Source organism: Eurosta solidaginis, chromosome 2 (genome assembly GCF_040869045.1).
Source record: "Eurosta solidaginis isolate ZX-2024a chromosome 2, ASM4086904v1, whole genome shotgun sequence".
Lineage (NCBI taxonomy): Eukaryota > Metazoa > Arthropoda > Insecta > Diptera > Tephritidae > Eurosta > Eurosta solidaginis.
Window position 1 is genome coordinate 25346642 of NC_090320.1, and position 60948 is coordinate 25407589.

A 60948-nucleotide genomic window follows, 5' to 3' on the forward strand; every position below is an offset into this window, starting at 1 on the left:
GGCCGTAAACGCAAAGCTGGAGGAGATGAGCAAGAGCGTGCCAGATGTAAAAACCGAGAGCTAGCTCCAGCTATTGAATGTCCTGTGATATCTGTGTCGCAAATTGGAAGGAAATCGAGCAGTCTTACCGTCAGATGGAATGTGGATGGCAAGGAGCGTGTACTGACTGTAGATACGGGCGCATCTCATTCCTTCATTCGATCTGATTTAGTCAACAGGAGAGTAAAACCGTTACCTGGAGCAAGGTTGCGTACGGTCACAGGCGAGTATAACCAAGTCCAGGGAGAATTTATATGTGAAGTCCTAATTGGGAAGGTCATGGTTCTACACAAATTCGTTGTGGCGGAGATCATTGATGAAGTCATATTGGGAGTGGACTTCTTAGTTGACCATGACATCAGGATCGATATGCCAAGAAAGATTATGCGCTATGAGAACCAGGATGTGCCACTTAACTTCAGTTTGGAAGAAGGGTTCAGCAGTAATCGAGTGCTGGTGAAAGAGATTCGAGAAAAACCGCAAAAGTCAAAGGCAGCAGATCGGACAAGGGTTGATGGAACGAATGGGCCAAACAAATCAGAACCGAATGTAGCTGTGAGAGAAACACTGGCATTGAAAAGGCCTAACGGACTTACTAAAACGAAGCAAAGAATTTCGCAGAAATAATGCAAGGGTGCTTTCAAGCCAGGGCACACTACTGTTGTGAAGCGTCGGAACGATACTGATTATGCAAAGCAAATTCGTCCAGCGCAAGCTCTACGAAGTAGTTCATTGGCCAAACAACAGAGTGTAAAGGAACGAACCAGGGTATTGAGTAGTACGATGAAACACAGGTACGATGAGAACAATAATTCGAAAGGTTTCTTGGCGGGAGATTTGGTACTGTTATACAATCCTCACCGGCGGAAAGGTGTTCCATCCAAATTTCGGTGCAGTTAGGAAGGCCCGTACAAAGTTGTGAAGATTATCAGTGACACCATCTACCGTATACAAACCATAGGAAAACCACGAAGTAGAAGAGTGGTAACTTTGGAGATCCTGGCAGCGTTTAGATCGAGAGATTTGTCTGATCGGGACGATCAGACTTAGGTGGAGGGCAGTGTTACGAATATTAGCAACACTAAGGGGTACTGCCATCTCTAAGCCGATGCTGGGCAGTGACGTGAGTTCACATCAATAATTTAATCATTGTGTCTACACATACACGTACTCGCAGTGGAGAGGCAACGCGCAGACACATGCAGATATCTTTTCTGAGGGGTTCCTAAAGGTATGCAATTGTAATTGTGGAAGTGGCGCTCACACATACAGGCGCGTGGGGTATGAGAGGAGCTATAAAAATTATACATCTGTAGTTGTAGCTTAGAAATTTATAACTAACTAGTAAGTTCTGGAATTAGAAAAGCCTAGAAATATGCAACGAGGAAATCAGACAGTATAGACGAGTTTCAGTTTCATTTAAGCTATCAGTCAGTTTGGTTATTAAGCAAGCTAGTTGAAGTACTTTAATAAAGGCCATTTTTTCATTATTCAATATTGGAGTTATTTATTCAACAGTTTAGTGATTCGAACTTCGCAGAAGGTTGCAAATAAGGGAAATTGCAAGTAAATTCGTTACAATATATATGAGTCATTTGTTTACCAGACATGAGTCCGGTACTCGCCCGACTGCCATCCACCCAGTTTTTGCCCCTCGAACCTTCGGGTCTGTCCCTTCTGACGACCGAAATGCCTTTCCTCGGGAATATCCTGAACCCCTAAACCCGGTGGGCGTTGTCAATCGTACTAAGTGTCCTCGCCGTGCTTATCGGCACTACGTAAAGATATTTATTGATATTCAGCCCAATCACGCAATCCATCGTAGACTGTTTTTTCAGGATTCATAACATTCGAGTACGTAACATTGCTACGATAGATTGCGTGATTGGGCTGTTTGTTTTAAATATTTTTCGCGTTTCGTAAATTTTCTCCGTTTGCAAGAACTTGTCGTAGAAAATTTTAAATAAACGTCAAAAGTTTACGTTTCGAGTGAATTCAGTGATGCCACTGTACGAATTTCGAATTTACTTATTTACTTTCGGAGACGTTCCGAAACACGGTCGAATTGCATTATAGCGATTTCGTAACTTTCCCGAAAAAACAGTCTACGATGGATTGCGTGATTGGGCTGATTGAGAGGTGAAAAGCGTCATATCAGCCATTGGTTCACATGTTTTTGTTGTTGCTATAAACTGGAAAACTTTCCCAGAAAGTTGACAGGGGTGTTACGAGTATGAACAGTCCTTTGTCGGATATACAGCTCGTACGAGCTGGTTCTGGAACCTTACAGCTCCAACCTTGAAGTCCCTGGGTTTTAGTTTTCTTTTGTGACTAACAGACATGGCTTGCAGCGGTAATATTCGTAGTCACTCAACACAGATGGCAGCTCGAGTTATATGTAACTACCCTTTGCGGCACCCCAGATATCAAATAGTTCTAGCCTAGGAGAAGCCTGGAAATCCAATGGAGCATCACAGTGCCTAACAAGTGTTTAAATGAACTGAGTACGTAATTTAAAAGTCCTCCTTCAATGAACGAAAGTCAAGTTTTAGAGGTTTTACAACAGGAATTATGGTGTCGTAAGACGTAAGGAGGACCATTGAAATTTTCGACAGAAAATGTTTGTGTATTCTTATGATGGCAAGGGCGAATATCGAAAGAAGTTTCATTGTGAGCTGTATAAACTTGACGAATATATTGCAGTCAGTTGAAGCCCAAAGGCTACACTGGCTAGGTCATGTCATTCGAACGGATAAAGGCACTTGCCTTAGAAACCCGAATTCGACAGTAAATAAACGGGGAGTCCTTCATTTATCTAGGGAAAACAGGTTGAGGAAGACTAAATCTCCTTTAGTGCTCCCTTTGTTCAGCATGAATGTCCGTTATGATACCACATAAGATAACGGTGAAATTAGCTATAGCTATTAAGAAAACTTTAGAAACGACAGAGTATCGAATACGAGATCGCCCGACACTGAAAAAATCCTGCGGATATCCCAATTATTTTAGCAGATCACCAGCATAAGATAGCTTCTGTCCAGATTCTGCTTAGCTCAAACATCCATCTGTACAGGAGCAGACCATATCGGAGCCGTGCTCTTTTGTTGTTGTAGCCGTAAGTACACTGCCCTGAAATTTTGGGGAGTGTTATCGATGTTGATGTTCCTTTGTCTGATATTTTTCCGGTACGCTCAGGTAACAAACACCATTAAGATACTTCCCGACCATCTCGGGTTCGATTTAATAACATTAACAGGTGTTCCCTTAACACTCTCCATAGCGTCGCAGTTGAGCTAAGGGCTGTAATAGCCACATAATCACACACCTAACTAGCTCAGACTTTCTCCCACATTTCATTTGTATTGACAATAACTCAGCTTTGCCTTTTAAGGCCACTAATTCAATGCCGAACTAATTATTAGCTTTTATTGTGCCAGAAAGAAATGGAAATGCACTAAATCGGCGTTCAGCTATTAATTTATTTGCATTATTGCCAACGTTGCCATATATTGTGCAATGCCGTTATAATTACTATAGTCAACAATTGAAATTCGTACATGAAACAGTTACGATAATGTTAGCTGGACTAACAATAGCACAGTAGCCTAAGTAATTTGGCCAGAACATTGAAAGTCTGTGATTGCGCACGCGTCGCTTGGTTGGGCGGACGCGCTAAGCGAACATTTTTCGCAGAGGTGTATGTGGACTTTGGTGGTGGGCTATTTGGAAGAAAATAGGCAGTCTGAAATATAAATTCATCGATACGTTCTGAATAGCATTGAATGAATAAGTTTATAAATGAGTTTGTATGGGAGTGTGTACTTCTAAGTACATATGTGTGTGTTTGTGCTCACTCGCATGTGGCGTTAAAACTACACGAATCGGGTTTACCACCTTTTTCGTAATTGCACTTGCTAACCTAAATAAATGCAGCCAGTTTAGCAGTGAACCGAGAACGTATATACATACATTGTCTTCTTCATCGTCTTCCTACTGGCTCCTACATGATTGCATATATTTTTGTTATAATGGAATTTATGCAGACTATAGTGATGTGCGGTTCCGGATTTTTTGGAGAAGTGGGTTTTTTGAAGTGCGGTCCTTTTTTGGTTAGGTTTAAAGGGCTGAGGGTAGAAAATAATTTTCATCGCAACACTTAAACGGCACTCCCATATAATGTGGATCGAACCACTTTGACAACCCGATATATTTATTCAGAGTCAAATGTGTTTGTGCGAGTATACTAGCATTTAAGTCGCGTATATAGAGATAGCAGCTCAGCGCACATTTTTTCTGTTTACTATTCTTACTCACACGGAGTTCAAAGGTCATAGGAACACTTACCAAATCTTTTTCCGTAAAGTACTAAGGTACCCACATGCGGTTCGGGCTGAAGTGCAGGATCATCTAACTAATCAGGAAGGCGAAAGAAGACCTATCTTAGGCGTATTTAATCACTTAAACAATTGGCGCTCGAACACTTCGGTGTTATGAACTGGGCCTCACTCTGGTAACCATATTTCGAGCTCCATGAAACAATTATTCGGTTTTCAAAGAGTTTTATTCATAAAGGAATCGGCGCCCTACTTTCGGTTCATCGGTTCCTTACTGTATCACTAATTTACTCCATAAAATGAATGTACTTTTTCACGACGCATTAATAGTATCCACTAAACACGCTTTAAGAATTCACTGCATGGGCAATTGCAAGCTCTTAATGATTACTTTTATTTGCACAGGAAAAAATTTTAAAACAATCGACAATTTATTATGGTATTTATTCAGCGCATGTTCTTATGCTCTAACAAGTTTTTGGTGAAAGTTATTCCCAATAACTTACCTAACTTTAATGCTACTTTAGAATTGAATAAGAACGGTGGAGGAATGCCAAATTATTTTATTTGAGCCACCTCTTAAGTATTTAATAATAAAGGTAGTCCAATAAGTAATTCAAGGCACGTTTGGCTTAAATTTATGTCAACGCCTACTTATAACAGCTTCTAAGTTACCTTACTTGCCAATTACGGTTAAGAGGTCACTTCATTAAACTACTGTTGGACACCATAAGTATTATGTGACCTAAGCAGCTTTGAAATTGATTGAAGTCAATTTTCCCCTTTGAAACCTGGTAGCGTGCCTAATAGTGAGTAAAAGCATGGTTGTTGCATATCTAATACATGACTGTCACAGAAAAATTCTCTGCTACATATCTCTAATTGGTGTAAGCTATACTTAAGAGCGACTGATGTTGTTGTTGTTGTTGTAGCGATAAGGTTGCTCCCCGAAGGCTTTAGGGAGTGTTATCGGTGTGATGGTCCTTTGCCGGATATAAATCCGGTACGCTCCGGTACCATAGCACCATTAAGGGGCTAGCCCGACCATCTCGGGAACGATTTATGTGGCCACATTAAACCTTCAGGCCATTCCCTCCCTCCCTACCCCAAGTTCCATGAGGAGCTTGGGGTCGCCAGAACCTTGTCTGTTAGTGAAACAGGATTCGCCGCGGATAGGTGAGGTTGACAATTGGGTTTGGAGAAGCTATATATTGCGCTGGCAACCTGAAAGGTTGCGCTACACAGCCCCTTGAATCTGGTATTTTAGTCGCCTCTTACGACAGGCATACCTACCGCGGGTATATTCTGATCCACTAACCCGCTGGGGGAACTTAAGAGCGACTGATCGTATAAAGCAATAAAGTTGTCAATGCAGCTACATAATCGTAAATGTTTGATTAAGCACCAGCTTTTTTTCATTCTTTAAAGTGCACTTACGATTGCCCAATTCTAAGCAGTGTTCTAAACCATATATTATCTGATTGCATTCTTCGGTCTCGACACGTTTTGAAATAAGTGGTGCATCTTAGCACCAGCGCCTAAGTCTATCGTATGTTATCTACAACGTCTTGATGCCGCTATTGAGTGTGTTCGAGCCACCAGACAGTAAAGCAGTATGACCAAAGTGTTACTTAATTAATGATACTGAAACTGACTGCTGCAATAGCACAGTGGAAATTTTAATGCTGCGTTATTTTTGCTAATGATGAATAATAGATTGTCAACATTTCATTCAACAAACCCGCGACGTTGCAAAAGCTGCTCAAACATTGCCAAAGAACGTTAACTTCTTTCATAAAAAGTGACACTGCTGCGACAACTGCAACTCGTGCACACCAATTTTTTTTTTTTTTAAATAGACATCAACCATTTGGGCTTGGCAATTGGGATAATTTTGTACTGTTGTTACCGATGAAATAAGTTCATGTGCCACAGCCAACTATTTCGTTGTGGTATTGAAAATTTTCTCCTTAAATTTAAATTTAAAAAGGTCGAAACATTACTCACTACATTCGTAAGATCTAAACTCTCCAAATACGGATTAGTTGTCAGGCAAGGATTTGCCCTCTAACTGCACCGGCAACATGTTCGTCATTTATGGTGTTTTCTTTTCTACACGAAAATGTCGCCTTCACGCCAAACCTTCAAAAAGTTGTGTTCTGTTGTAAAATCAGCTTAGCCTCAATAGAGGGCATCATTATCTTTTCTCAACAACCTGCCCCTAAAAATGGCCAAAAATGCACCATTACTTGCCCTCGCTGCCATTGACGGTGCAGAAAACAGCCCTGTCAATTAGCTGATGAATCACATGAACTTAAGCGAATGCTATATGTATATGTACGTATGTGTCGCATCATGCCTCACTCAAAAGCAATTTGCGATCACAGTTGACAGCGAACAACCACACGAACTGCATTTTTTTGTAAATGGTTAAAATTTTTCAAGTCATGCAGGGTGGCACTGAACATTTTAAGTTGCTACAATTTCACAGGACGAAGTGAGAATCTTAAAAATGTTTTCCCCTGAAAGTGGCGACATTTTCGAGTAGAAAAGAACCATTATTTTCCACTTCCGATTTTAATTGAAAACCCCCCTACAAGAAAAACAGCGCCATTTACTTTATCATATATGTATGTATTTATATTTCGATATATTAAAGTATGCCATAATAAATCTACAGTGTTTAATTATTTCTTGTTCATATATACTTGATCTTCTAATTGTTTGATTATTTTCTTTATTTCTCCTTGTTTATGTTCTTAAATTATAGTTACATACAACAATTGGGTGATGCCACAGAGGGCGCAAATTGTAAGTCATGTATGTATTTTTATTGTTTACTTAAATTAAAACCAAAAGCAAATTTTTTATTTATTTTTTTTTTGTTACGTCGAAATAAATATCGAAGTAATTTACTTTTAAAATAAACACGCTTTTGTAACAAATATAAACAATTACCATATTGGTGGTTGAATATAAGATCGCCCCATCTTGAGTACATGATAGAAACACTTCTCTATAAATCGACGGCTGAGTGGAACATCATCCTATCTCAACTGCCATTTCGAAACGCCCTATCTGGGAATATTTTTCAAAAACACCCTATTTAAGAATTTGCTTCAAACCGCCATATCTCAGAATTTGGTTGATGAGCACCTTATCTCAAAATGTTTTTCATAAACGTCCCAGCTAATGTCAGAATATATTGAATTTAATCTCAATTAGGGCGTTTTTGAAACACACTAAGTTAGGGCGTTCTTCAACGGAATTCAAGGATAGGCCGTTTTTGAAACGGCAGCCGTGATAGGGTAATATTCTACTTAGCAGCCGAAATGGTTTTCGATAATAATTTGTTATTTCAGCAATCTTTCCATAAACGGCATATTTCACAATCTGCTTGAAAAATTCGCTTTCTTAAAAAAAGGTTTAAAAATGAATTTTCTTGAGATAGAACATTATTGATCCAAATAGTGAAATGTTGCGTATTTTCATCAAACTCCGAAACAAGCGTTTTTCAACAATTTATAGAGATAGTGTGTTATCGAACTGGAATGCGAAACAACAGAACATTCCTTTATTTTTCGATAGGGATCAAATTGTGCAGCAATCTTGTTTTTTCATCATTTCTTAAAATCAAATCCGTAAATTGAAACAAAACTTTTAAATAATGAAAAAATTATTTAGTACAAAGCACAACGTTTGAGCGTATACAAATTATACATACACAAACTTGTACATATATTGGTTCAGATATAGTGAAATATCTTAAAATTACAATACAAAAATCAAAGAGTTGACAGAAATAGTTGAGACTAAAATACATATTGTACATAAATGTAAAGAATGGGATAAACTATAATATTTTACATATATTGTTTATATATATATATATGTTATTAATGTGCAATTTAATCAAATCATTTATGTTATGTTATAATTAATAATGTTGCTGCTTGCGCTTTTATTTTAGTGATGTTGTAATGCAACCACAAAGACTTATTAATATGAACTACATAATTGGAAATACAATTAATGAATGAATGGTTTTACTTGGTTTTGATTTATAATACACGGCAATATCCACCTCTTTCCATTGTTCATAATCTGCTTTTTTTGTTTTTTGTTGTTCAGAATTCTCTTATTTTTTCCCCTGCAGTAAATGTTGCTGTTTGTTTAATTACGATTATCGCTAATACTAAGTATACAAGTTAAATTAACTATATTTTTTTAAATTATACATATTTTTTGTTCTTTTCATTTTAATGCTTTTTTAGTGATGTTGGTGAATCTTTTTTTTTTTTTTTTTTTTTGTTTAGTCAGTGTGTTGAGTAAATTTCAAATAAGTGGCCTAAACATTGAGTGTTTTTAATTAGCACGTAAAATTTAGCAGCGACCTATTCATGTCACTAAAAAAATTAGCTCACGCTTAAAGAGGGCGCTTGCCGCCTTCATTATAAAACATGCCATCGTCCATACTCACTCAGAATTATACAAGCCTAACAACTACATAGCAAATTTAATCGAATACACAAAATATGATTTGCTTATGACTGCTAAACGCTGCGATTTTATAAATATCTGTGTACGTTCAAGTGTAACTTCATGCCTCGCACTTACATTTAAAAGCTACTTAGCAATGCATTATTTGTATTCATTTGTGTATGTTGTTATGTATTATAGTCATCGTGTTGCGAACTAAAGTAACTCACAAGCCCACTAAATTCACTCGCTTGCCCCTCATTCCTATCAGCAGGCACAGCAGTTGAGGAAGTGCCGTGCGCTGAAGACGAGTCATCAGCAGCATCTGCCTGCATACCGCCAGGAGAGCTACGTGAACCTGACGATTCGCCAGCTATAACTAACGGTGATTTTGTTTGTGCCGTAGCATATGTTTCAAGTGTGGTGAGTTTCTTTCTTGGCGGTTGTGAAGGCTCATTTATATCAATTGGTGCTGTTATGATTGGCTTCACGACGCCACCTTTGGTGCTATTAACTATAGCAGCAGCTCGTGTACTTACGTCAGCTGGTTCTGTGACAATAACACGTGATGGCATAGATAAAGAGTTGGAGGATGATGATGTTGCTGGTGTTGAACATGCTGTTGTTTTTGGTGTTGGTGGAATTTGTGTTTGGGTTGGGGGTTTCGTACCTGAGTAAGTTGGTGTCTGTGTTATAGTAGGTGTTGGTATTGGTGATTTTTGGACAACATTGCGCGCTACGTTAGCATTTAAGCTAGCGCTAGCATTCGTTGGTGGCGCTGAAACAATCACTGAACTAGGCTTAGCCGTAATATTTGTTACTGTGGTTGTTATTGCATTCGATTTTATAGTAGCTGCTGTCGAGACAGTTGCTGGTGCTGAAGTATGGGCTGCTGCGCTGCCCGCGGGCGATGTTGGAGATGGAGTTGTCGCTGGCGCTGCTGATGATGGTCCTGAGCTGCCCCTTGATGGCCCTGCTGTAGATGAGGGCGGATGCCGAGGCATTGGCGGGCCATGTGGGTTGGTTAACGGCGGTGGTGGTGGATAATATCCATATGGTGCATAAGAGCCTGTAAAAAAATTTATCGAAATTGCATTACGTGAATAGAAAAGATGGATGCTTAAATTCCAGATTCATATACACAAAACTGATTAACTCTAATATATTTTGGAGACTTAAGTTTCCGAACTAAATCTTTTGATTTCATATTGATTTTGAAGTATAAATAAAGGATTGCGCCAAATGTCTCCATATAATTTCTACTCTACTATTTAACTGCAATTAATATACAAATTAAGGCACTTACGTGGACCTCCTGGGAACTCTGATCCACCGCTTCCTGGAACACGTAGATTCGGTATGCCTGGCCCACGTGGCACAAAGTTAGGGTTGCCGTATATAGGTGGCCTGCAATAAAAGATATTTAAAAATTAGTTTGCAAAATCAATGAACATAACAAATTTCTACAAAACCATTTCTTTACCGATATGGATTCAGGTGCGAAGTTGAATGTCGCGCTGGTGGCGGCGGTCCTCCATACATGCTAGCACCCATGCCACTGGGCATATGGTGATCTCCTGGAGCATGATAGGTCTGTCGCTCCCCTGAACCGGCATGCGGGTGCTGGGCATGATTTGGTGCACTTCCGCGCAAAGGTGGCGGCGGACCATAACTTTGGCGCATACCAGTTGAGTGTGGCATTGCAGGCATACCCTGCACATCACGATGACGTTGCATACAATGTGGTGGGCGAGGCCCGGCTACCGACGATAATGAAGTTGGTGGCGCAAAGAAACGCGCAACTGCAAATAAAACAAAAAAATTAGTATTTCTACTATAGTCCAAGCAAAGTGACAATGAACAAACTTAAACTTACCATCTGCGCCCGCGTACAAATTGCTCATAGCCCTGGCAATGCTTGCATGTGTGGCAGCAGCGCTGTGCTGCGGCATACGTGTTATTACTGATGCTTGTGATACTGGTGCTGAGCTAACGCTCGGACCACTGCTTTGTTCCTTAAAAAGTTGTGATGGTTGAGGAGGCGCTGAGGCCGTTGCAGAAACCACTGACTTTATCACTCCGCCTCCGTTTCCGCTGCCACCACCGGCGCCGGCATTGTTGGAAGTTGGGTCCTTTGATTTATCTGAATGTGCTGTGGCCGCTGTAACCGCGGCAGCAGCTTGTTGCTTTTGAAGCGTATCACGTAGTGGTGTAATTTTTTTTCGTCTACCCCGCGGCTTAGGTTCCGTTTGAAGTTTATTAGCGCCGCTAGCAGCCGCAACCGCCGTCGCCGCAGCAATAGCAGCAGCAACAGCGCCACTATTGCCGCTAGAATTACTAGAACCGCTAGCGCCACCACCGCCAAGCGCTCCGCTGCTATGAATCTGGTCACGGGCACCAGGCGCACTAGGCAAGGGCTGTGATGTCGGCGGGAGATTGTGACGCGCAGTCGCAGCGGCAGACATAATATGTTGCGCAGCTAACATTTGTTCCATTGACATGCCGGCTGGTAGACGCGGCATATGCTGTGGTGGAAAATTGCTACGATTCAATGGCTGGCCGAGCGGCGTACTCAGCGCATTCTGTAACAAATGTGTGGACGGCGGCGCTGCTGAAGGATGACGTTGCAACAAGTGGGCGAGTGGCATATTAGCGCCATGTGGAGGAAATTGATGTCGCAGCAATGGTGGATGCATCGTAGGCATTGGCAAACGTTTACGCATGGGCTCCTGCAGCCCTGACCCCATTGATGACATGTGATGAACTGCTGCAGCAGCAGCAGCAGCAGCAGCAGCAGTGGCAGCAGCCGCCGTACTTACGCCCCCAGGCATCTGCGCTAACGCTGCCAAGGAAGGATTTATATGGTGTGATGGTTTCTGTACGCTAGACGCGCTCGCAGCAGCTACGGCGGCGGAAGCATTTGCCGTTAGATTGGCGACAGCTGCGGCAGCGGCAACAGCAGCAGCAATATGTGGAGGCGCCGTTACTGTTGCTGGTGCAGGAGCTTGCGGTGTTAAAGGTGCCTCTTTAGGCTTATTCATCGTTTGCTTTAATGGTGTACGTAGCACTTCGTCTGGTGGCGGTAATTCGCGCGCTGCAGCTGCGGCACTCAGTTCTTCCTCTTCTTCAACCATACGCGCTATAGTATCCTCATCCATATCTTCAGGGAAATCATCTGGTAAATCAGCATCATCAAATTCATCCACTTCATCAACATGATCTAAGTCGCCGCCGATGTCACCTTTACGTTGCAAATAGTCGACGTCCAGCACTTTAGCCTGCCGTATCACAGATAGTGGTACCGTCGATAAGGAATCATTTTTTGCTGGAGAACGTTTATCTTTATCGCCATCTGCTTTGATTGGGGTTAGGCGTGGTGTGGCTGCCAACTTTGCGCCCTCCGCATTTTTCTCTGCTAACATACGTTTTATCTCCTCCTGTCTTTGTATGAATTTTTGGCGTTCTTCGGGCGGCGTATCAGGTCGCTGAACGCCTGGCTTTATGCCGCCATCCGAACTTTCATCGTCAAAGTCCTCCAAATAGGCATAACGTCGTCCGCGTGTGCGACGCGTACTATCTTCACTATCCGACAAACTATCGTCCTCATCTTCAGATTGTTTCTTCTTCTTTTTCTTGGAATTACTAGTTTTGCCTTTGCCCTTGCCCTTACCTTTCGTAGATTTGCTGGGTATGAGAGGTTGTGATCGTGGCTGTTTTCCAGATCCTTTACCACAATGAATGTCATCATCATCGTCATCCTCCTCTTCTTCGCTCTCGCTAATGTCGTCGTCAGAATACTCAACTTTTTTAGGCTTTTTCACAGGTTGTTTCTTCAGTTTAGGCGATTTTCGTGCCACAGCTACCGACTTATTACCTGATTTACGTTGCGACGTATTACCCTTTTTGCGCTTGGATGGATACCAGGCACCATCCGATTCGCTTGTCGTATCGTCGCACAAATCAGCGCTATCCACATCTTCGAGATTTTCTGATGCTTCCGAATCTGTGTCGGTGTCAGTATAATCCGTATCATCTTTCCGCTTTTTTTTCATTTTTGGTCGATCTTCTTCCTCATCTTCGTCGCTATCATTTACAATGAAACGACGATCTTTACGTCGTTGGCGCACTACACGTCGAGCGGCCTTACGTTTTTTCTTGTTTTTCTTGCCACGTCGTCGGAATACCTCTAAGCTTGAGTCACTTGCGGTGGAGGCCGATATGGATGTGTCTTCTTCATCTTCGAAAGAGGACGTCTTGAAATCTTCATCGGACGCATTATCTTCTTCAGAACTTATATCTAATGTTGTTAACTTTCGTGGTTTCTTCTTTTTAGCTGTCGGTTTTGGTTTGGCTTTGCGTTTTAAGATTTCATCCGAAGACTCGCCATCATCGGTTCTCGGTTTGTTTTCTTTATTATTTTTCGTCTTTTTCTGTGCCTCCGGGTTTTCAGCTTTTGCCACATTTCCATATTTGTCATTTTCCTCCTTGTCCTCATCATTTTTCTTTTCATCACTTTCCACCTTCAATTGCCTGTCTTTTTCGACCTTCGTCTCGTCATCTTTTCCTAGCCTCGTTTCATAATCTTGTTCCACTTTTAACTTTTCACTTTTCTCCGCGTTCGTCCCTACGATATCTTCCCCTTCCCCGACCTTTTTTAAATCTTGCTGCCGTGCCTTCTCTTTATCTGCCTCAATTATCGTGGAAATATCTTTGCCTCGTCCCAAATTGCCTGCACCAGCTAGAGCATCCATTTCCTTCTTCAGTGCCGAATTAATCAAATCATCATACTCATTGAGACGATAACTAACATTGATTTGCCGTCGTTTGCGCAGCTTGTAAATTGGCTCATTATCGCTGGCGCTAAGTGAAGAGGAAGATGATGAAGAGCTTGAGCCACTTCCTGAACTACTGTCACTACAGCTGCCAGAACCGTTTGCCGAGCCGCTGCCCGTACCGCTATCTGAGGTATTTCGGTGACGCCGTCGTGTTGCAATACCGCGTGCTGCGGCTCTTCGACGACTACGTCCATCACCACGCCGACGTTTATGACGCTTATGGCTGTCGCGCTGGCCTTCTGAACGAATCTTCCGATTACTTGCGCTCTTCACTCTCAGCAATGGTTTATCGTCGTCGCTATCATCGTCACTTTCCTTTGCCGGACGTGTTTTGCTTTTTTCTTCGCCCACAACGTCATCCGAAGTGACACTCGCGCCACTTTCATTATCTTTATCGCCCTCCTTACCATTTTCATCACGCTGCCGAGACTTTTTCTTTTGCTTTTTACGTTCTTTGTGTTCCTTCTGTAATTGCTTCTCATTTTCCAAACGCTCTTTTTCGATACGTTCTGCCTCTTCGGCCAAACGCTTATTCTCTTCCTCTTGCACACGTTTTTGTTCAACAAATTCATCGAAATCGTTCAGTTGCTTCTCCAAAGCGGAAATTAGTTGTTCCTGTTGACAAGGCGGGCAATACCAATCACCTTCGGGTATGTAAAATAGCACTGGTGATAGACAAGAGCAATGATAGCCCTTGTCACATTTATCACACAATAAAATCCATTCTGGGTGATCAGATTTGCCACATTTTTGACATGCGTGTTCATCGCGTTCATCATCTTCATCTGCATCTTCCTTACGTGCCGTGCGCGCACGTTTCATCGGCACCACCTGTGTGTCATCCTCCAAGTCAGATTCAGGTGAGAACTCGTGATCGGAACGGAAGAGTGGTGAACCGTGATCGCTTTGCGGTGGCTCGTCTTCCTCTTCTGGCTCCTCTTGTTCTTCCGAACCTGATGACCACCCATCTTTACCAGGATATTTTTTCTTCGCTTTCTTCTTTAGCTCCACCTCACTCTCATCTGATGACGAGGGTTCTGACGGCTCTACCACTGTAGGATCTGACTGCTTTTCAGCTTTCTTTTTTTTCTTCAACTCCTGCTTCATAGTGCGTAGCGCAATCTCTTCAAGCTTGCGCCGTTCAGCTTCTTCGCGTATTTTCTGTTGTGCAATGCGCCGTGACATTCTCACTGGCGTCTCCGAGTCAATAGTTTGAATTATATTAGTCGCGTCTACTTCGAGCTTGCTACGTACACCACGACCACGTGCAGATGATGTGGGTGTACTATCTGATGTATACTTGTCTGGCGATGTGATATTAAGAGTTGGTGTGACGGGAGTTGTTGTAGAGCCGCTTGTCTTTCCGCCTTTTTCTTTTGGCGTTGAGAATTCAGCTTCTTTGATCTCGAGTTTGGTTTTGAGCTGAAAATTATAGAGCGTGAAAGACTTCGTCACTGGATTTTCTTCGTAAATAGAAAAACTAACAAAAAGCTGGAGACATAGAGGAAGAGTGGTGAGAGAAGAGGGTAGAAAAAGTGGTGGAGGAGAGAAAGGGACGGCGGGTGAATAAGGGAGTACAAGACAGTGAAAGATTGAGAGCAGATAGGGCAGAGATGGAGGGAGTATGGAAAGGATATGTGTATGAGACAGAAAGGTTGGGCTAGGAGAGACTGATATAAAAATAATAGAATTACTCCCTTCCTAGAGGAAGATGGAGCATGCGAGAGGTAGGATATGAAAACGAAGCATTAGATAAATGGAATTTGAGAACGGTAGGAAAAAGGGAAGAAAGAGTTCGAAATAAAATTTAGATTTACCTCATCTTCTTCTTTTTTGGAGTCCTGTTGAGTCCTGGTATTAGGAGTTTGCTTACTCTTTTTAGCTTCCTTGGCGTTTTCTTTACTTACTTCCTTAGTTTTTACTGTTGTTGTTGCGACTTCCTTTTGTTTTATCACTTCTTTTAGCGATTGTGTCGAACTTAATTCTTTTGTTGAAGGCGCCACTCTCTTGTCACCCGCCTTGGCACTATCCTCGACCCTGCTCATTTCAGTTTTGACCCCACTTGCCTTCTCTTCTTTGACATTCACTTTTTTCGGTGAAGCTGCAGGGGTAGCCATAGCAGTTGTAGTAGACATTGCCTTCGCCCCTCCCCTTGTCCGTTTTGGTTGTGGCAATTCAGCATAGACCACAGATGCCGCACTACGCCTACTGGAGCGGCGCCCAGCTGCTGCTGTTTCAACAACCTGCTCTACGGGCGATGGACTCCTCTCTTTTTTAATAACAAATGTTTCGATTTTTGTTTCCATTTCCTCTAAAGTCTCATATTTCATTTCCTTGTTACCTTCCGTCTCCATTTTACTAGTTATCTTCACTTCTTCGCTACTGCGTCGCTTGCGCTGTCGCTCTGGTGTTTTGCGCTCGGGTGTCATGCGGTCGGGAAGCTTGCGTTCCGAAGTCTTGTGATCTGGAGCTCTACGTTCTGGTGTTTTACGTTCAGGCATCTTACGTGTTGGTAGCCTGCGCTCTACACTTTTACGATCAGTACTTTTTGGCTGGGCCATCTTACGTTCAGGTGTTCTTTTACGCTCTGGTGCCCCTTCTACGCGATCTTCAACAAAAAACGATTCGATTTTTTTAACAACTTCAGCTTTGATTGTTGGTGTAGCTGCAATCGTTATTGTGGGTGGCGCAGATCCGCTAGCATCGCTGATTGTACGCTTACGTGGAATTGACTCCTCATCGCTTTCTTCTTGACGTAACTGTGTTAGTAAATTCTTTTTAAGTGGTTTTGTTATGGGTGATTTTTTCGGTAGTGAAACTGCTGCAACTGTATTTGAATCATTGGTGTTACTTTGGGGCGTGTCCGTAGCAGTTGCGGTGAGTATTGTTGAGACAAGCGGTGTTTTTAATGTTTCTCCTAGCTCCGTGGCGCCTATCTTCTCACATTTTTTTTTCAATTTCTTTTCAATGATTTCGGCAAGTGTGGGTTTTTGGCGTACTGTAGGAGGACTAGGCACCACTGTAGTTGCTTTTGGTTCTGATAGCGGCACAGGCGCTGCACAAGGTTTAGATGTAGAAGCTGCCACTGGCACTGATCCTAGCGTTGAAGTTATTACAGCTGGTAGTGGCGCTGGTGGAGGAGGTGGTGGCATTTTCACTGCAGATGTTGGTGGTACCACAACAGCGGAATTCATAAATGGTGTTCTTGATGTCGCCGTACTTGTAAACGTTGCCGGGAAAGCTAACGGATTAGTTGGGCTTGTCAAATTCAAAGGTATGGCTTCCTTCTCTTCAGCTAATGCTAACACGTTCTCAGCTTCTTTCGCAGCTTGCGCAAGATTACTTTCCCTTTTAGCAGCGGCTGCTTCATGAGCTACTTTAAGATTTTTTACGCAACGTTCAATTTGTCGCCGCTGTGGTATTATTTTTCGCCTGCGTCTCGGATCTTCCTCGCCACTAGACGATGTGGTTTCCTCTAAACATCCCTTTTGCGCTTCAACTTTCTGACGCACTTCAATGTTGGTTAATTTTGGACGCATTTTTAAACGCTTGCCGGCTGGATCGAGATCATCTTCAGAGGCAGGGAATTCTTCTTGCTGTTCTGATTGCAACTCTATTTCACTTTCAGATGTGGATAGACGATGTGATGCAGGTGGTGGTGGTGGAATTTCCTCAAGGCGACGTTTGCGATTAATAATGGGTTGAGCAACGGTAGTGGGTGTGGATGAGGGCAAGTATTTTGATTGGGTTGACTGTAGGCTTGAGCATAAAGGATTTGAAGTTGATGGTTTTGTGCTCGTACTAACGCACTTTTCTTCAACAGGAGTTTTTATTAGTAGGGCCTTTGACTTATCTATACTTTGAATGTGCGGCGTATGGTCGGCAATTTTCCCCTCTTCTTTTGAAAGTTTATGATGATGCTGCTCTGGCGCCGGACTTTGGTCCTTCTGATCTCGATTTTGTTCTCGTGTTTGCTCTTTCTGGTCTTGAATTGGTTGTTGCTTTCGTTTCTTTTCCTGCCTTTGATGTGGTTTTTTCTCTATTCGTTCTTTCAACGCTTCCATGCGGTTTTCGCTTTCATCTGGTATCGACCTGTCTGAAATTTCAAGCTTGTGTAACTTATCGTTACCTATAGCATTTTCTATAGCCGTCAATTTCTCTGTCACCATGCTATCGTTTTCCTCTACAGTGTTTGTTTTCTCCCTTGCGTCATGGTTAGTTTCTTCCTCTTTTGCGCCGCCTTTGCTCGTACAACCCGTGATAGTATCAATCGAACTTATTTCTTCGTCGACTTTATCGTCAATTTCTTTTTTTGTTTCTTCTTTTTGAAGGAAGGTAAGTTTCTTATTCATATCTGAAGCGCCTTTAGTTTTTACTTCATCTTCACTTTTCATATTTTCTTTAGTTGTTTCTTCGCTCTTAATTGCCTGTCCTTCATCGGGATCTTTACTTGAGGCTGCAATTGTAACATCCTCATTAGCTTCAACATTATCCTTAGGTTTGCCATTTATATCAGCAGCCTTTTTAATACTTTGTTCTAGAGATGAATTTTCATTTTCAATGCTCTTAACCAGCTTTTCATCAGATACCTTTTCTTTAATTGTTTTTCTATTATCTTCAGCTACTTTTGCATAAGACTTTTCTAACTTTCCATCAACCACTTTTTCAATACTTTTGCCCATATATCCCTCAGCTGCATTTTCTTTACTTTTTGCCTGCTGTTCGTCGTCAAGATTTTTTTCCATTTCGTGGACTGCAATGTCACCTTTTTCTAGCTGTTCATTAGCTGCCTTTTGGGTATTATTTTTAATATTTTCACCAACCACGTTTCCTTGATATTTTTTCAGCTTTTCACCGGTTGCATTTTTCAGACCGGCGCCTTTCTCATGGCCTATATTATCCGCTGTTCCAACATATTTCTGCAGCTTTTCTCGTTGCACATTTTCACCAACTTCCTGCAGCTCTGTGTCATCCTTATTTAGCGCAATTTTCTGCAGTTTTTCATCTCTAGTATTCTCCACACCTTTCTCCAGTTTTTCGTTGTCCTCACGTGCATCTTTCATTTTAAGCCGCTCTTCAGTGGCAAGTTCATCACTTTTCTTCATTTCTACATTACATTTTCCCTTACTATTTCCCTGTTGAATGTTCTTGCAACAATCAATATCGTCTCCATTAGAGGTCTCCTTAACAGTCTCATCTTTGATTGTAGGAGCTGCCTGCTCGTCTATCGCATTATTCTTATCATCAGTTGCTTTTATGTTTTTATTGTTTTCCTTTCCACTACTTGCATTAGTTTCTTTCATAAACATATTTTTGTCTTTTATCTCTACATCAGCAGTAGCTTTAACTTTTTCGCTTGCTAGTTCATTATCTACTTTTGTGCTTTGGGCTTTATTATCAGTTGTCAGAGATTTGGCATCATCAGCGTGTATATCTTCTGCATCATTCGTTGGTGTTGTCGGTTTTATTGGACTAAGCTTATGGCAACCGGGTTCACCAAAGAAAAAAGTCCCTGACGCGTCGCCTGTTTTTGTAGGCGTTGTTGGTGTTGCTGTAGCTGCTTTAGTTGCTGTTGTCGCTACTTCAGAATCATCGTTTTTACCATTTCCAACTAAGCATTCTGCACCACTACCTGCACCATACACATAAAGTGTTTCCTCTTCAATTGCTGCACCAACAAATGCATTCTCAGTACCGCTGTAACCATCCTCAAATAGTTCGGAATCAGCAAAAAATGCCACATTAATATTTCCTCCTTCACAATCCTTTCCACTACCCTCACCGCGAATTACGCGTGTTGGTTCTTCAATAGCTTCACTAATTTCATTCCCTCCATCAATATCACTCGCTGAATCTTCTTCTATATCTTTCTCCTCATTCTCGTCTTCTTCTGCAGCTGCGCTATCAATATCCTCTTCTTCTATAGACAACTCTTCTTCGTCGTCTTCGTCTTCATCGACTTCGTCCTCCTCGCCCTCCTCATCTTCCTCTTCAGATTTTGTTTTCTCATATCTACTTGGCTTTTTGGTACGATTCACATCCAATAATGATGGGCGCGCTTTCTTTATTATATTTATTTCTTCGCTACGTGGCGAGCTTTTATCCATTTCCTCCAAATTACGTTTTGTGGCTATAGAAGCTGTTGTTTGTGTAGGTGATGATACAGTTACTTTACCATTATTTGAAGTGAACTTTAAACGTAAGTTTGGCACACGCGTTTCTTCCTCTTGTGAATCATCCTGCTCAACCGGGGGTGGCTGTTTCTCCATTTGCGTTGTGTCACTATTACTACTGCTCGTATCCTCGTCGACACCTATATCAGTGGATGGCATTACAACTTCGTTGCCACGCAAGCGTGCTATAAGATTGACAAGCTCTTCACGTGTAGTAGCAACAACTTGCCATATCTCTTCGTCTAAATGATCTTGATATATACGCAAATTAGCATCATCATCTTGTGTAAAGTAATAGCTATGTCCAAGACGATCCCGGCCAATCGGTTGTGAACGTAATGAATCTGCGTTCATGGTAAGTATTTGTGCCCGAAATTTAGCATTGCGTTGAAATTGACTTTCAAGTAACTCCTGTGGAATGAGAAAAAATAATTATAATAGCAAATTTCTTTGCGCAGTATATATTTATTTTCCTTACCCGTAGTATGCGTAGCTTCACTTTTAAGCTTGATTTTTTATAACCAAATCGTTCGATCTCCCAGGCATCCTGTGCAGAGTAGGTAAAACAGAATTTGCTCAACGACATCTCCCAGCTTTTTTCATGTACAGTTTTGCGAGTTTTTCGCAAAAGTTTAATATGCAGTAGACGCAACTGGTCCGAAACTATCGGGAATAAAATGAATTCACATTTATATACGGTGTTATTTGTTCAATGTTGCATAGTGGGCAGATTCACGCAGAGTAGATCTCTTTCTCAGAAAATAATCTATTTTATTCTCAACTGACAAGTACTCCTTACAGGGGGTTTATGCCAAGTCACTTATTTAGCTCTATCGTCCCGCCTCTCCATTGGGGGGAATTGGGGTGCCCGTGCCATCTACTTTCAAAGATTTATCTAAAGAAGCTGAAATGTATTTCGAATAGGAACCACAGACTCTATATTAAATATGGCTTGGACTCGTTTTCACGACCATTATTCTATGCAGAGGGGAAAGAAAACGTTGCGAAGTAACTTGATCCGACTGTAGAGCTTCTATTGGGAGTTTGCTCAACACTTCGGTAACCTTCCGCTCACACATATCTGCGTTTAAAGGAAAAATATTACCACCGTCAGATTAAAGTGCCATATTTCATTCTCTCTACCATAGCGCGGTTTAAAAACAAATAAGAAGTCTAAAACTGAGCCTCGCCAAAAAAAATGGCGCCGATAGCAAACACATAGGAAAGCAGCTGGTCCGGTAGAAGTATTTTTATGCCACCTACACTTGATAAATTAAAATGCTCAAAAAGTTTTTGTTACTGTTCTGTCTCCCAACAATACAAGTGGACATCTCACCATTACGGAGTCGGAATCTTTTTAACTTTTCCTAATCCATATCAAACAAATCTCCAAGTTATTTCGATTTTCAGTCAAATCAGCTCTTTATTAAAAAGTTAGTTTCCGTACATTTCCTTCGAACGATTCTCATTCCAACTCGACTGTCTGACAGACTTGACTGTGAATAAGGACTGAAACTTCAGAACCGCTACGGGCTGTGTTCTTATGTCCCCAGGACACCATCTACGCAATGAGGTGAGAATGCTCCCCAAGAGGGAAATAAATGATATGTTAAAGAAACAGTTTCTGTTGAATCCCCTGGACCTGTGCAACCCAACAGACATCTGATTGATGAGTCAACACCGCCCAGGGGATTAAGGGGTCATCTCCGTAAGCAGGTAACAGCATGTAACAGATTAAGATCTTACCTATCCAGAATCAAGCCCTACATACAAACTGTTTGTCATGCTTGCAATGTGTCCCCATATCATACCAACCATCTCTTCAATTGTAACGTGGAACCAACGCCTCTAACACCACTCTCATTATGGTCCACCCCTGCTGAAACAGCAAGTTTCCTTGGACTCCCGTTAAGAGGTTAGTTTGAACTGGCCAGTCAATAAAAACCTCACATAGACTGAATGTGTCCATAGTGTTACCAGAATTTTTTTGACGACGAAACGGTCGAACTCCAATCAGGTGCCAGGACATACGGTATAGAATAACTCAGTCCTCTTGGCAAATACTAGCAGTTTTCTAGGGCCCAGCTTAATTGCTGCCTCGAGATCTGGCAACTCTGCCGTTAGAGGACATTGATGACAATTTGTGATTGGTCGCACCCATTGGATGGGGCGAAGCACTGCTACAACAACAATAACAACTGGAACTTCAATTGCCTTTTTAATGGGTAGTCTATTGTGAACAGGCAAATACTTAGTTGTTAGTTAGAAGAACATACTAAATTCATTTACTGGTAAGGGCCCGAAAGAAATAATTGCAACTGCTGATTCTATTTCCTTTCATTTGGTGATATTTATAGCTTATGGGTTTGTGCCTACAAGGTACTCACTGGTCCTGGATGCACATAAAACCTACTTTTTAATGATTTTTTTGCATATCTAGAGTGCCGCCAATCATTCGACCACGAGTATAGGCAAAGGAAGTGCTCAACATTTGATCTCTTCTTCGTCCTTACAGCTCCTACAGAATCAACATATACCAAACCTACACGAACAAACTACATATCTCGATGATTGAATGTGCCGGCTAAAACAGCAAAAAAAAAATCTTACATTAAGTACTTACTCTCATCTGTATTGGTTAGCCATTCTTGTAATTGCTTAAAATTTGGTTTGGCTACACCCAAATCTTTGTGGAACTTCTTTAGAAATACGCAAATTATTGCAAAATCTGGATCATTGGCACAGGAGCGTGACGATGATGAGTTAAGCGCATCATGCTCTTTGTCCTCTGCCTCATTATCATGTCGACCATCTTCTTCATCAACTCCTTTCAATTCATCGGCCGTTGCAGCTGACGACGCCGATGCTGTCGCTGCAGCAGCAGCTGCGGCAGTTATCATCGACGACGCCATCTTTTGTGCCGTTTATATTTATTATTCCCACTACAAATGAACGTCTATCATTCAGCACAATTTAGACTTTAAAAAACACGTCAACTTCGTGCATTCGCTCTTAATTACGCAAATTTTTTTGGTTTATTTTTAATTACTTTTATTTTTGCCAAAAAATTTACTTCTCGCTGCCAACGACAGCGTCGCACAAACAGCAACAACAAAAAAAACGTCGCTTTGCGCAACGCCACTCAGCTCTACTTCGAATCACTCACTCACACACGCTCGTTCGTCGTTGTCTTTTTCTTTGGCTTCTTCTTCCTTTGAAAAAAATGTCTCATTGACAAAATCTTCTGGACTTCAACATCGCCCATGAAAAACTTTTAAATTTCACATTTAATTCAACATTTTTACACTATTTTCTTATTAAACACAATGCACCACATATTTATTACATGATTGACGATATTTTTAGCTGATTAATTTGTATAAATTCCATGAAATTTTATACAAAACAGCGCAGCACATAAAAAATAACAAAATTTCTACCACAAATATTAAATTCTTTTTCGCTCGCTAATGGAGAATGATTAGTGTATCCAAGCGTGTTGCCGGACTGTTGTGTTATCGGTGCATGTCTGAATCTATCGAAATTATACTTGCCGACGTGTTTGGCTGATTTATCATATGGTAGTTGAAGTATACACAAAATCAATAACGGAAGATAAAGAGTACCATATATTTTAAACATTTTCCAAAAATATTGTTTTCATCTACAGTTATTTTTAATATTGCAAATATCGATATGTCAATTTTTTTTGCCATCACTTTCATGACTACCAGCTGGCAATCTTTATTCGCAAAACTACCTCAATTCGATTGTTATCGATAACAAATATCGGAAGAAGCGTAGAAACCGGAAATGAATTAAAGGAAGTTGTAAGAAAAACGTTTTGTTAGAAATTATATGAAGTGAATTTTTCGTTGAGTCTTTGACGATTCTAATTCCATTGGGATTTACAATCACAGGCAAAAAATAAAAAATTAACTCACAAATTACATGGAATTTTATAAAATATCTAATCAAAGAAAAACATGGATTCAGTGGAGCGTACTTCGGAAAAGACGTTAATAATATCGAACTAGAAAGAACTAAAACCCGAGTTAAAGTTGACATAGTCATAACGCCATAGCCATAACCATATTTTTACTTATCCATATCAATTTGGCATCGGTTATTGGTGCCTTAACCCAAAATTCGTGAAAATTTCATAAAAATGAAGAAAACGCAAAAAATTACAAACATACATAAATGTACCACAAAAAAAACTCTTAGTCAAAATGTATCCAAACCAATAAATAAAATCTACAAAAAGTTAATAAATTCTCGAACTCAAATATTTTTATGTTATGGATATGGCGATAAACCAAAAACCAATAATTAAACTTCCTAAAAGCCAAATTAAACTTCCTTAACCCTAACGCCATAGTCGTAACCATACCCATATCCATAACCATCTCACTGTGATCGATTAATGGTGCCTTAACCTAAAAATCGTGAAAATTTCATAAAAATGATGAAAACGCAAAAAATTACAAACATATTCCACAAAAAATAAGTATCTTAGTCATAACGTATCCAAAACAATGAAGAAAATCTAAAAAAAAGTTATCAAATTCACCAACTCAAATATTTTTAGGTTAGGAATATGGCGAGAAACCAAAAGCCAATTGATTGGCTATGGCGTTAGCGTTATGGTATGGCACCATTAATCGATTACATTCCTTTCCCTAAGGTAGGTTCGATCAGCTGATTTATCTGGTTATGGCTTTATGGTTATAAGTCACCATTAATTCGCCCTTTAACGCTAACGCCATAGTCGTAACCATATCCATAACCATCTCCAATGTGATCGATTAATGGTGCCTTAACCTAAAAATCCTGAAATTTTCATAAACATGAAGAAAACGCAAAAAATTACAAACATATTCTACAAAAAATAACTCTCTTAATCAGAACGTGTCCAAAATAATGAATAAAATCTACAAATAGTTATTAAATTCACCAACTCAAATATTTTTAGGTTATGGATATGGCGAGAAACTAAAACCAATTAGTTAGCTATGGTATGGTTATGGCGTTAGAGTTATGGGATGGCACCATTAATCGGTTACATTGATTTCCATAAGGTTGGTTCTATCAGCTGTTTTATCTGCTGGTTATGGTTAAGTCACCATTAACTGACCCTTAAAACTAAAGAAAAGATTGTGGATTCCAAGCTGGGGGGTGGGGGCGGAATGGATTAGAAAGTTTAATTTGGTCATTTAAATCGTTCCCGAGATGGTCGGGCTGGTACCTTAATGGCGCTTTGTTACCGGCACGTACCGGATCTATATCCGGCAAATGACCATCAACATCGATAACACTCCGCAAAGCCTTCGGGGAGTGTTTTTTGTCGTTAATACAACAACAACAACATTGCAGTCTTCGTTGACTTAAATAAGATATGTTTTCACTGAAAAGCTTTTGATGACAGAAATGTACTGGGGGGTATTTGCCAAATCACTACCGAGGGGCGACCACGCTAAGAAAAACTAGAGAATTTATACACATATACATGTGTATAAATTCTCTGGAAAAACTTTGTTCTAATTGAAAAAAACTTGTTTCTAAATTTTTTATGTTGCTTTGCCCGGGAGTTGAACCCAAGATCTTCGGCGTAGTAAGCGGAGCACGCCACCACCACACCACGACGGCCGCATCGATCTATTCCACATCTGAATAGAATCGTGACGGCCAGCTTGGAACTAGCGTATATACTCCAAATAGGGAAAACGGACAGATTCTCAACAAGATCCTTCAGACCAATTAGTCCAATTTTATTCGCCCTAAAAGCCATGGAAAAGATAATAGAATATGGGTTTAATTCGTACACTCCCAAGAATATGCCACTGAATACCAACATCTATAGAACAGGCAGGTCAACGCCCACAATTACTGGCTAATACTCAGAGTATGATGGAATGCGAGGACACAGTGCTCTTCCTGTATATGAAGACATACGGGAAGAAAGCTCTTTAGAAAGTGACCTGATAGATCTCAAATAACCATTATTCGATAAGCCCCGGTGAACTCAATAGTTTCCGCAGACCGTTTCCTATTAATTTACGTCTAGAAGGATTTATGTACATACTTTGCAAGAGCCGCCCAATGAATTTTCCAAGCTCATGGGAGCTAAGAGATCCACTTAATAGTTGCCTAGGATACTGTTATACAGAGCGAAGGGAGTATCAAGGACATCATGTGCGGACATCAAATGCTCCAGTGAAATAGCGCTGGTGTGGAAAGCTTGAACAGGCGAAAATATAGTTCAGGTACTATTAAATAAATAGAACGGGGAATTGAAATGAAACATTTCTTGGGTTGCTTCTCGACACACATTTCCCATCTGACAGCACTTACACCACGATAACGGAGCGGGAAATACCGGGCTTGGTGACTGATATCAAGATAGAATGGGCGGCGAAGGCTTTATCTAAGTAGGTATAAATCACCCATATCGGCCCAGATGGTATATTCCCTGCCATGCTCAAAATTTCGAGTAGAGCGATCATGAACTCATGGAGAGCTACTCGTGTCGTTTTCTTATCAAAGGTAGGGCTAATAGACGTGTATAAAAAGTGCAGTTTAGTTGTAAAGCTGCTCTCCACAGTACGACATGTGTACACTAAAGGCGAGAAGGTAGACACGGCATTACAGAGGGTAGTCATAAAAATGAAGTCTTGGAATAATAGGAGTACTTAGGGGTTTCTTTAGGCATTGCCGATGATCAGGTTTGGATGTTATAAAATTATAATAATGTTATTCTTGGCATTAGAGAGAGAACTGTAGGCTTATTATGGGTACTCAGGTCAGTGGTGGCAAATATAGTAAATGCGGGTGGGAGAAGGAAACGATCGAGCACGTTTTGTCCTCGTGTCTGCCCTCGCCTACCTAAGACTACAGCTAAAAGAAGTGGCACAGATATCAGATCTATAAGCAGTAAGTAGCAAAGATTTTAGAAAGCTTCTAGTATTTGCCAAAAGGATGGAGTTTTTCATAGTAGTTTTCAGTTTGATTTCTGGACACATTAAGTACATGTATGGTCTACCAAACCGGCCAGTTTAAGGAGCCAATTAATGGTGATTTATAACCATAAAACCATAAGCAGATAAATCAGCTGATCGAACATACCTTATGGAAATCAATGTAATCGATTAATGGTGCCATACCATAACGCCCTAGCCACAACCATAGTTGGCTATGGAACTAATTGGTTTTTGGTTTCTCGCCATATCCATAACCTAAAAATATTTGAGTTGGAGAATTTAATAACTTCTTGTAGATTTTATTCATTTTTTTGGATACGTTATGACTAAGAGACTTATTTTTTGTGGAATATGTTTGTAATTTTTTGCGTTTTCTACATTTTTATTAATTTTCACGATTTTCAGGATAAGGCACCATTAATCGATCACATTGGAGATGGTTATGGATATGGTTATGGTTACGACTATGGCGTTAGGGTTAAGGAAGTTTAACTAGCCCTTAACCAACCCTATCCTGAGCTCATTTAAACGCTCGTATCGGTGCATAGCAACTTCCGTTTGGAAGACGCTACGTTGACTGGGATGCTTGAAGTTATGGCGAACATGAAGTTGCTGACAGAAAACCCCCTCATCAGACTTCCATTCTAGCTTGTACTCATCTCTGAATCAGTAACGATGAGACTAATTTTCCTTTCCTCTAGGAAAAAACTGAAGTCAAAGTTGATAAGAATGATAGCGACGGAGTCGCAGCCGCCTTTCTCGCAATAACAATAAGATGTATATTGAGCATTTAATGCCAAAGGAAGGTGTTGTTATAGCGCTTCAGGTACCCTCCTAGGCATATCAAAAATAAACTCTAGTTATTTAACCCTATCAGAAAGAAACAGCGGTACCTTCCCGATCAAGGGAGATAGCGCACACAGCCAGTCCACAAGGCATATGTATTGTGCATATTATATTGTGACGAATATTAGCATCACTAAGCTGCTACTAAATAAATGTACAACAACACTAAAGCAGCCCCTCTTATGTAGAAGGCGACGAAGAGATAGCTCACACATACAAATATGTAGTCATCAGCCGAAGTAGTTTCTCACGCATATGGCTATACTGGAGCAAGATTGCGTACAGTCACCAAGTCCAGGGAGAAGTGACGTCTTAATTGAGTCTTAATTGGGAAGGTCATGGTTCTACACAAATTCGTTGTGGCTGAGATGGTTGATGAAGTCATATTGGGAGTGGACTTCTTAGTTGACCATGGCATCAAGATCGATATGCAGAGAAGGATTATGCAATATAAGAACAAGGATGTACCACTAAACTTCAGTTTGGAGAAAGGGGTCAGCAGTAAACGAGTGCTGGTGGAGGAGACTCGACAAAGACCACGAAAGTCAAAGGCAGTAGATCAGGCAAAGATTGGTGGAGCGAATGGGCCAAACAAATCAAAACCGAAGGTACCTGCGAGAAAAACACTGGCATTGACAAACCCTAATGGACGCACTAAAACGAAGGAAAGAATTTCCCAGAAAGAATGCAAGGGTGGTTTCAAGCCAGGGGCAATACTATTGTGCAACGTCAAAACGATACTGATTATACAAAGTCAATCTGTCAAGCTCAAGCACTACGAAGTAGTCCAGTGGCCAAAGAACAGAGTGTGAAGCGACGAACTAGGATAATGAGTAGATGAAATACAGGTATGACGAAAACAAGAATTCGGAAGGTTTCTTGGAGAAAGATTTGGCACTGTTATGCAACCCTCACCGGTGGAAAGGTGTTCCATCAAAATTTCAATGTAGCTGGGAAGGCCCGTACAAAGTTGTGAAGAGGATCAGTGACGCCATATACCGCATACAAACAATTGGGAAACCACGAAATAGAAGGGCGGTTCATTTGGAGAGGCTAGCAGCGTTTAGATCGAGAGATTTGTCTGATCGGAACGATCAGACTTAGGTGGATGGCAACGTGGCGAATATTAGCATCACTAAGCCGCTACTAAATAAATGCACAACAACAATAAAGCAGCCACTCTTATGTAGAAGGCGACGAAGAGATAGCTCACACATACAAATATGTAGTCATCAGCCGAAGTAGTTTCTCACGCATATGGCTATACTGGAGCAAGATTGCGTACAGTCACCAAGTCCAGGGAGAAGTGGTATGTGAAGTCTTAATTGGGAAGGTCATGGTTCTACACAAATTCGTTGTGGCTGAGATGGTTGATGAAGTCATATTGGGAGTGGACTTCTTAGTTGACCATGGCATCAAGATCGATATGCAGAGAAGGATTATGCAATATAAGAACAAGGATGTACCACTAAACTTCAGTTTGGAGAAAGGGGTCAGCAGTAAACGAGTGCTGGTGGAGGAGACTCGACAAAGACCACGAAAGTCAAAGGCAGTAGATCAGGCAAAGATTGGTGGAGCGAATGGGCCAAACAAATCAAAACCGAAGGTACCTGCGAGAAAAACACTGGCATTGACAAACCCTAATGGACGCACTAAAACGAAGGAAAGAATTTCCAAGAAAGAATGCAAGGGTGGTTTCACGCCAGGGGCAATACTATTGTGCAACGTCAAAACGATACTGATTATACAAAGTCAATCTGTCAAGCTCAAGCACTACGAAGTAGTCCAGTGGCCAAAGAACAGAGTGTGAAGCGACGAACTAGGATAATGAGTAGATAAAATACAGGTATGACGAAAACAACAATTCGGAAGGTTTCTTGGAGAAAGATTTGGCACTGTTATGCAACCCTCACCGGTGGAAAGGTGTTCCATCAAAATTTCAATGTAGCTGGGAAGGCCCGTACAAAGTTGTGAAGAGGATCAGTGACGCCATATACCGCATACAAACAATTGGGAAACCACGAAATAGAAGGGCGGTTCATTTGGAGAGGCTAGCAGCGTTTAGATCGAGAGATTTGTCTGATCGGAACGATCAGACTTAGGTGGATGGCAACGTGGCGAATATTAGCATCACTAAGCCGCTACTAAATAAATGCACAACAACAATAAAGCAGCCACTCTTATGTAGAAGGCGAAGAAAAGATATCTCACACATACAAATATATAGTCATCAGCTGAATTAGTTTCTCATGCATATGGCTACAAATATACATGTATATAGCTGGTAACCAAGCATGAAGTTCGCGAAGTTACTAGACCTTAGGAGAAATGGGTAAACGAGGAAACTGAGAGTATAAAAGCAGCGCAAGCTGAGTAATAACAAATCAGTTTTGATTTAAACACGGTATTGGTTGTGAAGTATAATTGTGAAGTACTACTCCCAAAGTAATCTAAATAAAGACAAGCTTGCAATACTGAATATTGGAGTGATTTATTCGAACGTTAGCAGAAGGTGCATAAAAATCGGAATTCCCTAAATTTGTTACAATATAATCCTGTCAGTTGTTTAACAGATAAACCCGGAAAAATCTGGCTAAGCTCTAGGCGAAAGAAAACGCCTCCCCCCGCTACCCTACTTATTGTTAAAAGTAATAAAACTAGTTTCTTAGAAATTAGTGAACAAGTTTTAATCTTATTTTAACTCCCTCTTATAAACGCCTCATAAAGATCAAGTCCACTACTACATATTTAATTACGTACATATATACAATGCAAATATAAACATACATACATATATACATACATACCAACGAGAGAACTACCATTGGTAATACCAATGAGAGTCATACCACATAGGTGTTCGCAAATTCATGACGATCTGTTTGCTACCTAAATAAATACTTTGTGGTTTCTCTACCTGAGCGAGCGCTGATCAAATGAATCGACTTTCAGGGTGAAAAGTGAGAGCACGCCTTTTTAGAAAAAGTACAAAATAATCTTATATAAATCAGTTATAGAACCGCACTTCGTGTACTGCCCGTCCATTCGGATAAAGAAGTAGATAAGCTCCAAAAGCTTCAAAATAGATGCATGAGATTTATTCTTCAGAAACCTAGAGATACACGAACGGCTGACATATTGAAGACTTTAGACTGGTTAAGTGTGAAACAAAAGATTTTTTTCCACTCCATGAAATTCATATTTAATATCAAACATGGAAATGTACCTGAGTATTTAAATAAAAATATAGCATTAGTTGAGCAAACTCACAACATAAATACGAGGAGCAAATATAATTTCAAATTGCCGTTTTTTAGAACTGAAATTGATCAACAGAACATTTTCTACAAGGGTCTGAAAAGTTACAATGATCTGCCTATGGATATAAAAAGTTGCAACCAAATAACAGTATTTAAAACAAAATTATATGAATATTGTAAAACCTTAGCTATAAGATAAAAAACTGTAATATTTTCAAATTTACGAATTAGGCTTCTGGCCGTAATAAATAAATAATCTAATCTAATCTAATCTTTGCCAAAACGACCAGGAATTATTACAATATTTCTACGTAATAGCTACATATGTAAATGACGTAGTAAAACCAGTATCCATAAAGAAATGGGGATTTGTTTGGAACTTTGTACTGTAGATATGCTTGTCAAATGTATGGATATATTATTTATTCAGTTCATTGGGTTAATCAAGGAAATATGTGACGTAAAGTTTGGTAATCCCATTAAATTCGCAAAAAAAAAACGTTAAATTGAGCTACAAATACAATAAAATATTGACAGAAGATGAGAGAATGATAGCGATAAGCTAATATAGCCAAAGAGTAGTTAAGATAACACCAGGCCAGATTATTATATATGGTAGGTACATTAGGGTGGTTGGAAAATAATGTAACGAATTTTGGGAAAATCCTGGTTATTATTGCATCTTCTGCTAACGTTCGTATCGCTGAACTGTCGAATAAATAACTCCAATATTTTCACTTCGCAACTAATAGCGTGTTTAAATCAAACTGATTAGTTATTACTCAGCTTGCGCTGCTTTTATACTCTCGGTTTCCTTGTTCACCCATTTTTCCTAAGGTCCAGTAATTTCGCGAACAGTAGTATGTCATGCGTGGTTAGTTACCAGCTATATACATGTATATCTGTAGTCCACGCCTCTCCGATAACCATATGCGTGTGTATGTATGATTAACTACTTCGGCTGATGACTACATATTTGTGTGTGTGAGATATCTCTTCGTCGCCTTCTACATAAGAGTGGCTGTTTTATTGTTATTTAGTAGAAGCTTAGTGATGCTAATATTCGTCACAATGAGTTTCGTGGTAATAGGAAAGAACGCGTAAAACGAAAAAGAAATGTAAGAGAAAAGGAATGATAAAAAAGTTTTATGTGAATGATGAATGTGATGACAATGTACAGTCACCGTTTCAGTTAGCCCAGGTTTGGAGACAAACCATTTTCGGCGTTGTGCCATCCTCAGTGTAATTTTTGTTGTCGCTGGGATGACTGTTACGGCTACGCTAATATAACGCTAAGGGCAATGGTTATTGTCGCCGTTAGACAGCTTCGGCTGCGAAAGTCTGACGAAAGACTTTGAAATTGATACCACGGGAAGCTGAAACGCCCACGGAGCTTGCTGCGTTTCTTCTCATTTGGCATAGGCCACTCGGAAGTATGGAAATGTGCGAGGAAAGGAATGGTAAAAGAAGATGGAGGAGAAGATGATTTGAGTAATGAATGTGATGACAATGCACAGTCACCGTTTCAGTTGGCCCCGATTTGGAAACAACCCAGTTTCGGCGTTGTGGCATCCTCAGTGCAATTTTTGTTGTCGCTGGGATAACTGTTACGGTCACGATAATACAATGCTGAGGGCAATTGTTACTGTCGTCGTTAGATAGCTTCGGCTGCGAAAGTCTAACGAAAGACTGGAAAATTGATACCACGGGGAGTAGATACAGCTTGCTTATTTGCATAGGCCACTCGGGAGCATGGTGGTAGTTGTGGTTGATATCTAAATGCGGAAGAGCTGTTTAACTCGAATGTGGAGTTCCAATGTAACCAGGTGTCATGAGAAATATATTGTAAAATGTTTGAAAACGGAGTCCAACTCCAGCAAGGTTATGGTTCTTCTACTCACATCAGCCATTTGTACCAAAGTAAGCGAGTCTTGGGCGCTGGTTAAAATTTGCTTTGACCCGTGTGCATTAGTGCATCGTGAGGTTAGGCTGACGACGGCAGTTTTTTACATACACTTAATTACTTTTATTGTTATAACGGCATTGGCTATGGTTATAGAAACAGATACTGTTAGTATTATGATTACTGATATAAGAAGAAGAAGCTACGGTACCGAACTCAGTTTCTACCACGGTTGTGGTTGGTAGCATTTATTTATGACAACAGCTATGATTATGGCGACTGTCACGGTTATGTTATTTACTTACACCTTAGCGGTTAGGGCCCCGAAAATATACTACTCCTACTTATGAATAACTAGGTAAGAAACCTCTGATGAGATAACCACAGCAAACGTTTTATGGACTATAATTTGTGGTCACATACGTGGGAATATGTGGCTCCTAGAGCACAACAACAGAGTTTTGCGACGTCTACATCAGAGTTCATAGGGAGGGAAGCACTATTCGAAGCCACGGTATCGGTTTTAAGGCGCGAAATTAACCTCGCTATCAAGTACTCTCATCTTCGGCTGTAATCGATTGTCTCGTTGCGATCCGCACTATATTGGCGTTTTTCAATACAACATTTAATTGTGCCAATGCACCAATAGATGATGCGACCGATGTAGATATGAGCTTATTTATGAATCACTAGTAAATAGATACGACGACTGCCTCATGCTTGCCGATTCAACGGCAGAATGGACAGGGGAGAAAGGAGTCTTTGGTCCTATAGTCGAATAGTCGAAGAATTTGGCTTTTACAAGCTACTACTTATCATGGACATTGACAACATCTGCTGAGGCTGCTCTGGAAGTATGCGAGAGAAATGTTCCTGCAAAGATTTACGAACATCTACGCATTAGAAACGACGACTACCGATGAAGATATTATGATGAGCCGTTGCGCGCTTGATGCAGACGTCCACATATTCCAGCGAATATAAACATTGCTGTTCCGCTTAGCAATGTCATGCGAATGTTAAAGGGTGTTTCGTCCAAGAAGGTATTCTTAACGGAACCCGCCTACGGTAGCAGGAGAAGCGAGTGGCGCTCACTTCGCTGAAAGGACCAACTGGAAAACAGTTTAAGTTTTATTGGATTTACTTACTTGACACAAGCTAGTTAAACGTGGTTAGATGATTAGGCGCGCAGAAAAAATGTCTCCACATTTCCTCTTACAATAAAACTTGATAAGTGAAATATCATTGATTCAAAACTATTTTTTTTTAAGTTGTAGCTTATTATTGTAGTCCACGATCCTTTTAAATTGGTTTTATATCTAAGTTGCCGTGGGCTTTAACCGATCCCGTCCATTTTTACTAGAAATATTTTCTGCTATAATGAAATTATGTGTACTCAATCTTATCACGATCTGGTAATTTTTGTTCGATTTATGGCTCCCGAAACATAGAAAATTGCTTAGTCATAAAAGGGGCGGTGCCACACACATTTTCAAAAATTTTAGTGTTTTCCAATTTGATGTTATAATAATTGATGTATTTATTAATAGTAAAATTCTATTGATACAAAACCCTTTTTCGCTAAGGTATAGCTTATTTTATTCCTCTACGACCCTTTTAAAAATCTTTTATATAAAAATGGGCGTGGTCTTTAACCGATCTGGTCCATTTTTTCTAGAAATATTTCCTGCTATAGGGAAAATTTGTGTACCTAATTTTATTATGACCCGTTAATTTTTCTTCGAGTTATGGCTCCCGAAACATAGAAAATTTCTTAGTCATAAAAGGGGCGGTGCCACGCCCATTTTTTAAAATTTGAAGTTTTTCCTATTTATTGTTATAAATCCACTTGGGAAATTAAATACCATTAATATAAAGCTGTTTTTTGCAAAGATATATTTTTTTTTATTCGTTCACGACCCTTTTAAAAATTGTTTATATAAAAGTGGGCGTGGTCCTTAACCGATTTCGTTAATTTTTATTCAAAGCATTCCTTATAGTAAAGGCAACCTCTCTGCCGAATTTTGTTACGATAGGTTTAACGATTTTAGATTTATGATTAATAATGGGCGGTGCCATGTCCCTTTTTAAAAAATTTTTATCGAGAGTCTCAATATCAATCCACACGTCAAATTTCAACATTCTAGGTGTATTATTTACTAAATAATCAGGTTTTTTGTGTTTTCCAAAATGTTATATATATAAAAAGTGGACGTGGTTATCATCCGATTTCGCTCATTTTCAATACCAATCTATACTGGGTCCAGATAAGCTCGTGTGCCAAATTTGTTGAAGATAACTCAATATTTACTCAAGTGATCGTGTTAACGGACAGACGGACGGACATGGCTCAATTAAATTTTTTTCGATAATGATGATTTTGATATATGGAAGTCTATATCTAATTCGATTCCTTTATACCTGTACAATCAACCGTTCTCCAATCAGAGTTAATATACTCTGTGTGCAAAGCACGCTTAGTATAAAAATGGTTTTTTTTTTAAACACCCTAATATACATGCCTACATACATATTATTCCTATATTGCTCACATTTAGCAAAAATAAATGCTTCGCCTGGGTTTAACATTCAGTTACTCATTAGCGGTGGACGAAGTGAATTCGGTTTTTACTTGTGACGGAGAATAATAGCGTTTCTTTATTTATTTCCGTGTTTCTTTACAACTCAATACTTTTTTTGCCGCATAATTGCGTAAAGACAAATCACCTTATTTGCTTTTTATTTGAATAAACAAAATCAAGGATTGAAAAAAAACAACAAACAAAACAAGACCAAAAATTTAACGGAAAGTTTTTTATAATTTTCGAACTAAAAAAATTCTATTATAAAAATTGTGAAATTCATGTTATGTTAATCTCACTAAAACAAAACTTCGCTAATAAGCGATACAACAACAATAGCAAATTACCATTTGCGTGCAAATTTTACCTGAATTACCATACAAATACCTGATTTATTCAACCCCTTTTCGTAAGAAAAAAAAAATAATAATAACAAAAACAGAAACTGGAAAAAAATTTAGAGAATAACAAAACAAACACGAAACTTAATATAAAACCAACAACAAATAGTGACGTCAACTGTGACAAAGGTGTTTTCGAATTTGTGCGCAGTTGTCAGGGCGATAACACAACGCCGTCCTCAACACTGTCTAACATCGGGAAAATCAAAGTGCCAAGTATCGATGTCCAACTTAAAGACGGTAAGCGAAATTTTAACAAATAAAGATGTACAAGAAAAGGGGTAAAATGAGAAAGAAATAAACGTAAGGCGCGATAAACTCCGAAGAGATTTTAGACCAAGCTTCTCTTCTAATTTGGGTCGTGCTCCCTTTTATTTTTTCTACAAATTGGCGGTACGGGACCTACATACATGTTATACGCCGACTCCAAACGGCAAGGCTTGTAAGTTTTAGCTGAGAAGCTTTTCATGGCGGAAATACACTCGGAGAGTTTGCCAAAGCACTGCCAAGGGGCGACCGCGCATAGAAAAACTGTTTTTTAATTGAAAAAACTTGGTTATAAATTTTGATGTTGCTTTGCTCGCGGTGTGAACCCAGGATCTACGGTGTGGTAGGCGGAGCACACCATGGCGGCTGCTCATAAAGTCAAATTTTTAAGTAAGATAAAGTGACCTTAAAATGTTCACACAAACACACATACATATCTACACTCATCTACAAAGGTCATCATCACTCAGATTTTTATACTCAGCTGAGCAGAGCTCACAGAGTATATTAACTTTGTTCGCATAACGGTAATCCGTAACGGCATAAACTAATCGAGATAGATATAGACTTCTATATATCAAAATGATCTGGGCGAAAAAAGAAATTCATTTAGCTATGTCTGTCCGTCCGTGCGTAAACACGATAACTTGAGTAAATTTTGAGGTATCTTGAAGAAATTTGGTATGTAGGTTCCTGGGCGTTCATCTCAGATCGCTATTTAAAATGAACGAAATCGGACTACAACCACGCCCACTTTTTCGATATCGAAAATTTCTAAAAACCGAAAGAGTGCGATAATTCATTACCAAAGACGGACAAAGCGATGAAACTTGGTAGGTGGGTTGACCTTATGACACAAAATAGAAAATTAGTAAAATTTTGTACAATGGGCGTGGCACCGCCCACTTTTAAAAGAAGGTAATTTAAAAGTTTTGCAAGCTGTAATTTCGCAGTCGTTAAAGATATCATGATGAAATTTGGCAGGAACGTTACTCCTATTATTATATGTGTGTTAAATAAAAATTTGCAAAAAAAAAAGTTTAAAGTCAAATTTTAATAAAAATGTTTATCTCTTTACAGTATATAAGTAAATGTTTTCAATATTCAACCCCAGTAATGATATGGTGCAACAAAATACAAAAATAAAAGAAAGTTTCAAAATGGGCGTGGCACCGCCCTTTTTCATTTAATTCGTCTAGAATACTTTTAATCCCATAAGTCGAACACAAATCCTTGTGAAATTTGGTAGGTGCATAGATTCTATGACGGTAACTGTTTTCTGTGAAAATGGGCGAAATCGGTTGAAGCGACGACCAGTTTTTATACACAGTCGACCGCCTGTCCTTCCGCTCAGCCGTTCACACGATAACTTGAGCAAAAATCGATATATCTTTACTAAACTTAGTTCACGTACTTATCTGAACTCACTTTATCTTGGTACAAAAAATAGCCGAAATCCGACTATGACCACGCCCACTTTTTCGATATCGAAAATTACGAAAAATAAAAAAATGCCATAATTCTGTACCAAATATGAAAAAAGAGATGAAACATAGTAATTGGATTGATTTATTGACGCAAAATATAACTTTAGAAAAAACTTTGTAAAATGGTTGTGACACCTACCATATTAAGTAGAAGAAAATGAAAAAAGTTTTGCAGGGCGAAACCAAAAGCACTTGCAATCTTGGCAGGAATACTGTTCGTGGTATTATATATATAAATAAATTAGCGGAACACGACAGATGATGTTCTGGGTCACCCTGGTCCACATTTTGGTCGATATCTCGAAAACACCTTCACATATAAAACTAAGGGCCATACCTTTTTAAAACCCTCATTAATACCTTTAACTTGATACCCATATCGTAAAAACACACTCTAGAGTCACCCCTGGTCCACCCTTATTGCGATATCTCGAAAAGGCGTCCACCTATGGAACTAAGGCCCACTCCCTTTTAAAATACTCATTAGCACCTTTCATTTGATACCCATATCGTACATACACATTCTAGAGTCACCTCTGGTCCACCTTTATGGCGATATCTCGAAAAGGCGTCCACCTATGGAACTAAGGCCCACTCCCTTTTAAAATACTCACTAGCACCTTTCATTTGATACCCATATCGTACATACACATTCTAGAGTCACCTCTGGCCCACCCTTATGGCGATATCCCGAAATGGCATCCACCTATAGAACTAAGGCCCACTACGTTTTAAATAATCTTTAACACCTTTCATTTGATACCCATATCGTACAACACACATTCTAGAGTCACCCCTGGTCCACCTTTGTGACGATATCTCGAAAAGGCGTCCACCTATAGAACTAAGGCCCACTCCCTTTTAAAATACTCATTAAGACCTTTCATTTGATACCCATATCGTACAACACACATTCTAGAGTCACATCTGGTCCACCTTTATGGCGATATCTTCAAAAGGCGTCCACCCATAGAACTAAGGCCCACTCCCTCTTAAAATGCTCAGTAACACCTTTCGTTTGATACCCATATCGTACAAACATTCTAGAGTCACCCCTGGCCCACCCTTATGGCGATATCCCGAAATGGCATCCACCTATAGAACTAAGGCCCACTACGTTTTAAATAATCTTTAACACCTTTCATTTGATACCCATATCGTAAAAACACACTCTAGAGTCACCCCTGGTCCGCCCTTATTGCGATATCTCGAAAAGGCGTCCACCTATGGAACTAAGGCCCACTCCCTTTTAAAATACTCATTAGCACCTTTCATTTGATACCCATATCGTACAACACACATTCTAGAGTCACCCCTGGTCCACCTTTATGGCGATATCCCGAAATGGCATCCACCTATAGAACTAAGGCCCTCTACGTTTTAAATAATCGTTAACACCTTCCATTTGATACCCATATCATACAACACAGATTCTAGAGTCACCCCTGGTCCACCTTTATGGCGATATCTCGAAAAGGCGTCCACCCATAGAACTAAGGCCTCCTCCCTTTTAAAATACTCATTAACACCTTTCATTTGTTACCCTTACGTACAACACACATCCTAGAGTCACCCCTGGTCCACCTTTGTGACGATATCTCGAAAAGGCGTCCACCTATAGAACTAAGGCCCACTCCCTTTTAAAATACTCATTAACACCTTTCATTTGATACCCATATCGTACAACACACATTCTAGAGTCACCCCTGGTCCACCTTTATGGCGATATCCCGAAATGGCATCCACCTATAGAACTAAGGCCCACTACGTTTTAAATAATCGTTAACACCTTCCATTTGATACCCATATCATACAACACAGATTCTAGAGTCACCCCTGGTCCACCTTAATGGCGATATCCCGAAATGGCATCCACCTATAGAACTAAGGCCCACTACGTTTTAAATAATCTGTAACACCTTTCATTTGATACCCATATCGTAAAAACACACTCTAGAGTCACCCCTGGTCCACCCTTATTGCGATATCTCGAAAAGGCGTCCACCTATGGAACTAAGGCCCACTCCCTTTTAAAATACTCATTAGCACTTTTCATTTGATACCCATATCGTACATACACATTCTAGAGTCACCTCCGGTCCACCTTTATGGCGATATCTCGAAAAGGCGTCCACCCATAGAACTAAGGCCCCCTCCCTTTTAAAATACTCATTAACACCTTTCATTTGATACCCATATCGTACAACACACATTCTAGAGTCACCCCTGGTCCACCTTTGTAACGATATCTCGAAAAGGCGTCCACATATAGAACTAAGGCCCACTCCCTTTTAAAATACTCATTAAGACCTTTCATTTGATACCCATATCGTACAACACACATTCTAGAGTCACATCTGGTCCACCTTTATGGCGATATCTTCAAAAGGCGTCCACCCATAGAACTAAGGCTCACTGCCTTTTAAAATACTCATTAACACCTTTCATTTGATACCCATATCGTACAACACACATTCTAGAGTCACCCCTGGTCCACCTTTATGGCGATATCCCGAAATGGCATCCACCTATAGAACTAAGGCCCACTACGTTTTAAATAATCGTTAACACCTTTCATTTCATACCCATATCGTACAAACACATTGTAGAGTCACCCCTGGTCCACCTTTGTGGCGATATCTCGAAAAGACGTCCACCTATAGAACTAAGGCCCACTCCCTTTTAAAATACTCATTAACACCTTTCATTTGATACCCATATCGTACAAACACATTCTAGAGTCACCTCTGGTCCACCTTTATGGCGATATCTCGAAAAGGCGTCCACCCATAGAACTAAGGCCCACTCCCTTTTAAAACACTCATTAACACCTTTCATTTGATACCCATATCGTACAAACACATTCTAGAGTCACCTCTGGTCCACCTTTATGGCGATATCTCCAAAAGGCGTCCACCCATCGAACTAAAGCCCACTCCCTTTTAAAATACCCATTAACACCTTTCATTTGATACCCATATCGTACAAACACATTCTAGAGTCACCTCTGGTCCACCTTTATGGCGATATCTCCAAAAGGCGTCCACCCATAGAACTAAGGCCCACTCCCTTTTAAAATATTAACACCTTTCATTTGATACCCATATCGTACAACACCCATTCTAGAGTCACCCCTGGTCCACCTTTATGGCGATATCCCGAAATGGCATCCACCTATAGAACTAAGGCCCACTACGTTTTAAATAATCGTTAACACCTTTCATTTGATACCCATATCGTACAAACACATTCCATGGTTACCCTAGGTTCATTTTGCTAAATGGCCTGTTGGAAAGGATATCTTATTATTCCGCTTTTTCGGGTCGTGTATTGAAAGCTCTTATACAGGTTTTGAAACATTATAAATGTGTCAATTAGGCTAATTCACGACTATTTTTATTAGTTATCTTAGCTGAAAAATACTAAAACTGTATCCACATTTAAGCAACTCTCCACATTGTTCATAAAGTACGAGCCCTCGACTTTCAAAAAATTTCTGCTGCATTAACCGATTTTCGGACCGGAGGAAGATAGGTTCCATCAACTACTAAGAGCTGCCCAAAGGACTATAGGTTGACTTTATTTTACATTTTTTTTTATCTTTATGTAGAATTATATATAGTATAAGTCAGAGCGTGCCACAATTCCCAAAATAATGTAGATTTCCTGGCGTGAATGTATTACTGCTGCCAAATAGTAACACATTAACGCGATGTAGGGACTGAAATTTGCGAAGGCCTATATAAATAATTTTTTTGTGACATTTTAATAATATTGGTCCTTTTTTTTTTGTTTTTTCAAAAGGAATTTTCGTCCAGAAAAAAGATGTGGTGTTGCAACCGTGATCATGAAATAGTGGCCGACGATCTTATAAATTATACATACATAAAAGCTAAAAGTTTTGAAATTTTATATGTAATTAAAACAAACCTTTATATTCTCGTAAGTTCCTGATCAGGGGGGCGGTGTTTCCTCCTTGGCTTCGCCCCCTGGATCCGCCTCTGCTTAAGATATATTTTCTTTTCATTTACCAGGTCCTCTGTTCCCCTGTTATCGTTAGTTGGCCAAATTTGTCCGAGAAGTAACACCGTTTTTCCGTTAACACAGTTTTCTTCTGGAATCTGCTATGTATGTTACTTTTGATCGATGTGAGTTGATGATGAAGCTCAACAGGCTCCACAGAGCCCCTCCCTTTTCAAGCTCGTCTACCTTCTCTTTGCCCTAAATGTTCCTATGACCGGGCACCCATATAAACGTTAAATTTGCGAAGTTAGCTGCGTCTTGGAGCGACTTCTTGCAGCTGCTGCGGTAGTCGTAGACAAAGTGGTGGAGTAAATGCATACTTCGCGCCTTCTCACTAATTCCTCTAGTAGGAGCGTACAGGCCCTCTATACCTATAACTTCCACGTGCAAGATACTAGCCGATTTGGGAAGATGCTCTGATAACGCCCTCTTTAGTTGCTCAGAGAATACACCAGAGAAGACAACGCAACAGTCTATTTTAGAAAATTTGCGTGCACCTGTTACCTCTATATAGGCCTTTGGATATAAGATTTACAGCTAAGGTTCCGGCCTATTATGACGCACAGGTACTTGACTCTCCTGGGTAGTATTAGTTTTTCACTTAAAATAGAGGGGAACAGACCACATACAACGATGACGACATTATTTTTATTGAGCTTTAATAGGATCCCGTTTAATGCGAAGACCCACAGAAACGGTGAAAGAACCCCTCCCGGTCTTGTTCCCATGTTAGCTTGTATTGCCCTTTTTGCAGCATTGCGTCCATTGAGAGATATGGCTGTTCATACCAGCTCCGTCTGGGGCGTTGGTAACTGGTAGATGCTACTTCTACTATAGGTTAGACAGGAAAAACCTTCAGTACGTCCGGCCTTTCACTTATGATAACAATAGTTTCATTTGCCAATCCAATATAGCTTTCTCAGTTTTGAACCGGTTCAATGCCTATCCTCTCACTGCGGGAAAGTGTCGAACTTAAGCTGATTTATTCTTCTTCTTCTTGTAGCGATAAGGAGACTCCCGAAGGTCTTAGGAAGCTTTATCGATGTTGATGATACTTATCACCATTAAGGTATAAGCGCGACCATTTCGAGAACGATTAGATATGACCACTATGAACCTTTTAGGTTATTTTCCCTCTGCTTCTGTGAGAGACTTGATATCGACAGAGATTCACCTGATATATAAACAGGATTTCCATGAGTTCTTGAGGTTGACAACACCTCGAGACGGTTAGGCTACAAAACCCCTGAGTTTAGTAAAGATATATCGATTTTTGCTCAAGTTATCGTGTTAACGGCCGAGCGGAAGGACAGACGGTTGACTGTGTATAAAAACTGGGCGTGTATTCTAACCCCTAGAGACTGGTACTGCGTCTGTTTGAAAATATTTGTGCTTAAGACGATTACACTCCTGTCAGTGTGTCTCGAACAAAACATGGTTGGAACAACATGAATGTTCTAAACTAACCCCTAATTTTCGTCGCCCCTTACTGCTCAGTGCCGCTGTACCCCCTTCAATTTATATAAATACCGATAATTATAGTGGCATAGCCGTAATACTATCAGTTATGTTTCCTTGAAAGCCCCACCTAACTGCTCCAGCTATTAAGGCTGCATACGATAGCTACAATCCCTGTAGCTCGCACAGTGGAAAAGCTTAACGATAAGGCAATAATAAGATTAAACAAAATAATTTGCAAAGTGCTAATATCTTTGCGTTATCTCGATTAGTCGGAATACATATGTATATATTTTGATTTAATCAGAGACGAGTGATGATACACGAGTTCATACTTAACTGAAACGTGCAGTATTTGGCTTGGAGTGGACTGTAGGTAAGGAAAATAGAAATGTGCGCCAATGCAGTGGCGATACTGTATCGCGTCGATAGCGCCCCATTGTTAAGCCGGTTGGCCTGTTGTTGTTGCTGTTGTAGCGATAAGGACACTCCCCGAAGACCCGTTATTATTTACGACTCCAAATATAATTTTTGTGAAGTTGTATAACGTGGCCTCACCTGTGTAGCTACAAACTGAGCCAATTAACGCGAAATAATATTATTTCCACTATACTATTCCCCGGATCTAAAAAAAATTTCTCGGCTCAAAAATTGTTCTCAAAATTGTAAGTCCTTAAAGAGAGGAGATAGAACCACCAATAAGTATACCCGATAACAATCGCAGTTGATTTAGTCACGTCCGTCTGTCTGTTTGAATGCAAACTTGTCTCTCAATCGTTGAGATGAAATTTAGTGAGCAGGTATATTTTGGTGTCCAATTAGACATTTCTCAGAACCGACCGGATCAGACCACTGTAGTATATATTCCTCATACAACCGATTTTCAGAAAAAGGGTTTTTTGTTATATCATTCCCAATTTATCAGATAGCAGCTTCACATTTCACCAGAAGCTTTCGGGCATGGCATATTTTTTTGTATGAAAAAAATGTCAAATATCGGTCGAATATATAGTGAACTATACCCATACTACCGATTCCTGAGATGATAACCTTTTCGTAATTTCTGCCCGATTTGAACAGCTAGAAGCTTAAAATTTTACCAAATGCTTGCATTCGTAGTATTGTGGCGAATGTTGACATCACTAGGCTGTTAGTAAATAATCACGCAACAATAAAAATATGAAGCAGCTACTTCTATATACATGTACATATTAAAGCTAGCAGCACTTATGTGCAAGACAACGAAGTGATCTCTCACACACACACATGTGGTCATCAGCCGAAGTAGTTGCTCATAGATACAGACGCATATGACTATGAGAAACGCATAAACTACAAATATACATGTACCAAGCAGGAGATTCTAGAAGGTGAAACGTCTAGACCTTTGCAGAAATGTGCAGACGAGGCAACAGAGAGTATAAAAGCAGCGCAAGCTGAGGAATCAGTAATCAGTTTGGTTTAAACACGCTATCAGTTTCGAAGTGAAATTTAATTGTGAAGTATAATTGTACTACACCCAAAATAGTCTAATAAAGACCATTTTGCAATGCAGAATATTGGACTGATTTATTTAACAGTAAAGCGATTCGAACGTTAGCAGAAGTTACAAATAAGCGGAATTTCCCTAACTTCGTTACAGTATATACTACGAATATGTCCCGCCGATTTGTAGGAAAAACTAAAAGGAGCACGACGCGAATTGGAAGAGAAGCTCGGTCTAAAATCTCTTCGGAGGTTGTCGCGCCTTACATTTATTTATTTACAACGAATGGAATAAACGGATTTCTCAGCAACATTCATGAAAGATATGAGATCATCGGCACAGCCAACGACGGCCCCGTCCTTACTTGTTTTGGTTGCTTTTCTTTGCCTACTTTTTTATTTAGTTTACTCATGTACATATTTAGTTAAATGAAACGTAATTCTTATAAGTCGATGTCTTTAAGATAATCCATTAGTTTTTATAGTACCTAATATTGGATAGATATAAATTGAGCTATGGCATACATAGCATCGTCGTAACATCATATGTTCTATGATTGATTTTTGCTAAATTTGTCGATGACAAATTTACACTTGCTTTGCCGCTTAAATTCGATTCATGTTCTATTTGGTTTCTTCTTAAGAGCCTATCGATGCATATGAGTGCATTGATTGTAGTTTAATAGTTACATGGCTTCTCTAATTCAATCGCAATACTCCAAAAACAGGGAGACAGTCCCACAGAGTAACAATTTTGCACTAAGGGTTTAATGCTTACTTCCGAATTGGTGCTAGTTGGCTATTTGTAACCGCAGTGCTGAAGTCTCAGCTCAAAGCCAGCGACTATTTCAAACCCCCTATGCTTTCAAAATGTCGGTAAAAGCAAACGGTGCATGGATTGTAAAGTCACAACAACAAAATAAACGCAAAAATTATATGCAATTCGTGCAAATTATAGTGCACTCAAAGCTTTGTAAATTTCGTGCAACGAGTGATAGGAAATGAAAATCAACCCTGCTTCAACGGTATTCCTTTCAACGCTCTAAATTCACTCACAAAAAGGTAAGCATTGTTTTTATATATTTTCGTCGCATTTTGTTATTTTATGTGCCAAATTTTTTTTTTGACACTTCGTACCTGGGATGCACCTTAACGTTAAGCTAATCGTTTATCAAAAAATTTCCACCGTTTCCGTTGAAACACTTCGAAATATTATCGATAAAGAAATTATCAAGATAAATTGTATCTCGTTTTTATCCGAAACGAAAAGCTTTCGTTAACGTTAAAAACGTTAACAAAAACGTGATACTTTATGTTTGAATTGTGCTGGCAATGCTATAGCCATGGTGAAGCCGTAAGGTGGTAACAACGACCGCACATACACACACAAACTCCATATAATTTGTTTGTGTAATTCGTTGGTGGTAATGTCAAAAACACTCTGAGAAATGTTCGTACTGTCAAAATTCATGAGAAAAGTTGCAATCAGCTTGGCTATTGCTTTCACCTTTAATGACTCCGCCATCAATCAGCTTTGCCAGCATAGTTTGAAATTAATAATGAACATAAACGATTTGATTCCGTTTTGATATGGCAGAAAACGAAACGAAATCATTTCGTTAATTTGACGTTTTTAACGTTAATAAACGAAACGAAATGACTTTGTTTCGTTTATTAACGTTAATTATCGTAACGAAATGATATCGGTTCGTTGGTTAAGCATGCCTGCTTCGTACTGATGCATGCTATAACATTGCAATGGGGTGCTCTTGTAGTCTTGCATATTTTGTCGTAGGATATAAACAATTCGTGCAATCCGTGCACTTTGCAAGACAAAGCGAGTCTCCTTAATGTTAAAAGTGTTAGTTGAAAGTACTAAGAGTGTAGAGAATTAGAACTTGTACTGTCTCTTGAAGCGACAGTTCTGCGCTAGTTCGGAACTTGCGCGATTCGATACAGGGTATTTAAGTTTTTTGTTCCAACCGAAAAGATGGGACCTCTTGTTTTACAGTTTGAAGCTCTTAGCAAAGCGTTTTTTTGTAAATCCGTCCCTATGCAATATGAATTTTACACATCCAAATATATATTAAGATCTCGTTTCGAAGTGATTTATTGATCCGCACATATGTCTTGTCAATTCGGTATTGCTACTTTGAGTATCGAGTCTTTTTGATGCGATACTACTGGGTACCCGATTCTTGTAGAGCGATACTTGATATGATCGATACTTTGTATTCGATATCGTGTTCCTATGAGTGGATCAAAAATGCTCCACGGTGCTTTCCGAAAGTTATGACTTAACGATTGATCAACAGTTTTCTTGTCAAGCTCTAAATAGGTCACCCTTTATGTAAATTGTTTATTCGTATACAAATCAATTTTTTTTATCTTTAATTAAATAAAATTATAAATAAATCGCTACATACCTTGCTAATGAGATTTAGGCCATAATATAATTAATTTGTGAACATTTGTTTATTTCAAAATAATTTTAATTGCAGGCCTCTATCGAGGAGATACGCGAGCTTGCTGCACGTTTATGCCGCGATTATTTGACTGGGCGATGGAAAACGATCAGCCCGGCTGATTTAACGGTTAAAAAGATTAAGTGAGTATAAAGATAAAGTGAGATAGTGATTTATGTGATATTTTTTGATTATAAAAAAAATTATTTCTTAATTCATAAAAAAATAAATAAAATTTCCTTTTTACAGTGGCGGCTTAAGCAACTTCCTATATTATATAAGTCTTCCGACTAATCATAATAATATACGAGAGTGTCCAAACAATAGCACAGCATCTCAAAGCTCTGAGAATTATGTTCAATTACTCGATGATAATAATGAGTTAATTTCCGGTGATAATATAATTAATAATAATAATAACAATAACAAAAATAATCACGAGCAATTATCATTAGCAGCCAGACAATGTACTAACGAACCAAATGAGGTGAGTCATTTTTTTATTTAATTATGCAGAACTTAAATTTAAAAGTTAAGCGCCAATGAATTTCAATAAGAAATTCATAAACTCATTAGTCACTTGATTGATACCACAGATTATTATACAAACTATTTTTAAAACTAGCAGATCCGGCAGAAGCTGTTCTGACCTAACTTTAGTCTATCTGTGTAACCCTTAAGAAGTGTTTACCTCTTATGCTCCCTTCTCCTCTCTCCCCCTTTTCCGTATCCTTTTATTGACTCCTCCCTCTGTCTTTCCCTTTCTTTGTGTCTCTTTCTCCCTCTCCCTCTTTTTCCTCACTCCTTTTCTGCTGCAGCTATCTCTATCTTTCTATCTTCGTCTAAGTCTATCTCTTTCTCAGTCTCTTTCTCCTTCCTTCTTCTCTCTAGTTTTTTTATTCTTCTCCTCCTCCCTTATTCACAGTTCCTGCCTAAGTTCAAATCCCAGTCTCAGTCCTACTATCAGTCCCAGCCCCAGTCCCAGTCACAGTCTATCCCTGTTCCGTTTCCCGGAAAAATGGTGTCGATATATCAAGATCCATATAAGCTAAATTTTTATAAAGCCTTCCTTCAAACGAAACAACATTAAAAGCGTAGACAGGACTTGGAGTGTTGGGAATACGATAAAGGAATCTTTTTGCAATGACTGAGGGGATCAATAGCGCTGCGAAGGACATCCTTTAGTTTCGAATTGGATTCAAGTTAAAAGGTGTTACTTCACACGAAAATCACAGTAGAGAACACCTAGGGATGATAAAAGAAAGCCAATTTGTGATGGAAACTCAATAAGGAGATGCTTGTGAAGCTATATTTTTTTCCATTCCATTCTCTCTACAGCTCCACAAATAAAGGCATAGCGAGATAACTGGATATTGAAACGTATTTTCATTCTTCGTCTAATTTTCTGTGAAGACAATACAGTTTTGGCGTTGTGACATCTTTAATGGTTTTTATCGAAAACCTCACGACATTAGATTAGGCTTAGAAGTGTTCCAGAGTTAAGTTGAAATCTACACGGACCAATCAGCTTAACCTAACCCCACCTTACCTTTGAAACACACACAATGTGAACTGGTGTCAAATTGTCCGCGATATCCAAGTAGCCGATTAGAATACTGTTTCAGCGTCCACATTTCGGTAGATTTTCGAATATACGAAATCCATTATTTGCGGAGTTTCTTCTGGTAACTATCTGCGAATTGTCTTTCTCCGGCAATCCTTCTTACCAAAAGGGAAAATTCCTACTTTTTTTTTTAAAGATGGTGGAATTTGGTTCGATTTGATGGCCTATCGGTTTCGATGTTGTGCCATCTTCAGTATTATGAACTTGAAATGACACGGACGATGGCACAACGCTGAAAACGGTTTATTTCTAAAAAAAAATTTGACAAACGATAATATAAAGTCGATCCAATATACAATATATTAGTCGCCCCAAGGATGGCATCTGTAGGATTGAGATATCTTCCTTTAAGGTTTATCTGTCCGACAAAACCCATTTTTGTGAACAAAATTTGATCCAGAAGCAGCAAGTAGCATACGCCACAGAAAGTTTATAGTATATGCCAAGAGGACGAATGTCTTTTATAACATAGGTCCTGGTTTTTGATAGAGCTTTTCAGTTTGGTCGTTAAATAAACTATGGACTCATTCAGTCTATGTGGGTCCTCACAGATCGGCTAGTTCAATTTTACGCAAAGAACAAAGGAAGTGATTGCAGAGGAAGGGTGCAGGAAAAAGGCAGTAGAAGAAGAAGAAAATTACGAAGAGAAGGATAGGTAGAAAGAAGAAGAGCGTCACAAGAAAAGAAAGGCAAAAATGAGGATCTGAGTACAATATTTCAAATGTAGGCAAATTAATTGTCAATCAAAATCTACCCAGTACAATCATTTATTTTAAAAATACAGCTCGCTTCATTGAACATTGCAAGGGCTATTGAGTGTACCCCTAATGTTCCGTTTTTAAAGCTTAAATTTTTAATTTCTTTTATTTAGGTATTACTCCGCATCTATGGTGAAGCCCATGGTGACGATGATGCTTTAGGTGGTATGATTACAGAATCTGTTATATTTGCGTTACTTAGCGAACGTAATTTTGGACCCAAATTATATGGTATCTTTCCTGGGGGACGTCTTGAGCAATATCTAAATGTAAGTTCAAATAACTAACAAGCTAAAAGTCAAGTAATTAGGTCCAATAAAGTCATCTTTGTTTTTTTTTTTTTTTTTGTAATTTCAGGCACGTGCTTTACTCACACATGAACTGGCAAAGCCGAAAATTTCCAAGAAAATTGCCGAAAAAATGGCTGAAATACATGTCCTGAATATACCAGTATCAAAAGAACCCGAATGGATGTGGAATTGTATGGATCGATGGCTGAAAACAGTTGATGGTATTTTATCACGAAGTGATTGGTGAGTATAATAATGAATGTAGAGACAATGTTGGTGCTTTGATTGTTACACAAATCTGAACATTGGATTAGCATTGAACTCGGTTTCGTCCATTTGCCGTCTTCAGTGCCATTGCTCATCCTGATCTATTTGTATGCACTGTTTTGCATTTAAACATACAAACATATATAATGCGCACATACAAACACTCATTTTGACAGTACCTGCGTCAGAATATCCAATTATAAAAAATTTTAAATATTGACAGAACAGAAATGACACCGAAGATGGCACAATGATGAAATAAGTTTACAGTTTAAGTTAAGTATACCGCCGCTGGGAGACTCGACGAATATGAGAACAGGGCAACGGACTTGCTATGCACCAATAGGGTTGACTGCGAAGTCTCAAGGTCCTTATGGCCATGCTTGGATAGAAAAGGCACCAGCTTCCTTCTCAAAATGAACAAATCTGCGGTGAGGGTACTTACGGGTGTCAACACAGGTCATTGTGCTATCGCACCAATGCTCCGACGGTGGCGAAGACCAACAAGCTCCCTCTGCAGAAGCTGTCAGGATGAGGAGGAAAAGGAGTCGATCTACCACTTTCTCTGCCGATGTCAAAGAAGAAGGCCCGATTTCTGGGCTCACGCTTCTTCGACAGCCTGGCAAAGGTTGGGAAGGTGGACGTCTCGCTTCTTCTTGGGTTCATCAGGGAAAGCAAGTGGTTCGTTGAGGACCACTAGGAGGTAATGGGTCTAAACGAATTTTCCACCACCCTGTATGTACTTACTGATAGCACTCACAATGGACAAAAATGTCTCCGAGTGGAAGTGTGGGTAATACTCACGCACGCCCTCTTAACCTAACTTAACCTATACATATGTACATCAAATCTCAATTCTTATTGAACTGGGTAGCTAAAAGATCTGTTACCTGCGATGCTTTACAGTTGAAGTCAGCTGCTACCTCTTAGTCTATATCGTAATATAGTCTTAGAATATCCGTACCAAGTCTAGTGTAGCTCTTTAGTTTGAATATTCATCCCTACTGCAAAGTAATGACAATCATATTTAATTCTTTTCACTTTTATTAGGGGTGATAAGAAAGCTATAGTGAATGCAATAAAAAAAATCGATTTCCGCAAAGAAATGAACTGGCTACAATCGGTCATCAATAAGGGCAATTACAAAGTAATGTTCTGTCACAATGATATGCAAGAGGGCAATATACTATTTGCAAATCCCAATTCGAATAACACCAGTAGTGATAAGACAAATGGAAAGAGGTTAGTATGTAGATAGTGAAAGCATATTTACAACATTGGGGTGATTTGAGAAAAAAAATTACATACATATATATTCTTCAAATATTTGTACCTTTCATTAAAATTAAATGGTATATTAAGTGTGTCACGAGTCTCAAAAAGAAACTTGAAATTTCACAAGATGCTTACACATTGTCATAAGCTATTCCCTGAAAACTCGTCAAGATCGGTTATATATATAATATTTATCCCATACAACTGATTGTTGAGATTTTGTGAATTTTTGAAATGTCAACACATTTTTATTCAGCTCCATTCATGAACGATATGAGGTCTTTGGCGCAACCGAAGACAGTCCCGTTCGTCAACACCATTTTCTAAGCATTCTTTTTAATCTTTGAAAAATTTTGTAACACTTATGGCGATGCAATTGATAACCAACATTATACTTAAATTTTTTTCTAACCTTTGAGGAAGTTATAGTTCCCAAGCAACTCTCCAAGATAGTTTTGCCATTACTCTCCAACGTTTAGGAAATTTTGAGAAACTAATAGTTTTGGAGTCGACTTCCAACAACCTTTGCTATTATTCTTCAATCTTTGGAAATTTATAGCTCTCGAGTTTATCTCCAATATCATTTTCCTGTTTTTCTAAAGTCTTTGAGAAATGATTATTTGAATTACTTCCCGCCAATATCAAACTCGTATTTCTCTATAGCCTTTGAGAAATGAATATTCTCAACACCATTCTATAATAATTCTAAAACCCTTGAGAAAAATATAGTTTGAGAAATTTTTAGTTCTCGATTTGATTACAAATATCATTCTTTGCTACGCTCCAACCTTTGATACATTTTTAGTTCTCAAACATTATTCTCAAATATGCTCAAACATTTGAAAAATGTAAATTTTTCAAGTTGATAACCAACAGTATTTTCTAAGATGCTTAAATTTTTGAGAAATATATAGTTCTCGAGTTGATTTGCAATATAATTCTCTAATATGTTCCAACCTTTAGGAAATGTATAGTTCCCAAGTTGAATATAAACATCATTCTCTGCCAGCTCAAACCTTTGAGAAGTATAAAGTTCTCAAATTGATAACCAACAAAATTCTCTAATAGTTTTCAATCTTTGAGAAATTTACAGCTCTCAAGTTGATTACCAACGTCATTCTGTAATATATTCCAAACCTTGACAATTTTATAGTTTACACATTAATTATCAACACCAGTTTCAAAGTATTTCATAACTTCGGAACCTGAATAAGCTATCGATGAGCTATCAAACTGGGACGCATATTGATTTGCCGATACTTTCAGAAGTGAAAAATTTCGAGACACAACTCAAATTTGAAAAATTAAGAAATTTTTTTTAAATCACCCTTATGCTTAAAATCTGCATATTTACTTGCTTCAGAAAACAAGTTGTGATTAAAAAGGTTGGAAAATTTTCCTATTATTATTATTATTTTTCTTTGTTTGATATCTCTATATTTATGGTACGTAAATAACTTTAAAAATTATCTTTCTTAGAACGACGCATATAAATGGTACAGTGACCCATGATGAAACTTACAATACAGATGATGATGATGATGATGACAATGATGAACCAGATTTACAAATTATAGACTTTGAATACTGCGCTTACAATTATCGTAGCTTCGATCTTGCTAATCATTTTATAGAATGGACATTCGATTATAGCAATCCAGTAGCTCCTTTCTATTATCAACGCAAACAAAATTATCCCACAAAAGAACAACGGCAACGTTTCTATATCGCCTATTTACGTAAAATTAACGAAAGTTTACCAAAGTATATGCCCACACAGCAAGAGTTGGATAGCATGGATGATGAAGTGCGTCTATTTTCGATGTTCTCACATTTACATTGGGGTATGTGGAGTATTGTGATGACGCTTGCCACCATTGAGTTTGGTTATTGGGTAAGTAATGGAATGTAGATTTCGTATACCCAGCTGTGAAGTAGCACAATCTATATCAGCTAACCTATGGGTCTAGGATGAAGAAAGGATGGGGTAAAATGGATAAGGGTGGTGATCTTATCACAGATTTATTAATTGAGAAAGGAGCATGCCTTCAAACCTTATCTAGACTGGGACGAACTAAGGATCTCTGCCTTCTACGAACTACGGATCTATTAACTACACCTCTCTACCCTTTTTGGGAGATATATGTTTCGATAATTTTTAAGATCCTTACTGAGTCAATTTTGTCTAGGTAATCAACAAGCTGGGTTAAGGTCCCATTTCCCAATGAGTTGGATAGTTTCGTGTGTTATCATGGAGTATCAAAGCGTCTTTTCTAGGGAAAATTTTGGCTCGAACGTACCCTAACTTGTCTCTCTGTCCCGTACGTGGGGGTCGTGCAGCAGAATAGGTATAACTATCATATTGAAGATCGGTCGGCAAATATGACGGCTAAGTATGGCCTTAGTTCATTATTTAATAGGCGCTTTACCACCTAAGTGACTTTCGCGGTTTCGTAACAAGTCACGCCATCAATAACTGAATTGGAAGCGCCAAGGGAGGACAATCAAGGCTTCCTTGACGTGCTTGTCCCGCGCTGCTGGACAGAAATCTAAGTTCCTATGGCACCCTATGTCCACAAGGATGACTACTTCCGAACCCGAGATGAAATGAGCTTGTCTTCTGCCCAGCTGTGTTCAAACATTTGAGTTATAATACGGTGTTTAGAGCTTTATTCTAGTTGGTCATCAGTCTAGTCAGCGAAGCCTATGGGCTTTTATTCGCTGCGCTATCTTCATATCTGCGTAAAGCTTACATAGCATAACTTGTTCAATACTCGTCGTCGACATCACGTACAGGAAGGACCCTAAATCTTCCGGAAAACTTTCCTTTCGAATGATTCAAGAGTCAGCTGATGCTCCCTAGAACCGCCCATGACTTCGAGCTATATAGCATGTGATGAGCGTAATTTTTTTAGAGCATGATCTTTTTCGTCAAGACTGTCTCCTCAGTCCAAAGTAGCTCCTGTTGGCAAGAGTTATTTTCGGATCGAATACTAAGACATTGCCTCTTGCTAACGGCTGGCCTGCAAATACAGAGGGCCACAACGAACTTCTCTTGCTTAGTTTATGGGAACTCCGTTTCGCTTTAGTGGAGTAATCAGAGGTATTTTGTATTAATTTATGCAGGTGATCACCTCTTCCTTCTCAGGACGGGCGATAAGACATACTTTTCGTTTGATATTCGTAATGAATAAAGTTGTTTCAGGGCGTGATTTGGTAAGATTGAGAGCCATGTCTATCTATTGCGAATTTTTTGTATACTCCCTTTTTGTGGTTTCGTGGAAATAGGAAATGCTTTATGCACTTCCCGGGATTTTTAAGCTTTAAGACAAGATTATCAGACTCTTCTGGACGAAAAATATCACCAAAGATGACACAAGGCAAACCCGGGTTGTCTCCCAACCAAATTTGTCAGGGGATGACGGAAAACCGGTTAATATACATCATTTTTATGTTGCATTTTGCGGGCCTCGAGCCCTTTTTGTGGGCTAGGCGAGCTAGCAGCCACCACACTACGGCAACCTTGACAAAGGAAGTGATAAAACGATTTTTTCTCCTCCTCTCCATTCTGGCTATTTCAGCAAAGAGAACACGTTGGTATCGGCCATAGTCGAAGCATCAGTGCGATACCAAAGTAGCCTGTGATGAAGCCTGCAAGTACTCTTAACGCAGATTTTTTAACTTGTAAAGAAAACTCGATTATTTTTCTGTCCAAACATGTCATGCAGATCTTAAATATTTCACAATTGTCCGTGTAATTCTATACCAAGTTCGCTGCCTTAATAAGTGATGATTGTGAAGACTTAACTATTTTGCTTCTACCCATTTCGGAAAGTGTCTCTGTTCTTCACTAGCACCGCAACCATTGTTGAAAAGACAAGTGCAACATCTAAAATATACATGCCAAAAGAACAAGCAACTGTTTCTTAAATCTTCTCTCTCACTTTTTGAAGATAGCCAACAATCGACGCTCTTTTTCTGTATCATAGAACTCCTGTTATAGACACTGCAATAGTCAAAAAAGTTGATAAGACTACCCACATGTGGGTATCTTTAGGAGTAAGTCGCATACAAACACATAAAATATAAACACACATATTGTTGTTATTGTTGTATTAACAGTGCTTTGCCACATTTAATGGGTGCAACCACTCATAAATTGTCATCAAATTTTTCTAACGGGAGTCCAAGGAAAGTAGCAGTTTGATCAGGGGTGGACCATAGGGAAGTTGGTGTTGAGGCGTTGGTTCCACATTTCAATTGAAAAGATGGTTTGCTGTCATTTGGAGACACATCGAATTAAGGACATACGTTACGTATGCCAGGGCATAATCACGCATCGACAAATTTTGTGTCTTTTGCCATTCTGGAGCCTAGACTGAACTCATTGGCGTAACTCAAAAAGAAAGGGAATTACGTTGCGTTTGTGGGTGAGGTTCACCATATGATTCGTAAGATATACTTAAACTAACCAGCTGGGTATACATATTGAAACGATTTTTGCGGGGATCCTGATAATTATGCACCTTCTGTTAACGTTAGATCACCGAGCTGTCGAGTAAATAACTCCAATATTCAGTATTGGAAAATGGTCTTTATTTAGACTACTTTGGGAGTAGAAGTACAACTACAATTATACTTCACTAATAGCGTGTTTAAATCAAACCCATTACTGATTCCTCAGCTTGCGCTGCTTTTATACTCTCGGTTACCTCGTTAGCCCATTTCTGCTTAGGTCTAGACATTTCACAAACATGCCTTCTAGATCAGTTGCATCTCATGTTTGTTTATTTAGCTATATACATATATATCTGTAGTTTATGTTTTTCTTCTAGCTATATGAGTGTGTATGTGCGAGTATCATCTTCTTCTCTTAGCTGACGGCTACATATACTTATGTATGTGAAATAATCTCTTCGGTTCGAGCTGCTGGTTATGTGTGTGGAATATTCTTCGTTGCTTTGTACATACATAAGTGTGGCTGCTTGCTTTAATGTGTACATGTACATAAGCGGCTGCTTGCTTTTTTTTGTTGTTGTGTTATTTATTAACAGCATAGTGATGTTAGAAATGCTAATATTCGCCACAATATAATGCTCGATTTCATTCGAACCTTGTAACTTTTACATGTAGCTTTTTCAAAACTTGAAATTTTTTTTATTTCTTCCAGGAATATGGCGCCGATCGTTTACTTGAATATCAACAAATAAAGAGCACATATGAGAGCGGCGCTCAAGCACCAAATTCGTGATAACAGTATTTTTCTTATTCTTCCTTTTTGGTATCGAGTATAGATCACTCGTTATTGTCGATATATCGATAAATATGTTATACATATTGCATAAGCTCGTTTTTTCTGTGTACTTTTTGTACTTACGAATTTACGTATTTAAATATTTTGTAATTTAACGTCTTAACAGCACTTATATTTTATGAATGCAATTAAAAAATTGCTAAACATGTTTACTATCTATAAGCCGGTAAAAAAACAATTCGCAAATTTCCTTATACATTTACACGCAAATACAAATACAAAGTAATTAATACTATACTTCTAATCGGTAATAAATATAGTTTTAATCAATATTTTTTGTCAATAAGAGATCGAAAGCCTATTGGCTTTCTGATGAGTACTTACGAACTGTAAAAATTACTGGTTTACATGCCTAAGCATATACGCTAGGGTGGGTCAAATTTATTGTTGAAAAGGCACATCCAGTTTCTGAATCTATGGGTCATACTGAGTCATATTGTCCATCGGATAATTTTGTTAGAAAATTTTATATCCCAATCCGAATAGCGGCTCTCACAAAAGAAATACATGAAAATAAATGTCAAATTCGGATTCGAATTGGGATATAAAATTTTCTAACAAAATTAGGGAGGCTCGAAATTCATTTCAGACCTATGGTTCCAAAATATTACTTAGTATGACCCATAGATTCAGAAACTGGATATGCACCTGAGGTTTTTTTCCCCCAATTTTTCCCCATACAATTTGACCCGCCCTAATATACGCATTTCGATTTTGTGGTTTAACCGTGTAAAAAGTTGTTACCGGCTTTGCTGATAAAGCTTATCATCAGTCGGTGAAAACGATTTCTTTTGAAGCGGCATGATGGCTATAGGTATTTGTCAAATATTGTATTTTTAACTTCGTTGTGAGAGTTAACATTAAGAAGTAATGACTGGATAAATAATCGCTTACGATTTTTTCATTGTTATGATTTGCAGTTCTATTAGAAGTATTTTCAGTTACAACAGTCACAACATGAATCGCCCCCACTGTAATGAGCGATGAACAAGAAAAACATCTGTAGGCGAATTCACCAATATTGAACGATGCGACTTGTCAAGATTTTAACTAACGACTTTTCGCTAACGATAACGATTATGCTATTCACCAACTCACTTTTAACATTGCTAACGAAGTTACCATAATTATTAGTTAAAATTGAAGAGTAATGGAATTCCAGCCAATGTCGTTGAGAATCTTTAAATTATCTTCTTCCATTTAGGGCCTCATTTTCTATTACGTAAGCAACTTTTGTTTCGCCTCATAGACGAATCGCTAGTGTATTTGCACTATGTCAGACGATGGCAACATTTCATTGGACATTTACATTCGCGTTCCTGTTTGACATAAGGTAAGAAACCTAAGGGCCGAACGAAAATGATAGAGAATACGACTGCTAAACGAAATCGTATGGAGGCGAATCGTTGGTCTGAGCTATCGTTCGAAATACACAATGAAGCCTTTAGCTATTAAAGCTGATCAAAGTTCAACGAATATCGATAAAAAATGACTACTGAATATCAAAATCGCTATAGATATCGATTCGCCCATATATCGAGCATGAAAATCGTTAAAAAAGTTAATGACTTCCACAACTGTAGTGGAATTCACTACCTTATAACGATGCAATTTGTCGAGATTTTATAAACGATTTTGTCGCATGCCTTATCGATTGTACTATTCACTAACTTATTTTTTACGACTCGACATAGTTAACATTTAAATTTCGTTTTAATAGTAGAAAGGTGCCAGCACAGTCTAACGAAACTTAAGATATGCGAAAAACACAAAAGGAGTGCCAAAAATAAATAAATTCCGTAGTCTAGCTGATTTTAAAAGTCATTATTGTGCAAATTTTTACCTATTTTAACAAACTGTAAGTAAATGCGGTATTAACTTCATATTTCTCGACATATCCAATCTCTCACATTAAAATAGAATGGCGTAAACAAGTAATAGCAGAAGAAGCCGTACCACAGCAGAGCAGCTAAGTTAGATGGTGGAGTACTTGATGGAAACTCCAGGATTATCAGGATCTATGTAGGTTTTTAAACCTGCATGGAAAAGCCGAATGCGAGAAGAAGTGAAGTGAAATGTTCATCTTGTGATGAAAAGTACGCTAAGTACTCAAATGCCATTTGATTTATAAATAAAGCAGCTTTTTGTCTTTGAAAGTATTTATTAAAGTTCCGATCTTCTCTTTTAACTAAAAATGCCAGAAATATTAATTTCGTGATTTTTAACGCATCCAATTTACTTGCCGTTTATTTAACAACACAGCTGATCGTCGATAAACAAATATCGATACAAAATAGTTTCTGAATAATGAAATCGTTATAGTTATCGATTGGCAAACAAAGCGATGGCAAATGTTATTAAAAAAGTTAGTGAATTCCACTACTGATCATAGATTAAGAGAAATCTTAATATTTATCGATTGCTTATATAGCGTTGGCACGTACCGGTAAAAAAGTTAGAAACTTCCATTGATGGTGACCATTATCAATATCTTTAAAAGAATAGTGAAATGGCAATACGTTAACAATATTATTATCTTCTATTATTTAAGAAAAATTACTCATGAGATATTAACGAGTATCGATAAAAAATTGTTACTGAATATCGAACCCGTTATAGTTATCGATTCGTTAATATAGTGATTGTGATTATCTTTAAAAAAAAGTTTGTGAATTTCACTACTGTGGTGATATTCTCAAAATGTTTTACTGCCCGATAAACGTTAAGTTTAACAAGATAAACTTTTCCTACGAAAGTTTTGTGTATATTATCGTCAAGTAATAAATTATTAGTTCATCAGAAAATTCCAGAGATAAATCTTAGATAATTGCTAAATGGCAAGTAGTGTAGCTAAGGTGAGATATCGAACCATCTCTAGCCAAATTATAATTTATCTTATCTCAGTTAAATGGATAACTGTGAATATCTTTTGCGAATACACGAATACAAACCAAACAGCTGACTTTTGTTTACACTTTTTTCTTGCACTTAACAGACAGTCGATGCTTCAGTTAGCCTGGAGAAAACGGAGATTCTCGTTTTCTTACTTATAGATGCTACGGCACAATGCAAGCGAGTGCTACCACAAATTTTATTCAGTAGACAGTGACTTTCACAATTCTCAAACGTTTTGTCATTACTCGATATACTTTACTACGCGGATCCTTGCTTGACAACATTATTGGAATGGTGAAGTCTTCAGTATTGAGCAGCCACGCCATAACTTTGTGTACTTGACACCAATATTCTTAATAATAAAATAAATAAATATTTAGCGCGATTTACCTCCGAGGAGATTGAAGCCGAGTTTCTCTTCCAATTTACGACTTGCTCCTTTTCATTTTCTTTACAAATTGGCGGGACGGGACCTACATGTTTTACGCCGACTCCGAATGGCATCTGCAAGGAAGATGAATGTTCAATGAGAAGCTTTTCATAGCAGAAGTACAATCGGAGTGTTTGCCAAATCACTTCCGGGGGGTTACCCGAATTAGAAAAACTTGTTTCAAATTGAAACAACTTTTTTCTAAAATTTTAATGTTACTTGACCCGTGAGTTGAACCCAGGACTCTCGGTGTGCCAGACGGAACATGCTACCACCACACCACGGCGGCTACCAATATCCTTACCCTGGTTAAACTCTACACTCTCGATTAACATTAATATCGGTTACTTATTATAATTTTTTTTTTTTTTTATGCCTTCGAGGGTTTTTGAACTCGTCGTTGCCAATACAACTAATGTGGCGAGGGCAAAGCTAGTGGATACCGCCCTAATATCAGCGCCTTACTCACTGGCAACAATCGCATAATCTTAGGCGATTTCTATGCCCATCACAATCTATGGCATTCAAACTTGCGGGCGGACAGTAGGGGTGAGATGTTGGCGGATCAAATAGAAGAAACGACGTTCTGCACAATAAACGGAGACGTCCCCACACGTATGGTAGGAAGCTGTCACAGTTCGCCGGATATTTCAATCGTGAGCGCAGAACTCGTAAACTGCGTCAACTGGCAGCCGATGGTAACATTGGCATCCGACCACCTGCCTATACGTATTTCGCTCGAGCGTACCGCCGACTACATCGGCACAGAAATACGCACTTTCATTAACTTTAAAAAAGGAAAGTGGGATGAACACCACTCCTTTACAGACAACCGCTTTGCTGCCCTCCCTATTCCGACTGATTCCCGCCAAAGGGAGCGTGCTTTCCGTAAGGTCATTGAATCCGCCTCGGCTCGTTTCATTCCCGCCGGTAGAATTCCCGAAATTCGGCCCCACTTCCCGGCGGAGGCCGCAAGTTTAGCGAGAGAACGTGACCTTATAAGACAGCTCGATCCCGGCGACCACCAAATAAGATATATGAACCAACGCATGTAGATGAACACAAGCAGGCGAAATGG

The 60948-nt window shown here is 39.1% G+C and overlaps 2 protein-coding genes across 6 annotated transcripts; one reads left to right on the top strand and one right to left on the bottom strand.

The window, feature by feature from the left end:
* Nucleotides 1-6986: 6986 nt before the first annotated feature.
* On the bottom strand, nucleotides 6987-23312 carry LOC137239397 (titin homolog). Of its 2 annotated transcripts, XM_067764662.1 has the most exons (8): nucleotides 23027-23312; nucleotides 22484-22802; nucleotides 20339-20523; nucleotides 15505-20271; nucleotides 10729-15109; nucleotides 10336-10654; nucleotides 10159-10259; nucleotides 6987-9921 (listed from the first exon to the last, which is right to left on the bottom strand). In XM_067764662.1, the coding sequence occupies exons 2-8, from the start codon at nucleotides 22770-22772 to the stop codon at nucleotides 9041-9043; spliced, it is 10923 nt and encodes a 3640-aa protein (XP_067620763.1). In that variant the 5' UTR covers nucleotides 22773-22802; nucleotides 23027-23312; the 3' UTR covers nucleotides 6987-9040. The 2 variants fall into 2 exon arrangements, with proteins under 2 accessions (XP_067620763.1, XP_067620762.1); XM_067764661.1 differs by having other exon boundaries at nucleotides 22484-23312.
* A 12149-nt stretch (nucleotides 23313-35461) lies between these two features.
* Nucleotides 35462-59500, top strand: LOC137239399 (choline/ethanolamine kinase). 4 transcript variants are annotated; one of them, XR_010949358.1, is made up of 9 exons: nucleotides 35462-36072; nucleotides 47054-47160; nucleotides 47267-47504; nucleotides 49513-49668; nucleotides 49757-49932; nucleotides 51007-51198; nucleotides 52711-53125; nucleotides 56402-58403; nucleotides 58466-59500. XR_010949358.1 is itself a non-coding variant. In XM_067764663.1 (8 exons), exons 1-8 carry the CDS (start codon nucleotides 36055-36057, stop codon nucleotides 56480-56482), a joined length of 1383 nt encoding a protein of 460 aa, XP_067620764.1. In that variant the 5' UTR covers nucleotides 35462-36054; the 3' UTR covers nucleotides 56483-59500. The 4 variants fall into 4 exon arrangements, 1 of the variants encoding a protein (XP_067620764.1); XR_010949359.1 differs by having other exon boundaries at nucleotides 56402-57878; nucleotides 58266-59500; XR_010949360.1 differs by having other exon boundaries at nucleotides 56402-57878; nucleotides 58269-59500.
* Nucleotides 59501-60948: the final 1448 nt, after the last annotated feature.

Excerpts from the sequence above, each read along its gene's own strand:
- LOC137239397 (XM_067764662.1), bottom strand. The coding sequence starts at position 22,772 with ATGGCGTCGTCGATGATAACTGCCGCAGCTGCTGCTGCAGCGACAGCA. Across the intron at positions 20,524-22,483 it reads GCTAACCAATACAGATGAGA|TTTCGGACCAGTTGCGTCTA; the intron begins GTAAGTACTTAA and ends TATTCCCGATAG. Across the intron at positions 20,272-20,338 it reads TGAAGCTACGCATACTACGG|GAGTTACTTGAAAGTCAATT; the intron begins GTAAGGAAAATA and ends CTCATTCCACAG.
- LOC137239399 (XM_067764663.1), top strand. Across the intron at positions 47,161-47,266 it reads TTAACGGTTAAAAAGATTAA|TGGCGGCTTAAGCAACTTCC; the intron begins GTGAGTATAAAG and ends TCCTTTTTACAG. Across the intron at positions 49,933-51,006 it reads ATTTTATCACGAAGTGATTG|GGGTGATAAGAAAGCTATAG; the intron begins GTGAGTATAATA and ends CACTTTTATTAG.